Below are 72,089 nucleotides of genomic sequence, written 5' to 3'. Positions count from 1 at the left end.
TGTCGCATAGCTGGTTGTTCTCCAAAGGTTTTGTTTCTTGTTGCATTTCGTAATCGGGATGGCAATGGGCTGGGATATTCATGGCTAACTAATTCTATCTTTCATCCTAGATAGAGAGGTTGCTATCCTAGTATTTGTTTGGCATTTCGGCACATTCTCTGGTCTTGCTAAGAAACCGGTTTGACTCTTGGTTAGATTACCTGTGGTGGCACTACTGTTCGTGGGCTTAATTAAGGCATGATATGAACCCATCTGTTTGGTTTAATTACCTGTGGTGGTTCCATCTGTTTTTCCTGATGCTATCATGTGTATATGTGCACTTGATCTTCTCTTATATCACTTCTAATGTAGTATGGTGCTAGCAAATAAGTCATTGAATGTATGCGGTTCTCGGTAAGATCAGTTTATTTTTTACTAGTTGCAAATGTAGTCTCAGATTTTTTCACCTTTCTGAATTTGGTTGTGGAGTTGAATGGTCGAGCATTTTAGTGCCAAATGTAGGCTTTGTTCCTTGTTGGCCTTTTCATATCCTGATAAACTGATACTCGGCGCTACTGCAGAATGGTTTGCTGTGTATGTCCAAATTTCTGACAGTTTACGATTTCTGCTTCTAGAGGGGTTTTGTAGACTCAGATGTTTTACATTTACATGTTTTTTGCTGGACGATACATGCGCACTGATTGAATCATAGTATGAACTAATGTTGGTTTGATACCAAATTCATCCTAAGTTGCTAGATATGAGTAGATTTCAACTGTTTGCTATCCTAGCATGCGTTGTTTCAGACTATTTGTGTTTTTTATTTTTCCTGCTGGTCATTTCTTGCTTTTATACCCCCAAATGCTCCTAGCATAGGAGCCTATGGTTCCAGTCTTGTTACTGCTGAAGGTACACATACCTTTTCTTGGTGTGGTGGAGCGATCTAGACTCGAATTGGGATTCAGGTATTGCTTGCATATACTCATTTGGCCAAATTGTTCAATTTTGTTTTTCAGAATATGCATAAGCATGTGTATCGTCGCATTAGAGAAATTGCTCCAACTTTAATCATGTAATTCGAACATTGTCACTGTGCGGTTGCAACTTCACTATTACTCGTGCCGTTCATAGGCGATAAATCGCGTGTGGACATGCAGCCACGCGAGGTTGGTATCAACACCGCTCGTTCCCTCGTGATTAGTGCTACTTCAATACATTGAGTCTGTATACAGATTTCAAGCCACCGTACACCAACTGATATAGTTAGCGTATTGCCTCTGACTTCTCCAGTATATGGCCCACAAGCCAGCCTCGCGCATTGAACAAGAGTGGCTTTGATTACACGCCAGCTCCAACGGCTAGCTGCATGCTCATAAATTCTGTGTCATAGTATTTGTGCTCGTAAATACGAATTAAGAAATACCCCGAACTTACATAGGGATAATTATGCTTGAAACAGATCGGCCGAGGATGCACCGTTTTTGGTGGGCACTTGCAGAAATGGGGCAACAGAGTTTCTATGGAGCAAACAAACTTGATCATAAACAAATAAAACCACAAGTGCCGAAGAGAGTTGCAGAGAGTAGATAAGCAAATTCTCTCTCTCTCTCTCTCTCTCTCTCTCTCTCTCTCTCCTGTTCCATGCATGAAAGGGGAAATCTCCATTCTACGAATGGCTCAGTGTCTCACAGCAGTTCACCGGCTCCTCTAACACACAGATATGGAAGATCTGAATGTAGCTGTATTGTGTTTCTTTAGCAAAATTCATAATCTCGAGCTGCCATGTGTGAGAGTAAACCATTTTGAATGGGAGTAGTACTGACGATTTGGAGATGTTGTTCTGTCCGAGGATCCTAGCTAGGCTAGAGAAGTAATAAAAAAAACTCTACTAATCCATTTTAAGTTGTAGTGCACTAATTAAGTTGCTCGTACTAAACATAATATGTCGCATGGAATATACCAGCTACCTTCAGTTTATCTTAATTGTTGCCAAATGTAATAGTTCGCACATAATGTATGATGGTTAGCTGCTTCTGTTACTGTTTTGTTTCCTTAAACGTCCATAATGAATCAGCCACACGCTCACGAACACATCAGTACAGTTTACATGTGATGACTACGGGAGAGACTACGGGAGAGAGAGAGAGATGCATGAAACTGAGAGTGGTAGGTGGAAATGTGACAGAGTTGCCTGGGACGCATTTGTTAGCACTAAAGTGTCCTGGCCCACTATACTGTATTCGTTTTGGTATCTATTGTTTATCCATGATGTATATATCTTGTATTTATTAAATGCTATATTAACCATAGATCTCAAAGGCAAAACTAATGGTCTAGATATGATCCTCGCGTGGAACCATGTCCCAAAAATCCGCGTCGCGTTCATAGGGGTATATAATCATTTTTATGTCTAGTGCCCTAGATAGACTCTAACTATGGGCCATCCTGGTGTCGGTGTTGCTTGTTATCTATTGATAGCTGGTTTTTCACTTATAGGCTTATAGCACATATGCCCGTGCGTTGCAACGGGAGAAAAATAGTGTGAATTATATGTGCAAGCAAGACCCGGTATGCACACCGAGAAGGAATACTTAGGTTTTGGGTTTGCTGCGTGTGAAGTAATCCATTCGCTATTTTTCTGTTCATTCATCGAGGGGATTAAAGGGTTTTTTTAGGTCATCGCACGCTAGAGAAGCCCTGCGAATTATTCAACCTATTTTTCCATCATTCGATGAGATTTTAATGTATGGAGTTCCATAATATGGAAGTGAGGCGGGCCTTCTCTTTTTCCATGTACAAGCCACCGATATAGTACAACCGGAGTTAATTCTACTCTGTTATTTTTCTTTGTTCATTGATCGAGGGGATTTAAGGTGTGAAGTTTCATAAAATGGGAGTAAGCTGGGTCATCTCTTTTCCAGGCATCTAGTTCACATAGTCGGGTCTTCCTTCTCTTTTCCCCGGGTAACAATCCTCAAGAAATTTAGGATCGTTTTGTACCTACTTCACGTAGCAATTCATCCATCTAGCTCATGTAATGGAGTTAATTCTTTTTCTTTAAAGAAATTCATGGTCTTTTTCTAGCTGGCACACGTACCAATCCATCCATTCTTCATCCAGCTTAATTCATCCTTCCTTCATTCAGCTTACTACATTTAGTTTTGCACAGGTATGTAAATTGGTATGACTGTATGTGCAGGAGCAATGTGAGACTATTTAAAATATTTTTTCCTTATTTCCTAGGCACTTGGGCCGGCTAAGTTGCATGGGCTGTGAAAGGCCTAGGTACCGAATCGATATGTGTTTGTAAGGCGCGAGTAAAATTCCAAAAAAAAAAAACCGGGTTAAATGATTGAACTCATGACCTCAAAGACCCCGACCAAGTTCCTAAAAAAAGTGTTGCTGGCCACCTGGACAAACATGTCTTAACCAATGGCCATCACAAATATTTAAGTACATATTGCAACATCATATTCGAGACTTTTTATCTTTTAAAAAAATAACGAATTGCCAAATATTCTTGGAAACATGAACAATTTTTGAAAACCCAAACAGTTTTCAAAATTCTGTACATATTTTGGAAAAACGCGAACACAATTTGAAACGGACCATTTGTAAAAATTCACAAACATCATTTGAAAACATGACCATTTTCAAAAATTTGTTAACAATTTTTGAAACAGGAACATATTTTCATGATTCAGAACATTTTTAGAAATGTATATTTTTTAAACACGCACATTATTTGAATTGTGGACATTTCACTAAAACAGGAATATTTTTCAAATTTTGAGCACTTTTAAAATGTAATTATCTATCTAAAAATCTTGAACAATTTTGGAAAACACAATTTTTTTGGGTAAGTTTTTTGAAGTTCTGAAGATTTTTTTCCAAAACACCAACAATTTTGGAATACTTAACATTTTGCCAAAATTATAAAAATAATTATGAACTATTTTGAATTTACAGAAAAATAAAAATAAAAATATTAAAATTGAAAAAATAAAAAACAAACGAGAAATAAAAAGTCAAGTGGATAGAGAAAGAAAAATAGAAACAGAACACACGAAGAAACTAAAATGGGCCAGGCCACTATGGGCGCCCTCTGTGAAGCTCCGACTATTTGTGGCTACATGCAGTAAATAGGGTTTTCCTAGTGCGAAGGCAGGAAATTAGGTGGGCTGGCTTCGTTGGGTTACATCGTGCGCAGCTCATGTACGAAATTCTGGACAAAGTAATTTTTCGGGAGCAACTAGTTAACAATCGCGGGAGCCGACTAGTTAACGAGCGCTTCTTCGAAAGCCTCGCAACAACCAGCGCCACTTGGCGCGCTCTCAGCCATTCGCCACGTGTCGCGCTCTAGGCGCTCCCTTTAGATTTTTTTATTTTTCTGCACGCGTTTTCGGCTATTTAAACATTTTTTGGGGGTTTTTTTCGACGTTTTGGTTTTCACTGGTCTTCCTTAGCTTTTCGACCAAAAATTTGAAATTTTTTTGCGTGAAAAAAACGTGTTTTTTCTTTTTCTTTCGCGAGAGTCACGATTTTGCCTCCGCGAGAAGCACGGTTTTACTTTCGCGAGAGTCATGGCCGTGCCTCTCGGAAACGAAAAAAATACGTTTTCTGTTTTTTCCTTTCGCGAGTCACGGTTTTGCTTCCACGAGAGGCACGGTTGTCCTTTCGCGAGAGTCACAGACGTGCCTCTCAGAAACGGGAAAAAACGTGTTTTCTGTTTTTTTTTCCTTTCGCGAGAGTCATGGTTTTGCTTCCGCGAGACGCACGGTTGTGATTTCGCGAGAGTCACGGTCATGCCTCTCGGAAACGGAGAGTCACGGTTTTGCTTTCGCGAGAGGCACGAGTGTGCTTTCGCGAGAGTCACGGCCGTGCCTCCTCGGAAACGAAAAAAAAGATGTGTTTTTTTTTCCATGAGAGTCACGGTTTTGCTTTCACGAGAGGCACGGTTGTAATTTCGTGAGAGGCACGGGCATGCCTCTTTCGGAAAGAGAAAAAACCAGTGCTCCCGGTTCGGTTTTTTCATCTGGTTTTTTTCGTGAAAAAAAGTTCGTCAAGACCTATCAACATGCGAGGAATCCAATGATGAAAGCGGTTTGAGATTTGGACGCACAGTTTGAGAGATAGAGCGTTTTGAATAAATGGATCTACGAAAAAAAGGAAAAACTCCTAGGTTGCGACAAGTGGCGCGCTGCATGTGCACCACATGCCGCAACCCGGGGAGTTGGAGTGATCCTTGCAACGAGTACTCCTCACCTAGTGATTTCGAACAATCGCTCCTTCGGGAGCCTCTGAACAATCACTTGGGCTGGGCGAAGAGCGCGCCACTAGGCGCGTTCCCTGCGGACGCCACGTGTCAGCTTTTGGGCTTTCATTTGGATTTTGTGTTTTTTTTCTCACGTGTTTTCGGTTTTTCAGACGACTTTTGTTTTGATTTTTTAGGCTTTTTGGTTTTTCACTAGTCTTTTTTAGCTTTTGGACATTTTTTTTTATTTTTTTGCGAGAAAAAAATGCTTGTCTTTCTTGTGCTTCCGGGAGAAGCACGGTTTTGCTTTCGCGAGGGGCACTTCTCGGAAATGGAAAAATGTGTTTTCCTTTTTTTCCGTGAGAGGGACGGTTTTGCTTTCACGAGAGGCACGGCCGTGCCTTTCGGAAAGAAAAAAACGCGATCCTTTTTGCTTCCGCGAGAGGCATAGTTTTTCTTCCGTGAAAGGCACGATTTTGTTTTCGCGAGAGGCACAATCGTGCTTCTCGGATGAAAAATACGTCTTTTTTTATTTTGTGAGATGCGCTGTTTTGCTTCCACAAGAGGCACGATTTTGATTCTGTGAGAGGCATGACCGTGCCTCTCGAAAACGAAAAAAACGCATTTTTTTCTTTCGCGACAGACACGATTTTTTCGTCCGATTTTCATTCTGTTTTTTCATGAAAAAAGTTCGTCAAAACCTATCAACATGGATTCTAATTTTGAAGATCTCGACGTGAGGATTTCAAGGGTGAAAACGGTTTAAGATTTGGACGTACGATTTAAGAGATAAACCATTTTGAATGGACGGATCTATAAAGTAAGGGAAAACTCGCAGGTTGTGACAAGTGGCGCACATGCAGCGCGTCACTTGTCGCAATCTGGGAGTGTAAGGTGATCTTTTGGAAGGAGTACTTCTCAATTAGTGATTTTGTAATTTTTCTTTTCTAGCAAACAGATGCATAAAAATCAGTACCACCTTGATAAAAAAAATTCTATGGTGAGCGGATTTAAAAAAAATCAAAGGAACGCACCTTACTTTATTAGTAGGTAAATATAGATACATATGTAGTAATGCAAGGATAGAAAAAAAAACATAGCCGCAAAATAGACATCGAAGTCTGGGTGACATTATTCAAGCGGAGCAAGTAAGCATTTTTTACCTTTATGTAAGCAGTTTTGCAGTCTCTGTTTATAGAACAGTACTGGGAGCGCCATGGCTTATAGTCAAACATGCTGATAAAATGTACAGCGATGCTTCTCTTGGTACTCGTATGAGGTAGTAATAGGAATATTAGCCACTGGATCTTAACAATCTAACGGCTTATATTAGTTGGAAAACCTCCGAGGTCCCAGCCAATCAGCTCGGTTGCCGTATATCAGCACCACACACCGTAGCCCATAGGCTAAGCACACCTATTATGTGTGACAAGTTCGTTGGAGAACTCTCAAGGTTCGCATGAACTGATGGTATACTTGAAGGCAGACAGAAACAGATTGCTCAGGTAATCCACACCTGGTGTACAACACCAACTTTCTTCTGCTAGTAAAAAACCCTCTGTGATGGACTCTCTTACAGTCCTATGCTAATCCTCTCATGTAAAAATGTTCATTTATCTTCACAGTAAAACTAAAGGGAACGTTGATCTGTGATTTTGCTGTGTAATTAACTAACCACAATGTACAGCCCCTCTCTATTCTTGTACCCACTGACCTCAGGTTCAGTTCCGCCCCTCAATGATGTGCCCGTCGCGTGTACTCTACCAAATCGAACAAGACGACAATGGCGAGAAACAGAGCAGAAGTCATATCATGTCATTCATATGCCACTAGACAGCACCGAGCTGCCAACGAATCTTCCACCCCTGTCATTGGCGCCATTTTCCCGGTGCTCCATCTCGACGGCCCTCAGGTCCGGGTGGCCGTACCTGGCGGCGGCGACGGCGTAGCAGCCGAGGGCGTAGGCGAAGACGAGGAAGACGTAGGCGAAGAGCTGGAAGTCGGCGAGCTGCTCCGCGCGCTCCCCGGCGGCGTGCCCGTGGCACTCGATGTCCCCGGCGGCGTCGCGGTGGCACCCCTCGGGGAGCATCGGCCCGTAGAGCGTGAAGGCCGTCTGGTAGAACCAGAGGCCCTGCAGGGTGATGAGCAGGCCGCTGGCCAGGTCGGCGGGGAAGCTCGCCGGGAGGAGCGCGCCGAGGACGTTGGAGGCGACACAGAGCCCGACGAGCACCACCAGGAGGTAGTGGTAGTACCCCTCCAGCCCCTGGTGCGTGGTCGAGTGGAAGTAGAAGAGCAGCAGCTCGGCCGTGAAGGCCGTCGCCGCCAGCAGGCTCAGCGCGCCCTCCGTCAGGGGCAGGTACCTGATCGCCGGTGAAAAAAGAGCCCAAGTGAGCTCACTGTTATGTGTACTTTTAGAATGAGATGTACATCTATTTTGTTGTACTAAGTACTAACAAGAGATGGCTGCATGGACAAGGTGAAACACAACGGCAACATGATTGCAGGGCAAAAAGGTTACACAGAAACTCCACCGAGAACGATCAAGGTAGGACCCTCGGGTACCACGGAATGTGAAACAGAGTCAGGTTCCATTATCTGCTCACAAAAATGCCTCTGGCCCCCACCCCCGACTCCTAAGAAATTAGTACAAGTACAGACACGAAACTTCTCTATGGAATATGATTTCTTGATTTTCTTCTTTCTGTCAAGCTAAAGCATGATGAGCTAATTGAGCTGATAGGCTTTAGCTACGTTCATCTGAATGCTAAATTGGACTTTGTCCTGAAAGCAATGGCCACTCACAGGAAGAATCTTCCGTTTGAAATAAAAAAAGAGCACTCACAGCTCACAAGAAGAACCTCCATTTGAATATTCGTGGTAAGCTTCTGCTGACTCACTCCACCGGGGTCATCCATTCTAGAACAGGCGAGTCTAGATTATATATAGAAGTAAAGAGCCTATGAACACCCCTGAATTTTGCAAGCAAAATTTTGCCAAATGAATCTACTAACATACCAGCCGCGCTAGGCAACTTGGAGACTAGCTCGTGACCACATGGGCTAGCCTGGACCAGATTAGCCAATCCTTCTCCCTCTGGTCCGTCCTGTCCTTGGAACATTCAAGGTGCCACACCAAGGAAGTCAAAACACCAACCAACTAGCCCAACAACCATCTCACCTCTTTTCCTTTTCCAGATCCGCAAATTAATAAGAAACCGGTCGATCGATCGATCTTTTTTCCGAAAACCAAATTCGAGAATGAATTTTTTAAAAAAAATTGTGATCCTCTGGCTTGAGATGATCGAGTGAAAAAGAGAAGGAGATGAATGAAATTCCGAGGAGAAATGGATGGATGAACTTGGGATCATGTGAACGGGATGATGGATGGATGGGTGGATGGTGAGCTGACCTGGTGTTCTCGGAGAGGAGGGCGAGGGCGCCGACGAGGAAGAACATGAGCAGCATGCCGCCGTGCTCGAGGTCGTTGAGGTGCGCCGGGTTGACCCCGCCGCCGGGCGCGAATATGTGGAGGTGGGTGGAGTAGAGCACCTCCACGCACATGTCCAGGAAGGCGCCCCCGGCGATGACGTAGAGCTCCAGGTGCCGCAGCGCCCCGCCGCCGCTGCCCACGGGGTTCCACACGCGGAGGCGGAACCCGGCCGGGTCCATGGCGAAGCGCGCCACCGCCGCCCAGACGTGCCACGCGCCCACCGCCAGGAACAGCGTCCCCGGCAGCACGTGGCCCTTGAACGACCCCATCGATCACCGCCGCTGTTCGCTTGCCCTGTCTTCGGATCTGCGCGCGGAATCACCGGCGCGCGGCCCGCCGCCGGCGTTGACTTCTATAGCCCGCGCCGGCTCGTGGTCCTAGCTAGCGCGGCGCCCGCCTGAAAGAACGGATCAGCGCCGACTCGGTTATAGCCGCGTCGTCCGCTGGCGACATGCACGGCGCGCCTCGCTGGCCAGAGTGAAAAAACCGAAAGCAAATCTCGACGAGGCCCGCCGGCGGAGGAGAAGACGACCGACGGAACCTCGAGACGTGGAAGGGCGGCACGCACGTACCTGGCGACGACGATGATTGGTGGATGATGGTGTGGGGGGAATCAAAATCCCGCGGAGGAGAAGCGTAAAGCGGCCAGATCCTTTTTTTCTGCTCGGAAAGCGCCTTTTCCTTGCCTTGTTTTTTCCCTCTGCAACGTGCGGCGGCGCGGATGATATCAGCACCGTTCCGTTCGTGTGTAGGAAGAGAAAGAGAGAGGGAGAGAGTGGGGTGGCGTGGAGGGAGGGAGGAGAAGGGGACGCGTTGGGGTTGGTACCTGATGGATGGATGGATGGATGGATCGGTGCTGCGGGCGGCCTGCTCCTCTGTTCTGCTGTGCTCCTCTGTTGTTGTATGCCAAGCGGTGCGGTGCCTCGGGAGGTCGGTCCTGTCCAAAACTTGAGTTTAGAAAAGGTTCCCTTCTGCACATGCAACAGTGATAGGAATGGTTAGAGCATCTACATCCATGGTCCCTCAAACGGCCGCTCCCACACGGACACGTCTTAGATTTAAAGAGTTACATCGGGACATCTCATACTTAATTTTTAAATTTATACGTATACATGCAAACTAAAAAAACTTAAATACTATGTCAATCAACTAGCTACTCATCATTAGGAATCTCCAGGATTTTCGTGTCCGGCTCCAGTAGCATGGGCAGCAGCTACAGTGTCCGGCTCCAGTAGCATGGGCAGCAGCTACAGCTCCCGCCTTCTCTGTCTTTATCTCCGCGTCGAGTTTAGGGAAGAGCGCGTCGGACACCGTCTATTCTTGTCGGAGGAACGTCTGGTTGGCCTTCACATAGGTCTTATCCTGGATGGACTCCAGGATGGCCTGTTGCTCCGCCATCTTCTTCGGTTGGGCGATGACGAACTCCGCCTCCGCCTGTTCCATGTTGAAGCCCGACAGCTCTGGCTCCGGCTACTCCACCTCCTCCGCCTCCATCGGAGCCAGCTCCTCTGCCTTCTCTTCCCCCGGCTGCTCCTTCTCCTCCTCCGGCTCTGGCGAGTCCAGAGGCAGCCCGACAGCGATGCGGGCGGCGCGCGGCCTGTCTCACCCAGATCTCCTACTAGATCTCGTACCGACGCTCCGGCATGAGCACTGTGTAGTAGGTGATCTTCCTCCGGAACCATGGTGGAGCGTCGGAGCGTGGACAAAGCGCCGGAGCGGGAGAGGGAGGAGGTGGATGGGCTCGGACTGACGGCACAAAGAGGAGGGGGGATGGGTTAGGGTTGAGGGACGCCGGCCGGCTTAAATAGCAGGATTTGGTCTCCGGCGGCAAGCCAAAGCGACGCCACGCGGCGTTCACATGGCGGCATCCGTCGGACCGCCGGGTTTCCGGGCATTTTTGCGTGGGACCCCGCCGTCAGACCAACGTGGCAGGCGTGCGCGGGTGCGCCCGTTCGCCCCCATATATGCCTCATATTTGTGCTGGATATGAGGGATGCCGATCAGCCCGGACATTGGAGGTCCGTTTGAGGGACCCATTTGAATTAAAAAATTGTGATCGGTCAATGAACGGGCAGGTCGCTCTGGCGTTTTAGGTCGGTTTGGGGCGTCCGGCCATAGATGCTCTTTAGGATGTATGAAGGAGCACTTCTTCAAAAAAAAATCAGAATATCAAGTGGGCCCATTTATTTCTCTAGTGAGTCCTCGAGAAAAAATCAACACAATTCAACTGCATCTTCAATACTAACACAAGCAACAAACTTCTATCAAGTGGGCCAACACAGGAAGCAGCGGGCAGCGCGCCGGCCTGCTCCTCCGTTCTCTTGTGCTCCTCGCTATTTTTTTTAAATGATACAATTTTTTTCATTAATTCAAGGAATAATACATGAATTTGATTTTTTTTTCAAAAATAATACAGCGTCGGCTTCCCTGTAGCCGATTGGATTCAATCGGCTTTCCGTAAGCCGATTAGGCCCATTCGGCCAGGCGATGCCCGATAGGCATGCAGTCGGCCGCACCGAAGCCGACGGGTGGTGCATCGACACTGCATGGCACACTGGGCGCCGAAGCCGGTCTGATCTTTTTGAAAGAGATATTCAGGCGAAGCTGTTTTTAAGATAAATGCGTTGATGCTTATCTTTCCATCCGTTGCACACGCATGAGCATCCAAGCAGTCCACAGCACGCCATTGATCAATCGGGTACTGGCCACAAGTGCGTACGTATTTGCCGGTATTTGGATATTCGGGACATACTTACATACTGGCGAGGCGGCACATATTCACGCCATTGATCGATCAGGTAATTGGGCACAAGTGCGTATGTATTTGCCAATATTTTGGTATTCGGGACATACGTATGTACCGGCGAGGTGGACACGTATTCACGCCGTTGATCGATCGGGTAATTGGCCACAAGGGCATACGTATTTGCCGGTATTTGGGTAATCAGGACATACGTATGTACCGGCAAGCCGGACACATATTCATGCAGGGCCGGCCCTGAAGTTTTGGAGGCCCTAGGGCGAACTCAATAAATTGGCCCAGTGGTCGAAGTGTTTTCTTTTTAGATTCCATACATTGATATGAAAAAATACTGTAAAGCCATAATAAACAATGATAAAAAAAATCAGGTGGATGATATCTAGTAATAATGTTGTACTTTTATGTTCTAGATCAAATATCAATAAGTTACAGAGCACAACAGAAAACAAATGCCCTTTAATAATCATGAGAAACGACTCTGTGCATTTTACTATTCAAAAATCATCAACGGTAGTGTCAAGATTAATGATAGTAATTTATCTGCTCCTTTACTTCTTTCTTCTCAAAGCTAGACAAGTGTTTTCCACGCAACATGTTTGTCAAAAAAAGGAGCGACACCTGAATGCTGGAGACTGGATTAAATTAGCAGCAACAATCTCCAGCTATATATATATAAAGGCCAACAAGTGTTGCTTTTATACAGGAATAAAAAATACTCCAAATTGAGATTGAGGACTAAAATAATTCACACAAAAAATACCTCGGTTGTTCTACCGTTCCTTGCCCTACTGTGCTAGAAGCCGGCAGCCAGTGCAATGGAGTAACTCGGTGCTGATCTGCTTCATTCTCCAGGAAAAGCAAAGACAAAGTAATCACCATGGGGCCTCGGAGCCTTGATCACACATGCATATAGGTCGCTAGATTGGATCGGAGAAATTGGAGACGCAATCAAGCAAACCGCGACGGCACCGCGCAATCACGTTTTTTTAAGGATCCGGCGCCGCCTGCCGCGCAATCACGTGAGTTGCGTATTAGGCTTTTGGACTTCTCCTAGACGTATCATATACGGGCCTCGTTGGCCTTTTTGTTTCGCATCAATAATGGGCCTATGTTATATGGCTGTATCCTTTTATATGTGCTGGGTCGGGGCCCCTAGTTTGGCCGGGTCCCGGGCCGTCGCCCCTGCTGCCCTGGCCCAAGGCCGGCCCTGTATTCATGTATGTGTATATACATTGGGACACATGTGTATTAGAATTACGTACGACCTGGCCAGTATGTGGGTCCTTTCATGCATGTATTCATGCTAGGGTAATCACCTGATCAATCGGTGCGCGCGTAGGGCACTTGGAACTCCATGTACGTACCCCTTCTCAAACTTGTATGTGCCATGCAGTGCACAATCCGTCGGCTTCGCGCTGGCCGACTGCATGCCTATCGAGCATCGCCTGCCCGAATGGGACTAATCGGCTTATGGAAAGCCGATTGAATCCAATCGGCTATAGGGAAGCCGACGCTGTATTATTTTTGAAAAAATTCAAATCCGTGCATTATTTCTCGAATCAATCGGCTATACCAAGCGATGCAGTCAATGCGGTGCGCCACCTCGGGAGGTCGGTCCTGTCCAAATCTTTGAGTTTACAAAAGCACCTTGCTGCACATGCAACCGTGATACGATCATAGGAATGATTAGCAAAATTTATTATGTAATAACTAAGGAGCACTTCTTCAAAAAGTTAAAATATCAAGTGGGCCATTTATTTCTGTACTCAGTCCTGGAGAAAAAGTCAACACAATTCAAGTGCATCTTCAAGATTAACACGAGCAGCCAACAAACTCTTTATCCAGGAATCGAAGCCTACTTGAAGTAAACCAGAAACCAAATTTTTTCGTACCTCTCATATTGTTCAAATCTCGAGTTAAGTGAAACTATAGCTTGATCAACAATATGCAAAAAATTAATACCCATTCCCTCTCGAAACCATGATTCTTCCTCGGCGCTCGCTGTTTCTAAGCACTGTACGTCAAACCTTTTGTGAAACATTCTAAATTTTTTTACCACAACATATACATGTCATATGAGGTCACCATGCCCAGTTTTCATGCTTTTCGTACTCCATTTGCATGGTTCGGATTTAAAAACCAACAGTTTTTCAAATTCTTTAATGACACAAATAAGATTTTTCAACACAATTTTGCCAACTTTTTCATGCACTTGCAGTTTAAATCTTAATTATGTTCACTAACTACATTTAATGGCTTAAATATAGCAAACAAACACAGAAAGATGCCAATTTCTTACATGGATCATGTAATGGTGTATCATGTGTGTATAATTTTTTTCAAGGCCAACAAATGAACCAACGGTCACATCACCTTTAAAGATGGCCCGTTCCCTCCACAAATCATGATTCTTCCCGATAGAACGTTTGGTTTCTAAGCCATCTATGTCCCAAATTTTGTGAAACCTTCTCAAATTTTTACCACAACCTCTAATATCATTTGAGGGATCCATTGTCAAGTTTCAGACTTTTCAGACTTTTTTTTTGCATTTTTTGAATTTATAGAACCAACAGACTCAATGTTTGGAGTCATATCTTGGCATCCTCATGTTTGAAATTACTTTCATTTCCTTGGATAATGCCTAAACATGGACTCAAGAATACACATATGACTTTTCAACACAAAGTTGCAAACTTTTTTATGCACCTGTAGTCCAAATTTGAATTATATCCATTAATGCCTATAAATGCACTTAATTAATAAATATAGAAAACCGACCCCAAAAGAGGCTAATTTTTGATGTGGATCGTGTAATGGTGTATCTTGAGTGTATAAAAAATTTCAAGGTCAATTAGTGAAATAGAGGTCGCATCGCCATTAAACCTGACCCGGTCCCTCTAGAAACCATGATTCTTCCTCAGAGATGGTCCAGTTCTTAGAAGTGTACAACATAACTTTTGGGAAACTTTCTAAAATTTTTACAACAACCTCTAGGTGTCATATCCGAGCAGTGAGAACCATGCCAAGTTTTATAATTTTTGAACTTTGTTTGCATTTTTGTAATTAAAGACCAACAAACTCAATGTTCGGGGTCCTGTTTGAAATTACTTCCATTTTCTTGGAACTGCGTAAACATGGACTCAAGAAGATAAATATGATTTTCCCACATAATTTTCTCAACTTTTTCATGCACTTGCAGTTCAAATTAGAATTATATTCACCAAATGCCTATAAAATGCACTTAATGACTTAAATAGAGCAAATTGACATCTAAAATGACAAATTTTGACATGGATTATTTTATGATGTATCTTAAGTGTAGAAAAACAATCAAGGCCAACAAATGAAGTAATGATCACATCACCTTCACACATGACTCATTTCCTCTCAAAACCATGATTCTTCCTCGGAGATGATCTGGTTTCTAAGTAGTGTACGCCACAAATTTTGTGAAACCTTCTCAAATTTTTAACACTACTTCCTAGGTGTCATATGTGGGCATGCCAAGCTTCATGCTTTTTGCACTTTGTTTGCATTTTTTGAAATTAAAAAACCAACGAACTTAATATTTGGGTTGTGTCCTGGTACCCTCATGTTTAAAATTCATTTCCATTTCTTGGATAAGGCCTAAACATGGACTCAAGAAACACAAGTATGAATTTTCAACACAATTTTTACATTTTTTTCATGCACTTTCAGTTCAAAATGTTGTTATAATAACTAAATGCTAGAAATGCATTTAACGACTTAAATATAGCAAACCAACCATGAAAGCTGCTAAATTTTGACACAGATCGTTCAGTGGTGTATGTTAAGTGTACAAAACATTTCAAAGAGCATTGGAATGAAGTTTGGTCTTGAAAATCCAAATGAATACATGCATCTTATTGATTTTTAATTGTTTGCCGAGGGCCTTATAAAAACACTTGGCAAAGACCTGTTTGCCGAGTGACTTATGAATGACAATCGGCAAAGACCCTGCTTTTTCCAAGGGTTTTCTGTTTGTCGATTACCCATTTTGTGCCGAGTGTTTTGTGTCTAGGTATTCGACACAGACCTTGTTTGTTGAGTGCCCCGTAAAAAAACACTCGGCAAATAGCCCGACACTGGGCAACATGTGTTTTCTTCGTAGTGAGTCCCATATGTGAGAATAGAGATCTTTTTTATGTTTATGTTTTCAGACATGCAACTAAGTTTTCCTTCAACTCTCATATTCAAGAATCATTGTAATTATACAACAGAAATATATATATATATATATATAAATTATGAACATGAAATAAAACAATAATTTTATTATTACATTTAGTGCATATTTTTCCAACACCGCGGTCTGTAGGTCATATATAAAATAATGTTCTTTGAAGTAAAGTAATAACTTTATTATTGTCTCTAGAACATTTTTGCAACACCACCGGCAGGTCTCTTATGGAGCCGCTTCGGCTCCTGCACACCCCGGTACACACTCTTGCGTGTATGCACCAGGTAACACAGCAAACGGACCAGGCCATTTCTTCTCGCGTGACATCCCCGGCTGTCAACGATCCGCTCCTCATAGTTGAGCAGCGCCGACCTATGCGTGGATCCTCGCCGAAGAAGGGAGGCCGGCCAAAACGCGAGGAGGCTCGCCGCCCACAGGTCGGAGACAAAATCGACTTGCCAGCGTGTGTCGCATGCCATTTCTTCAACTTTCCAAGCTAGTTGAGTTGGGCGCATTCCGCTTCTATTTTTTGAAAGCAGTACGACCTTATTCCTTAGATAATTGATTGAAATATCGTTTACAAGGTGAGTTGGGCGCATTCCGCTTCTATTTTTTGAAAGCAGTACGACCTTATTCCTTAGATAATTGATTGAAATATCGTTTACAAGGTGAGTTGGGCGCATTGCTCTTTGTTCTATCTGAATGACTATCTCGCAAATCGCAATGTTTATGTGGCGCTGCAGCGGCTAGTGAACTTTGGCCCTCGCCTATTGGAAATTCGGGAGAAACAATTTCATAGAACTTTTGTGTTGTTGTTTCTTTTGCTCCTCTGTTTTGCTCATACGTTTTCTCAAGACTTAGACATTTTTATATTCTCTTGCTTTCGTCTGCCCCTTTTTTTATTATTAAAAGGATTTTCTCCCCTGATTTCATATAAAGAAATCAATGTGAAGCCAAAATGCCCAGGATCTCGGACGAGACTTGCCTGCCCCCTCGGTGTGCGCCCATCCGTGCTCCCGATTTGATTGGAACAAAATAAGGCCCGGCCTCACCCCTTTAAAATCAGGGGATGATTAGATTAGAAAGAAAAAAGAAAAAAAGACAGCCATAGAATGAAGTGGAAGCACGGATAGGAGCATGAGAAAGAGAGCAGGCAAGCCGAATCCAGGATCTCACATAGTTCAGTTTGTGTAAGGTTCGAAATATTTATTGTCAAGTGTTAGACTCGAACAGCAACGACGGTGAGCAGCAACCTGGCTATTAAAAACACGCACCAACCATGCCACAGCCTCCAATTCGGTCGTTTACGGTTCCCCTAATTTTGCAACGCCGTGCATGGCCGCGCGCATGCAGTATATATACAACACGGGAATCCTCCCCCCGACTTCTCCCCACCTCAGATCGATCTCCGGCGTTCAGCTCCCTCGCTCCTCGCCGTGTCGCGCCATGGGTTGCGGCACCTCCAAGGAAGCCGTGCTCAGCAGCGACGGCAGCGGCAGGTGCAGCCGCAGGTTCCGGCGGAAGTCCAGCGTCGTCGCCACCGCCGCCCACCAGCCGGTCGCCACCAAGGACAATGGCGACGACGTCAAGCTCCACAAGTCGGCGTCGGCGAAGGAGAAGGCCCCTAAGGAGCGGGGCGGCAAGGCCGGTTTGGCCGCGCTCGTCGTCAAGGACGGCGACGAGGCTGCGTCCACCGTGATCGGCGCCAAGGTCGTCGGGGAGAAGAAAGAGGGGGAGAGCAAGCAGGACGGTAAGAAGGGAGCAGTCGCCGTCCCCGACGACAAGGGGAAGGGGACGGCGACCGAGGAGGCTGCCGGGCCGAAGAAAGACGAGGGCGTCAGGGACAAGGAGGTTGTCGCCGATCGGGACGACGGTGTGGCATCCACCAGCGAGAGCGTCATCGTCGTCGAGGAGATGAGGAATGGCCAGCCTGTCGAGGTGTCGATCGCGCCTACCGTCGAGGCGGGAAGAGACCGTCGGCGGGGCGAGAATGAGGAAGGGTGGTCGGCCGAGGCGATTGAAGACGAGGCGGCAACGTCGAACGAGAAGGACATCGAGGAGATCAACGTGGAGGATGACGGTAGTGTCGCCATCCCGGATGCCCCCGTGGGCGTAGTCACCATGGAGGATGACAGTATCATCTCGGCCGATGCTCCGGCGATAGAGAAGGACGAGATTGGCACGTTTGTGCCTGCTCCGGTGGCCAACGAAGATGCCGGTGCCACCTTCCTGGCTGCCCCGGTGGCCGGTGATGATGGCAGTGCTTCCTTCGTTGCTGCACCGGCGGCCAAGGAGGACGAACTTGTATCCATCGCGTCTGCTCCGTTGGCGGGGGAGATTGAGGGTATCACCATGTCGGTTGCTCCGGTTGCCGACGAGATTGATGTTGCCACCTTCCCGGCCGCTCCGGTGGCCAAGGAGGAGGAAAGTGAAACTGCCGCCTTGGTGGATGCTCCGGTCGCCGAGGAGGTTAACGTCGCCGCCTTCCCATCCGCTCCGGTGGCCAAGGAGCAGGAAACTGAAACTGCCGCCCTCGTTAATGCTCCGGCCGCCGAGGAGGTTGGCGTTGCCTCCTTCCCGGCCGCTTCGGTGACCAAGGAGCAAGGAAGTGAAACTGCCGCCCTCGTGGATGCTCCGGTCGCCGAGGAGGTTGGCGTTGCCGCCCTCCCGGCCGCTCCGGTGGCCAAGGAGCAGGAAAGTGAAACTGCCGCCCTGGTGGATCCTCCGGTCGCCGAGCAGGTTGACGTTGCCTCCTTCCCGGCCGCTCCGGTGACCAAGGAGCAGCAAAGTGAAACTGCCGCCTTGGTGGATGCGCCGGTCGCCAAGGATGAGCAAACTGTAACTGCCGCCTTGGTGGACGCCCCGGTGGCCAAGGCAGATGGAAGTGCAGCCACCGCCGAGGCTGCGCCGGTGGTCACGCGGGAGCAAGAAGAAGATGCCGTCACCGTAGACGCCCCTGCCCCGACGACGGCCAACGAGGACGAAATTGCCACCGGGGCGGCTGCTCCTGCAACCAACGTGGACGAGAGCCCCGCATTCCCCACCAAGCCGGTGCCGGAGGTGGAGGTGCCAGAGGCGGCAGAGCAACCCACGCCTTCCTTGAACAACGACGATCTGATAAGCGAGCCAGAGCTGCCGGAGCCTACTGTCGTCAAAGAGGCCGCAGTCGAAGCCAATGATGAGACCGAGCAAACTAAGGAGGCAACGGCGACGGAGGAGGTGGTCACCGTCGAGGAGGTCGACGTCGTGCCGCAAGAGGTCGAGAGCGTCTCCCGGGAGCCGGAACAGGAGGAGACATCCGCGGCCACTTTGAGAGACGATGATGGTACGTAGGTTCAATTTCTTCATTTGCTATCCATGTCATTGCACATTTGCATCTTCAAGATTTCTTTGTTTCTTCTCACAGTTTATAACGTTTCGATTTGATCTGTGGTTACCGTTTGCAGGGGAATCGGACGGAAAAAAAGGCACTGATGTGAAGGAGGCCGCAATAAGGACAGAGGAAAAGGGAGGGGAGGATAAGCTGACCGTCGAGGAAGAGAACAAGAACCAGCCGTCGCTCCGGTCGAGTCATCTTCTAGTTGAAATTGAGATGTGAGATCGTGCATGCCAACTCGGATGTATTGGTGCGTGTATGAACCACTGAATGTACAGTTTGCTCTCTTCCTTTTTCTTTTTCAGCCAAAAGGATCCTTCCCCAATGTAAAAAGCTTTGCGCATCGACGCATTCGTAGAAACAAATTATGTACACGCGGGAATGGTTGGCTAGATCTACATCCAACAACAGTTAAGCTAGGTACCATCACATGCTTTTGGGCATGTGTTTCCCTGTATGGTGGGGCGACCAGTGTTTCCCTGTATGGTGGGGCGACCAGTGTTTCCATTGCACCGCCGCCACCCCCAACCCCCTATTTGTTGTCGCCACCAGAGGCAGCCGCCGAGCAACCTTACCCATCCATCGAGGAGGGTGCCAGTGAGGCCTCAGATGCTTCGTCATTCGAGCGGAGGGCCTCTGGTGTGCCAGCACGGTGGCCTTGGGTGGTGGGGTACCAAGGGCGGCCGCGGTTGCTGGCCAAAGTTCTCGGCCACGTGGGCAGCGAGGCATCGACGCAAGAGGTTCATTCCCGGGGGTTACAGCGTTTGGCCCCGGTTGCTTGGATCTGAAGCTCGGCGCCCTCCCTCCGCCTCTAGTCCCTTCCCCACCGAATCCACACTAGTAGAAAAAGGGGCTAATGTTCAGCTCATTAGTCCAGGTTTGTAAATGAACCGACACTAATGTGACTATTAGTGCCGGTTGCAACGGCTAGGCGGGCGGCGCTCATTAGTCCCGGTTCGTGGCGAACCTCTATTGCCGGTTCGTGCCACATACCGGGACTAAAGAAGTGGTGACAGGCTGGGGCCCCACCAACACCTTTAGTCTCGGTTCGTATAACCAACCATGACTAAAGATCATCCTATATATACCCTTCGTCGAGCCCGAACTCTTTGTTATTCCCTTTTCCTCTCCTCTCTGTTTTGTTCCTCTCCTCTCGAGCTCATCCTCCATTTTTGCCAAAATTTGTCAAGATTTGAAGGCACCCCATCCATCTAAGTGATCACAAAGGTTAGCAACTTTGTCCTTTCATCTTTCATTGCTAGATTAGCTATTGCAATGCTCTATAAGTATAGTGATTTGTGGGTTTTAGTTTGGGAGGAATCATATGTGGTAGTTTATTTAATTTATATGCAATTTGAGCTCAAAATAACTCTTAGTTTGCATATGTAGGTGTGGTTTACTTAGTGCCTTCCCGTCTCCGTCCTAACCACTGTCGATCGCCCGCACCGTCCCGTTGCCGACACCACCTTGTGGTTAGCCTCTTGCTCTTATCCTTCTTATGTAAAAAAAAAATCATGTTTGTGTGATTTAGATATATAGTTACTTGTATAATTTTCTTACCCGTACATTGTATGTTATACATAGTGCGATGGTTTTGATATCCGTCCCCATCGGTCCTCGTCCGGTTTATGATTCGGATGTGGTATATTCTCTTTTATAACTATTTGTTGCATTTCTTGTTTATGACAAATCATGCCCATCAAGTTGACATAGATATTTTTATCTAGGAAGTATGTGAACCGGAAATTCCAACCGACCCTCTTGTCGAGAGGTTAAATTTAGTTGAAAAAGAAAACGATTGCTTGAAGAAAAAATTGAAAATAATTGAGGAGGAGAAGATGAAATTGGAGTTGCATGTTGCCGATGTCGTCGATGATCACAAGATCAAGATGAAGAAAATGCGCTTGAAGATTAGAAAGATTAGAAAATATGCCATTGATAGTGAGGCTTGGTATCATTATGCTGTTGGATCAATTGTTACCTTAGTTGCGATCTTGATCGCATTTATTGTTGCATTTAAATGCTTTAGCTAGAGAGTTTGTATGTTGTTTTATGAGAATAAGTGTGTATGAACTTTATGTATGAACTTGATGTATGAACTTGTATTAATTTGGTCTTTTCGGTGATGTGTAATGAAGATGAGCCGGCAATGAATGTACGATGACCGATGCTCTCCTCAGTTCATTAATGGCGTGCGTACTATTATGCTTGCGGCTGAGGCAAACAAGCGAGCGGATGGTTTTATGTCTTGTCCATGTGCTGACTGTAAGAATGATCACAATTAGTCTAACTCAAGAACCGTTCACTGCCACCTATTTGAGTCCGGTTTCATGTCCCACTATAATGTTTGGACCAAGCATGGAGAAAGAGGGTTATGATGGAAGACAATGAAGAAGAAGAGGACGACGACAACTATCCTGGCCATGGGTTCCCTGAATACGATGGTACAACAGTGGGGGAAGAAGTTGAGCTGACAATGCGGGAAGAAGCTGAAGAAGAGGCATCAGATGAGCCCATTGATGATCTAGGTCGGGCCATTGTCGATGCAAAGAGAAACTGCGCAAGTGAAAAGGAGAGGCTGAAGTTGCAGCGCATGTTAGAGGATCACAAGAAATTATTGTACCCAAATTGCGAAGCTGACAAGAAAAAGCTGGGCACCACACTGGAATTGCTGCAATGGAAGGCAGAGAATGGTGTATCTGACAAGGGATTTGGAAACTTGCTGATAATATTAAAGAATATGCTTCCAAAGGACAACGAATTGCCCGGGAGTACGTACGAAGCAAAGAAGGCTGCCTGCCCTCTAGGATTAGAGGTGCAGAAGATACATGCATGCCCTAATGACTTCATCCTCTACATCGGTGAGTATGAGGATTTGAACGCGTGCTCGGTATGCGGTGCATTGCGCTATAAGATCAGCCGCGATGGCCCTATTGATGTCGAGGGTGAGCGCTCCAGGAAGAAGATTCCTGCCAAGGTGATGTGGTATGCTCCTATAATACCACAGTTGAAACGTTTGTTCCAAAACAAAGAACATGCCAAATTGATGCAATGGCACAAAGAAGACCGTAAGAAAGACAAGAAGTTGAGAGTACACGCTGACGGGTCGCAGTGGAGAAAAATTGAGAGGAAATGGGGGGACTTTGCAGGTGGCGCAACGAACATATGGTTTGGTATAAGCGCGGATGGCATTAATCCTTTTGGGGAGCAGAGGAACAATCATAGCACCTGGCCTGTGACTCTATGTATGTATAACTTTCCTCCTTGGTTGTGCATGAAGTGGAAGTTCATTATGATGCCAGTGCTCATCCAAGGCCCTAAGCATCCTGGCAACGACATTGATGTGTACCTAAGACCATTAGTTGAAGAACTCTTACAGCTGTGGAATGAAAAAGGTGTACGTGCGTGGGATCAGCTCGATCAAGAAAATTTTGACCTACATGCGTTGCTGTTTGTGACCATTAATGATTGGCCCGCTCTTAGTAACCTTTCAAGATAGACAAACAAGGGATACCGTGCATGCACGCATTGTTTGGATGATACCGACAATATATATTTGGATAATTGTAAGAAGAATGTGTACCTTGGACATCGTCGATTTCTTCCGAGCAGGCATCCCGTAAGAAAGAAAGGCAAGCATTTCAAAGGTGAGGCAGATCACCAGACGAAGCCTCGCCACCGTACTGGTGATGATGTACATGATATGGTCAAGGATTTGAAGGTAATTTTTGGAAAGGGTCCTAGCGGACAATCTGTTTCGAATGAAGCCGACGGACGTGCACCCATGTGGAAGAAGACGCGCACCCTGCTCAGTATGAAGGTCCCGTCTGGCTTCTTGTCGAATATAAAGGGAATAATAAATATAGCAGAGAAAAAGTTCTAGAACCTAAAGTCTCATGACTGCCACGTGATTATGACGCAACTACTTCCGGTTGCATTGAGGTGGCTTCTACCGGAAATCGTTCGATTAGCCATTGTGAAGCTATGTGCATTCCTCAATGTAATATCTCAGAAGGTAATCGATCCAGAAATCATACCAAGGTTAGAGAATAATTTGGTGCAATGTCTTATCAGTTTTGAGTTGGTGTTCCCACCATCCTTCTTCAGCATCAGGACACACATCCTAGTTCATCTATGCGAAGAGATTAAAGTTTGGGGTCCTGTATTTCTACACAATATGTTCCCCTTTGAGAGGTTCATGGGAGTATTAAAGAAATATGTTCATAACTGTGCTAGGACATAAGGAAGCATCTCTAAGGGTCATGAAAATGAGGAGGTCATTGAGTTTTGTATTGAATTTATTCCTGACCTTAAGCCAATTGGTGTTCCTGAATCACGGCATAAGGACAGACTGGGTGGAAACGACATGCTAGGACCGAAACAAATAATATGTATGGATGGGCATTCTCCCACTCAAGCACACTACACAGTTCTACAAAATTCTACCTTGGTGGCTCCGTATATGGAGGAACACAATAATATTCTACGCTCCAAACACCCGGAGCAGTCTGACGACTGGATTACACGTGAACAAACGAGGACTTTTGCCAGTTGGTTGCAGACACTTGCCATGCATGACGATGCTGTTGAAGATGACCTGTACTTGTTGTCCCAGTTACCATCTTTGAATATAATGACTTTCAAAGGGTATGAGATAAATAGGAATACATTTTACACGATCACCCAAGATAAAAAGAGCACCGACCAGAACAGTGGTGTCCGCTTTGATGCAGCAACCAAGAGGGGAAAGGAAATTTATTATGGTTACATAGAGGAGATATGGGAACTTGACTCTGGACGTGGTTTGAAGGTCCCTTTGTTTCGGTGCAAATGGGTCAATCTGACATGAGGCGGGGTAACAGAAGACCCGCAGTACGGAATGACAACAGTGGATCTCAACAATCTTGCGTACGTAGACAAACCATTCGTCCTAGCCAATGATGTGGCGCAGGTTTTCTATGTGAAGGACATGTCTACCAAGCCGAGAAAAAGAAAATATAAGGAAGCGAATACATCATATGATGAGCCAAAGCGCCACATAGTTCTTTCAGGAAAAAGAAACATCGTGGGAGTGGATGATAAGACAGACATGTCAGAAGATTATGAAAAGTTTCATGAAATTGCTCCCTTCACAGTGAATATTGACCTGAGCATCCAGTTAAATGATGAAGATTGTCCGTGGTTATGACGCAAAGGGACACACGTGAAGAAAAGTTTCACACCCAAAGATCCCAATCTGGATGTGTCCGGCTTCACTGTCATCACTTTCTTCTCTAGTGTGTTTCCGGACTTATATATATGGAAAGTCCCACTTTGGACAAACCGTAGGGAATCTTTGTAATAGGTAGGGTGATTATGTGTTTCGGCATTTGAAACGTGTACTTTTGTGCTTCAGACAAACATGTACCTTTCTAACTTCATTTGCTATTTTCAGCTTATTTACCAATTTTTTTGAGCTAAATGACCCTGAAATTGAAAAGCACTACAAAATGAACTCTGAAAAGGTTGAAAGTTGGCATGGTATCATCGTTTCACCCAGATAGCATGTGCTAAAAAGTTGAGAGGGTTACGACAAAAACAGGATGCAGTTCGTGTACAAAATGGACAATCTCTTTCGAAGTATCATGGTTTCAGACGAAAACTCATCTGTTACAAAGGCATTTCATTTTTTAAACTTATTTCCAACTTCAGACTTTTTGTGCGTTTAGTATGCACCATTCAAAGCCACATCATTATGTTTTCAACCCTTTCTGACTTCATTTGCTATTTTTCATGCATTTACTGAATTTTTTGAGCTAAATGACCCTGAAATTGAAAAGCACTACAAATGAACTCTGAAAAGGTTGAAAGTTGGCATGGTATCACCATTTCACCCACATAGCATGTGCTAAAAAGTTGAGAGGGTTACAGCAAAAACAGGATGCACTTCATGTACAAAATGGACGATCTCTTTCGAAGTATCAGAGTTTCGGACAAAAGCTCATCTGTTACAAAGGCATTGCATTTTTTTAAACTTATTTCAACTCTAGACTTTTTGTGCGTTTAGTATGCATTATTCAAAGCCACGTCATCAATTTTCAACCCTTTCTGACTTCATTTGCTATTTTTCATGCATTTACTGATTTTTTTGAACTAAATGACCCTGAAATTGAAAAGTACTACAAATGAACCCTGAAAAGGTTGAAAGTTGGCATGGTATCACCATTTCATCCACATAGCATGTGCTAAAAAGTTGATAGGGTTACGAAAAAATATGATGCACTTCGTGTACAAAATGGACAATCTCTTTCGAAGTATCAAGGTTTCGGACGAAAACTCATCTGTTACAAAGACATTTCATTTTTTAAACTTATTTCAACTCCATACTTTTTGTGCATTCAGTATGCACCATTCAAAGCCACGTCATCAATTTTCAACCCTTTTTGACTTCATTTGCTATTTTTCATATTTACTGATGTTTTGAGCTAAATGACCCTGAAATTGAAAAACACTACAAATGAACTCTGAAAAGGTTGAAAGTTTGCATGGTATCACCATTTCACCCACATAGCATGTGCAAAAAGTTGAGAGGGTTACGGCAAAAACATGATGCACTTCGTGTACAAAATGGACAATCTCTTTCGAAGTATCAGGGTTTTGGACGAAAACACATATGTTACAAAGGAATTTTAATTTTTTTAAATAACCTAAGCATAACCAAATTGGATATAATGATAAAACACACTAATATTAAATAGCGGAAAAAAGAATTACTGAAAAAATCTATTTTTGAAGTAAAGTTATTCACAAACTAGTGACTCACACAAAATTCAAATAATTCAAATTTTAACTATCCAAATTTGAAAACTACTCGCACTAACAGAAAGTTTATTTTTTTTACCTAAACCAAAAATATTCACAAAGGAACTCTAAATAAAGCAAAAAACAACTCAGAAATAAAAGAAAATAAATAAAGCAGAAAATAAAAAAATTATAAAAAGCCCCCCTACAGGGCCGCCTCGGCCTGCATACAACTAGAAACCCAACCTCTACTAGGGCCAGGATGCAGGCCCGTACGACCCAGTAGGCCCCACAGGGCAGAAGAGTTGGAATAGGCCCACAAAGGCCTGCTTAGAGAGGAGCTCGACACGGTAGCCGTGGCGGGGCTTATAAACCGGTGCGAGCTCCTTTCAACTAGCGAGGTGGGACTAAACATTGGATATAGGAAGCGCGGGCCTTTAGTCGCGGTTGGTGGCTCCAACCGTGACTAGGGGGGGGGTGGGTCTTTAGTCCCGGTTGAAGCCACCAACCACAACTAAAGGCCTGCACTTCCCGCCGCTTGGCCTGGCCAAAACAGACCTTTAGTCCCGGTTGGTGGCTCCAACCAGGACTAAATGTCCCTCCTATATATACTAGCACTTCAAAAATTTGCAGTTTCTTCTCTTCTTCCTCTGCTTCGACCTTTGCTTCGACGACATCGCCGCTGCCCCCCGTCGCACGCTGTCGCCATCCCCGTCCCCGTCCCCGTCGCCACCCGACCCATCCCCGTCGCCTCGCCTCGCCAGCCGTCGCCCCGCTGTGAGACCCCCTGCCGCCATGGCTGCCCTCATCCAATCGATCCCGCACACACATAGTACACACACACACATTTTCTTAATTATTTTCTGTTTTTCTGTTCTTTAGTTTTTAATACTTTGAGTTATAGAAATGTTAGATGAATTAGATATATATAAATGTTAGATTAATGCCAAACTTTTATATGAATTTGATTAATATCAAATTTTAGATGAATTAGCTAGATATATTAATGTTAGATGAATTAGTTTTTTATACTTTTAGTTAGATGAATTAGATATATTAATGTTAGATGAATTAGTTTTTATACTTTTGTCAAATGTTAGATGAATTAGCTAGATATATTAATGTTAGATGAATTAGCTAGATATCATATGTCAAAGTTTAATCACATGTCAAAGTTTGAATTTTGACATATGCAACATTTGATCATATGTCCAAGTTTGAATTTTGACATATGCAACATTTGATCATATGTCAAAGTTTGAATTTTGACATATGCAACATTTGATCATATGTCAAAGTTTGAATTTTGACATATGCAACATTTGATCATATGTCAAAGTTTAAATTTTGACATATGCAACATTTAATAAGGGATTTATCAAGAATGCCCCCATCAATAAGAGATTTATCAAGAATGCCCCATTATGGATGTGCATAATTAAATTGATCCATATTTTTCCTGATACCATCTACCCTTCTATATATTTGGAAGGCTCTTGCTGAACTTCGTACCAAAAAGCGAATTATCCTATCAGGGACTCCGTTCCAAAACAACTTTGGAGAGCTTCGTACCATCATGCGCCTGTTACTTCTGGCTAATGATGAAGCCATGGTTTTCTTGAATCCTTTGACACTAGACAACGTGACATATAGAAGGGTAGATGAGATCAGGAAAAATATGGACCATTTTCTTCACATCCAGAATGGCGCCATTTTGGAAAATCCCTTAAAAGCTAAGAGAATCCCTTATGATTCTGAATTTTGTTCCTATAGCCAGGGACTAAAGGTTTTCCTCGTATATAAGAAATCACAATCCAATCATTTAAAAATGTTACATTTTCATATAGAATTTGTTCTCGACGTCAATGATGCCCGGCCCGCATCCTCGATGTCGACCCGTTCTCGACAACATCCTGCTTCAGAGGAGCCATGTTCGGGACTGGGCTCCGCCGGGCTGGCACTAGGAGGTGCTACCTTCAGGGGTGCGCCTCTTGGTGAGGAACACGGCCCCGGGTCCCGTCGTCGACCCGGAGCTCCTTTGGTGGCGTTCGCGTGGGCCACTTTCGGTGTGGAGGAAGCCGGCCCCGCTGGAGGTGGTACATTGCCGTGTCAGGGAGGAGGACGAGCACGTCCATCGCTACATGGTTGCGTTGGACGTCAGGTTCTCTAATACCTGGTAGGTTCTTCGGGGATCTCACCCGAGCTATGATCCTTTGATGGTTTCTTCTCTTTGGGTGTCCAACGCCCGCACGTCAGGAACCGCGAGTGAACTAGATTATTCGATAGTATTCGATCTGTATTAGCTAGCTAGTGATGTCTTCGATAATATTCGAGACGATGTATTTGATATTATATTATTTGATAATATTCGAGAGGATGTATTCTAGATTATATTGGATGGTGCATATTAATTATCTGGATTATTCAAGATGCATATTATGTACTATGATTCAAATTTTCCTTATTGATTGCATGCATGCATTCTAATTTGAATACTTGATTTTTTATAATTCTTCTGGATTAGTTAAATAAAAGCTATGGACAATACCGACAGAGAAGGAGAGGAGGCCCTGTTCAACATCATACGCTCATCCCCTCGCCCAGATGAGTTTGAAGATGACGGCTCGCAATATCTGAACCCTACCGGTGAGGATATGATATTTGATGAAGACGAACGAATAGATGAAGTCGAGAACTATGATGACAAAGAAAATGTTGTTCTTCAAATAACAAATATCGGCGAGGTATATTTATATAAGCAGGCATCTGGTGATCATCACATGTTTTAATTGATTTTTATATATATTAACGAATCAATCTTTCTTCTTTCAGCCCTCCGGATCGAGCAAATCTTCTACAGGAAGCAGGACAGTGCGAGGCCCGGCCAAAAAGTTGAAGGATGGCGTAAAGTGCAACATCGATTCCATCAAAACTAATGGCGAACCATGCGAGCCAAAGAAGAATGCGGGCAAGTTCATTCGTCTGTGCGGAGTTCTTCTGAAGGACCAAATGTTGGTCTCCATTCAAGAATGGAAATAGCCATCAAAGGAACGTCCACATCTTACTTTTGTCGACCAAAGAGCAAAAGATCAGCTTTGGGAATCTCTCATGTCACATTTCACCCTACCATCTCATTTCACAGATGCAGATGTGGAGAAAGTCAAGAATGGTTCTCTTAAGTAGATGGCGATAGCTGATACGTCCATTTTGCATCATGCTTTTATATCGATATTTATTGAATTATGGGCTGTTATTACACCGTATGTCACAATACTTATGCCTTTTCTCTCTTATTTTACATGGTTTACATGAAGAGGGAGAATGCCGGCAGCTGGAATTCTGGGCTGGAAAAGGAGCAAATATTAGATACCTATTCTGCACAACTACAAAAGTCTTGAAACTCCACGAAAGTGAGTTTTGGAATATATAAAACATATTGGGCGAAGGAAGCACCAGAGGGGGGGCCACCCACTATCCACGAGGGTGGAGGGCGCGCCCCCTGCCTCGTGGGCCACCTGGAAGCCCCCTGATGCCCATCTTCTAGTATAAGGTGTCTTTTGCCCTGGAAAAAAATATCAAAAGGAAGCTTTCGGGACGAAGCGCCACCGTCTCGAGGCGTGATACGTCCATTTTGCATCATGCTTTTATATCGATATTTATTGCATTATGGGCTGTTATTTCACATTATGTCACAATACTTTTGACTATTCTCTCTTATTTTACAAGGTTTACATAAGGAGGGAGAATGCCGGCAGTTGGAATTCTGGGCTCGAAAAGGAGCAAATATTAGAGACCTATTCTGCACAACTCCAAAAGTCCTGAAACTCCACGGAACACCTTATAATAAATAATGAAAAATCCTCGCCAAAGATGAAGACCAAGGGGCCCACACCCTGCTCACGAGGGTGGGGGGCGCCCCCCTAGGGCGCGCCCCCTACCTCATGGGCCCCCTGGTGGCTCTCCGATGACCATCTTCTCCTATATGAAGTCTTTCGTCAAGAAAAAATAAGAAGCAACCTTTCGGGACGAAACTCCACTGCCACGAGGCGGAACCTTGGTGGATCCAATCTAGAGCTCCGGCAGAGCTGTTCTGCCGGGGAAACCTCCCTCCCGAAGGGGGAAATCATCGCCATCATCATCACCAACGCTCCTCTCATCGGGAGAGGGCAATCTCCATCAACATCTTCATCAGCACCATCTCATCTCAAAACCCTAGTTCATCTCTTGTATCCAATTCTTGTCTCCAAGTCCGGGATTGGTGCTAGTAGGTTGCTAGTAGTGTTAATTACTCCTTGAAGTTGATGCTAGTTGGTTTAATTGGTGGAAGATCATATGTTCAGATCATTTATGCATATTAATATCCCTCTGATTACGAACTTGTTTATGCTTTGTGAGTTTGGTATTCGCTCGATATTTTGATGAGATGTATGTTCCTGAGGACAAGGGAGAAGTCTTTCTATTAGTAGTCATGTGAATTTGGTATTCGCTCGATATTTTGATGAGATGTATGTTGTCTAGCCTCTAGTGGTGTTATGTGAATGTCGACTACATAACACTTCACCATTATTTGGGCCTAGAGGAAGGCATTGGGAAGTAATAAGTAGATGATGGGTTGCTAGAGTGACAGAAGCTTAAACCCTAGTTTATGCGTTGCTTCGTAAGGGGCTGATTTGGATCCATATGTTTCATGCTATGGTTAGGTTTACCTTAATACTTTTGTTGTAGTTGCGGATGCTTGCAATAGAGGTTAATCATAAGTGGGATGCTTGTTCAAGTAAGAACAGCACCCAAGCACTGGTCCACCCACATGTCGAATTATTAAAGTACCGAACGTGAATCATATGAGCGTGATGAAAACTAGCTTGACGATATTCCCATGTGTCCTCGGGAGCGCTTTTCCTTATATAAGAGTTTGTCCAGGCTTGTCCTTTGCTACAAAAAGGATTGGGCCACCTTGCTGCACTTTATTTACTTTTGTTACTTGTTTCTCGTTACAAATTATCTCATCACAAAACTATCTGTTACCACTTATTTCATTACTTGCAGAGAATACCTTGCTGAAAACCATTTATCATTTCCTTCTGCTCCTCATTGGGTTCGACACTCTTACTTATTGAAAGGACTACGATAGATCCCCTATACTTGTGGGTCATCAAGACTCTTTTCTGGCGCCGTTGCCGAGGAGTGAAGCGCGTTTGGTAGGTGGAATTTGGTAAGGAAAAATTTATATAGTGTGCGGAAATTTACTGTCACTTGTTACTATGGAAAGTAACCCTCTGAGGGGCTTGTTCAGGGTATCTTCACCCTGACCAGTAGAGCAAAGAGTTTCTCCTCAACCTACTGAACCCATTGAAAATGAATATGAAAATGAAATTCCTTATGAGTATTCTTCGAGTATGATAGAAAAACTGCTAGCTAATCGTTTTATAGGAGATGGAACAAAGCATCCTGATGAACACCTAATATATGTGGATGAAGTTTGTGGATTATTTAAGCTTGCAGGTATACCCGATGATGTTGCTAAGAAGAAGTTCTTCCCTTTATCTTTGAAGGGAGACACATTGGTATGGTATAGGCTATGTGATGATACGAGATCATGGAATTATAGAAGATTGAAATTGGAATTTCATCAAAAGTATTACCCTATGCATCTTGTTCATCGTGATCGTAATTATATATATAATTTTTGGTCTCGCAAAGGAGAAAGCATCGCTCAAGCTTGGGGGAGGCTTAAATCAATGTTATATTCATGCCCCAACCATGAGCTTCCAAGAGAAACAATTCTTCAAAAATTTTATGCTCGGCTTTCTGATAACAATCGCACCATGCTTGATACTTCTTGTGCTGGCTCTTTTATGATGAAGACTATTGGATTTAAATGGAATTTATTGGATAGAATTAAACACAACTCTGAAGATTGGGACCTCGACAATGGTAAGGAGTCAGGTATGACACCTAAGTTTGATTGTGTTAAATCTTTTATGGATACCGATATTTTCCGTAAGTTTAGCACTAAATATGGACTTGATTCTGAGATAGTAGCTTCTTTCTGTGAATCTTTTGCTACTTATGTTGATCTCCCTAAGGAGAAGTGGTTTAAATATCATCCTCCCATAGAAGTAAAAGTAGCTGCACCTATTAAAGTTGAAGAAAAGACTGTCACTTATAATGATCCTATTGTTCCTACTTCTTATGTTGAGAAACCACCTTTCCCTGTTAGAATAAAGGATCATGCTAAAGCTTCAACTGTGGTTCATAAAAGCAATATTAAAACATATACACCTCCTAAGCAAGTTAAAGTTGAACCTAATATTGCTATTGTTAAAGAGCTCTTGTCTGATAATATTGATGGGCATGTTATTCAGTTCTGCGGTGAAACTGCTAGAATTGCTAAACCTTGTGCTAAAGATAAACATAGACCCGTGGTAGGCGTGCCTGTTATTTCTATTAAAATAGGAGATCATTGTTATCATGGCTTATGTGATATGGGTGCTAGTGCTAGTGTTATACCTTATGACTTGTATAAAGAAATCAAGCATGAAATTGCACCTGCTGAGTTAGAAGATATTGATGTCACAATTAAACTTGCTAATAGAGATACTATTTCAGCAATGGGAATTGTTAGAGATGTTGAAGTCTTGTGCGGGAAAACTAAATATCCTGCTGATTTTCTTGTTCTAAGTTCACCACAAGATAGCTTTTGTCCCATTATATTTGGTAGACCCTTCTTAAACACTGTTAATGCTAGGATAGACTGCAAAAAGAATGTTGTTACTATTGGCTTGGATGATATGACTCATGAATTTAATTTCTCTAAATTTAGTAAACAACTCCGTGAAGAAGAATTTCCTAGTAAGGATGAAATTATTGGTCTTTCTTCTATTGCCGTACCTCCTAGTGATCCTTTAGAACAATATTTGCTAGACCATGAGAATGATATGTTTATGAATGAAAGAAGGGAAATATATGAAGTATTCTTTAAACAAGAACCTATGCTGAAACACAATTTGCTTGTTGAAATCCTAGGGGATCCCCCTCCACCTAAGGGTGATCCCTTGTTTGAGCTTAAACCGTTGCCTGATAATCTTAAATATGCTTATCTTGATGAAAAGAAGATATATCCTGTTATTATTAGTGCTAACCTTTCAGAGCATGAAGAAGAAAGATTATTGAAAACTCTGAAGAAGCACCGTGCTGCTATTGGGTATACTTTTGATGATCTTAAGGGCATTAGTCCCACTCTATGTCAACATAAAATAAATTTGGAAGCAGATGCCAAACCAGTTCATGATCCTCAACGACGTCTGAATCCTAAAATGAAAGAAGTGGTAAGAAAAGAAATGCTAAAACTTCTAGAGGCAGGTATAATTTATCTCGTTGCTGATAGTTAGTGGGTAAGTCCTGTTCATTGTGTCCCTAAGAAGGGAGGTATTACTGTTTTTCCTAATGATAAAGATGAATTGATTCCACAAAGAATTATTACAGGTTATAGGATGGTAATTGATTTCCGCAAATTAAATAAGGCTACTAAGAAAGATCATTACCCCTTACCTTTTATCGATCAAATGCTAGAAAGATTATGCAAACATACACATTATTTCTTTCTAGATGGTTATTCTGGTTTCTCTCAAATACCTGTGTCGGCTAAAGATCAATCAAAGACTACTTTTACATGCCCTTTTGGTACTTTTGCTTATAGACGTATGCCTTTTGGTTTATGTAATGCACCTGCTACCTTTCAAAGATGCATGATGGCTATATTCTCTAACTTTTGTGAAAATATTTGTGAGGTTTTCATGGACGACTTTTCCGTCTATGGATCTTCTTTTGATGATTGCTTGAGCAATCTTGATCGAGTTTTGCAGAGATGTGAAGAAACTAATCTTGTCTTGAATTGGGAAAAGTGCCACTTTATGGTTAATGAGGGTATTGTCTTGGGGCATAAAGTTTCTGAAAGAGGTATTAAAGTTGATAAAGCCAAGGTTGATGCTATTGAAAAGATGCCATGTCCCAAGGACATCAACGGTATAAGAAGTTTCCTTGGTCACGTCGGATTTTATAGGAGGTTCATTAAGGACTTCTCAAAAATATCTCGGCCTCTGACTAATTTATTACTAAAAGATATACCATTTGTCTTTGATGATGATTGTGTAGAAGCATTTGAAATAATTAAGAAAGCATTAGTCTCTGCACCTATTGTTCAGCCACCTGATTGGAATTTACCCTTTGAAATTATGTGTGATGCTAGCGATTATGCCGTAGGTACTGTTCTAGGGCAAAGAATTGATAAGAAACTAAATGTTATCCATTAGGCTAGCAAGACTCTAGACAATGCTCAAAGAAATTATGCTACTACTGAAAAAGAACTTTAGCAGTTGTATTTGCTTGTGATAAGTTCAGACCTTATATTGTTGATTCTAAAGTAACTATCCACATTGATCATGCTGCTATTAAATATATTATGGAGAAGAAAGATGCTAAACCTAGACTTATTAGATGGGTTCTCTTGTTACAAGAATTTGATTTGCATATTTTTGATAGAAAAGGAGCTGAGAACCCCGTTGCAGACAACTTATCTAGGTTAGAGAATGTTCTTGATGACCCACTACCTATTGATGATAGCTTTCCTGATGAACAATTAAATGTCATAAGTACTTCTCGTAGTACCCCTTAGTATGCTGAGTATGCTAATTACATAGTTGCTAAATTTATACCACCTAGCTTCACATACCAACAAAAGAAAAAGTTCTTCTATGATTTGAGACATTACTTTTGGGATGACCCACATCTTTATAAAGAAGGAGTAGATGGTGTTATTAGACGTTGTGTACCTGAGCATGAACAGGAACAGATCCTACGCAAGTGCCACTCCGAAACTTATGGAGGACACCACGCGGGAGATAGAACTGCACATAAGGTATTGCAATCCGGTTTTTATTGGCCTACTCTCTTCAAGGATGCCCATAAGTTTGTCCTATCTTGTGATGAATGTCAAAGAATTGGTAATATTAGTAGACGTCAAGAAATGCCTATGAATTATTCACTTGTTATTGAACCATTTGATGTTTGGGGCTTTGATTATATGGGACCTTTTCCTGCCTCTAATGGATATACACATATTTTAGTTGCTGTTGATTACGTTACTAAGTGGGTAGAAGCTATTCCAACTAGTAGTGCTGATCATAACACTTCTATTAAAATGCTTAAATAAGTTATTTTTCCTAGGTTTGGAGTCCCTAGATATTTAATGACTGATGGTGGTTCACATTTTATTCATGGTGCTTTCCGTAAAATGCTTGCTAAATATGACGTAAATCATAGAATTGCATCTCCGTATCACCCACAGTCTAGTGGTCAAGTAGAACTGAGTAATAGAGAACTCAAGTTAATTTTGCAAAAGACTGTCAATAGGTCTAGAAAGAATTGGTCCAAGAAACTTGATGATGCATTATGGGCCTATAGAACTGCATATAAAAATCCTATGGGTATGTCTCCGTATAAAATGGTATATGGAAAAGCATGTCACTTACCTCTCAAACTAGAACATAAGGCATATTGGGCTATTAAAGAGCTCAACTATGATTTTAAACTTGCCGGTGAAAAGAGGTTATTTGATATTAGCTCTCTTGATGAATGGAGAACCCAAGCTTATGAAAATGCTAAGTTGTTTAAAGAAAAGGTTAAAAGATGGCATGACAAAAGGATACAAAAGCATGAGTTTAATGTAGATGATTATGTATTGCTATACAACTCTCGTTTAAGATTTTTTGCAGGAAAACTTCTCTCTAAATGGGAAGGCCCCTATGTTATCGAGGAGGTCTATCGTTCCGGTGCCATAAAAATCAATAACTTCGAAGGCACAAACCCGAAGGTGGTAAACGGTCAGAGAATTAAACATTATATCTCAGGTAATCCCATAAATGTTGAAACCAATATTATTGAAACCGTAAACCCGGAGGAATACATAAGGGACACTTTCCAGAACGTTTCAGACTCCGAAAAGGAATAGGTATGTGGTACGGTAAGTAAACCGACTCCAAAACAATTTTTAAGGCAATATTTCTCCATTTTGGAATATTTAGAAAAATAGAAAATTAAGTAGCAGTCCGGGAAGGACACGAGGGCCCCACGAGGGTGGAGGGCGCGCCCTATCCCCCTGGGCGCGCCCCCTACCTCGTGAGCTCCTCGTGTGCCTTCCGGACTCCGTTTTCTTGCACGATACGTATTTTGGTCAGTAAAAATTCATTATATAATCTCCCGGGGGTTTTGACTCCCGTATCATGCAAATATCCTCTATTTTTGTTTCGAGCTGTTGCTGCTGCAGATTAGAGCAAGATGTCTTCTCAAGAGTCAGTCGGGGAGAGCCGGGTATCTAATCCTGCACCGGAACCAAGGGCAAACAGTGACCCTGACCACTTTGGCCCAGCAACAGAGGAAGAGATGGAGGATGACTTAATGAGGGTAGATGCCATGGAGGATCAAGAAGTCACCTCTCGCTTCCGAGCTGGGTTCACGATGGGGGAATTGTAGAGCTCAGCTATTCCAAACTCGGTTATCCCTTCCAATGTTAGATTTCTTTCTTATGAGAATATGAAAAAGAGTGTCACTGGTTCTCCCGCAGCTATGCAGCACCCTTGGGTGCAGGGAGCTTTGGCTGTTACAAGAAAACTCCGAAAGGAAATAATGGATCTCAAGCAGCAAGTCAACAAGCTTGAGGAGGAGAATCGTATCTTGAGGGGCATCATCGCCAAGAACATCATATCACCATCCCCGAAAAGAGAGACATAATCACCTGGGTATGGGCACTCCCCTTGGCAACTGCCAAGCTTGGGGGAGGTGCCCCGGTATCGTATCACAATCACAACTCCTATCTTTACCGTTTTTCTTAGTTCGATCCTATTAGTATTATTTTGATCTAGTAGAATAAAGTTTATGGCATGATCTAGTTTCGAGTTTTGCTTTATGATCTCTCTATGTAATCGAGTCCGTGAGCTATATAATAAAGATTAGTGAATGAGTCAAGGGCTTGCTTATTTTTGCCATCATCCCAAATAAAAGAAAAGAAAAGAGAAAAAGAATAAGAAGAAACAAAAGTTCATATTGATCTTATTGATAGTAATGACTTCACATAGAAAGAGTGTGATGATTAAAAGTTGTTGGGAGTTGGCAGACATAGCTTCGGTCATCGTTGCAATTAATAGGAAGTAATAAGGAAAGAGAGGTTTCACATATAAATATACTATTATTGACATCTTTTATGATTGGGAACACTCATCAAAATATGACATGCTAAAGAGTTGATGTTGGACAAGGAAGACAACGCAATGGGTTATGTTTTCTTATATCTGAGATAAAGTATGTTGTCATGGATCATCCAACATGTTGAGCTTGCCTTTCCCCCTCATGCTAGCCAAATTCTCAGCACCAAGTAGAGATACTACTTGTGCTTCCAAATACCCTTAAACCAGTTTTGCCATGAGAGTCCACCATATCTACCTATGGATTGAATAAGATCCTTCAAGTAAGTTGTCATCGGTGCAAGCAATAAAAATTGCTCTCTAAATATGTATGATTGATTGGTGTGGGAGAAATAAGCTTTATACGATCTTGTGATGTGGAAGTAATAAAAGCGACGGACTGCATAATAAAGGTTCATATCACAAGGGGCAATATAAAGTGACATTCTTTCGCATTAAGATTTTGTACATCCAACCATAAAAGCAAATGGCAACCTCTGCTTCCCTCTGCGAAGGGCCTATCTTTTATTATTATCTTCTACCTTATGCAGGTGTCATGGTGATCTTCACCTTTCCTTTTTCATTTTATCCTTTGGCAAGCCCAGCATGTTGGAAAGAACCTGATATATATATATATATATATCTAATTGGATGTAGGGGGGCATGAGTTATTATTGTTGACATTACCCTCGAGGTAAAAGGTTGTGGGGCGAAACTATAAGCCCCTATCTTTCTCTGTGTCCGATTAAAACTCCGTAACCACAAGTATTGCACGAGTGTTAGCAATTATGAAGGACTAGATGATAGTTGAGTATGTAGACTTGCTTTTTAGCTCTGACATAGACTCTTTCTGATGATATGATAAATTGCAATTGCTTCAATGATTGAGGTTATAGTTTGTTGGTTCTCAATAAGGTTTCTGATTCATACTTTTGCATTGTGTAGATCATCACTTGAACATAAGTAATCATATGACAATATCTATATATGTTGCTGTTATGAGAATAATCATGATGCCCTCATGTCCGTATTTTATTTTTATCGACGCCTCTACCACTAAACATGGGGACATATTTATTGTTATCGGCTTTTGCTTGAGGACAAGCGAGGTCTAAGCTTGGGGTATTTGATACGTCCATTTTGCATCATGCTTTTATATCGATATTTATTGCATTATGGGCTGTTATTTCACATTATGTCACAATACTTATGGCTATTCTCTCTTATTTTACAAGGTTTACATAAGGAGGGAGAATGCTGGCAGCTGGAATTCTGGGCTGGAAAAGGAGCAAATATTAGAGACCTATTCTGCACAACTCCAAAAGTCCTGAAACTCCACGGAACACCTTATAATAAATAATGAAAAATCCTTGCCAAAGATGAAGACCAGGGGCCCACACCCTGCTCACGAGGGTGGGGGCGCCCCCCTAGGGCGCGCCCCCTACCTCGTGGCCCCCTGGTGGCTCTCCGATGACCATCTTCTCCTATATGAAGTCTTTCGTCGAGAAAAAATAAGAAGCAACCTTTCGGGATGAAACTCTGCCGCCACGAGGCGGAACCAACGCTCCTCTCATCGGGAGAGGGCAATCTCCATCAACATCTTCATCAGCACCATCTCATCTCAAAACCCTAGTTCATCTCTTGTATCCAATTCTTGTCTCCAAGTCTGGGATTGGTGCTAGTAGGTTGCTAGTAGTGTTAATTACTCCTTGTAGTTGATGCTAGTTGGTTTAATTGGTGGAAGATCATATGTTCAGATCCTTTATGCATATTAATACCCCTCTGATTATGAACATGTTTATGCTTTGTGAGTAGTTACGTTTGTTCCTGAGGACAAGGGAGAAGTCTTGCTATTAGTAGTCATGTGAATTTGGTATTCGTTCGATATTTTGATGAGTTGTATGTTGTCTAGCCTCTAGTGGTGTTATGTGAACGTCGACTACATAACACTTCACCATTATTTGGGCCTAGAGGAAGGCATTGGGAAGTAATAAGTAGATGATGGGTTGCTAGAGTGATAGAAGCTTAAACCCTAGTTTATGCGTTGCTTCGTAAGGGGCTGATTTGGATCCATATGTTTCATGCTATGGTTAGGTTTACCTTAATACTTTTGTTGTAGTTGCAGATGCTTGCAATAGAGGTTAATCATAAGTGGGATGCTTGTTCAAGTAAGAACATCACCCAAGCACCGGTCCACCCACATGTCAAATTATCAAAGTACCGAACGCGAATCATATGAGCGTGATGAAAACTAGCTTGACGATATTCCCATGTGTCATTGGGAGCGCTTTTCCTTATATAAGAGTTTGTCCAGGCTTGTCCTTTGCTACAAAAAGGATTGGGCCACCTTGCTGCACTTTATTTACTTTTGTTACTTGTTGCTCGTTACAAATTATCTCATCACAAAACTATCTGTTACCACTTATTTCAGTACTTGCAGAGAATACCTTGCTGAAAACCGTTTATCATTTCCTTCTGCTCCTCGTTGGGTTCGACACTCTTACTTAACGAGAGGACTACAATAAATCCCCTATACTTGTGTGTCATCAAGGCGGGACCTTGGCAGAACCAATCTAGGGCTCCGACGGAGTTGTTCTACCGGGGAAACATCCCTCCGGGAGGAGGAAATCGTCACCATCGATCCTCTCATCGGGAGGGGGTCAATCTCCATCAACATCTTCACCAGCACCATCTCCTCTCATACCCTAGTTCATCTCTTGTATCCGATCTTTGTCTCAAAATCTCAGATTGGTACCTGTGGGTTGCCAATAGTGTTGATTACTCCTTGTAGTTGATGCTATTTGGTTTATTCGGTGGAAGATTATATATTCAGATCCTGTATGCACATCAATACCCCTCTGATTATGAACATGAATATGATTTGTGAGTAGTTAGATTTGTTCCCGAGGACATGGGAGAAGTCTTGTTATAAGTAGTCATGTGAATTTGGTATTCGTTTGATATTTTGATGAGATGTATGTTGTCTTTCCTCTAGTGGTGTTATGTGAACGTTGACTACATGCCACTTCACCATTGTTTGGAACTAGGGGAAGGCATTGGGAAGTAATAAGTAGATGATGGGTTGCTAGAGTGACAGAAGCTTAAACCCTAGTTTATGCGTTGCTTCGTAAGGGGCTGATTTGGATCCGTATGTTTCATGCTATGGTTAGGTTTACCTTAATTCTTGTTATGTAGTTGCGGATGCTTGCGAGGGGGGTTAATCATAAGTGGGATGCTTGTCCAAGGAAGGGAAGTACGCAAGCACCGGTTCACCCACATATCAAATTATCAAAGTAACGAACGCGAATCATATGAGCATGATGAAAACTAGCTTGATGATAATTCCCATGTGTCCTCGGGAGCGCTTTCATTTATATAAGAGTTTGTCCAGGCTTTTCCTTTGCTACAAAAAGGATTCGGCCACCTTGCTACACCTTGTTTACTTTTGTTACTTGTTACACGTTACGAATTACCTTATCATAAAACTATCTGTTATCGATAATTTCAGTGCTTGCAGAGAATACCTTACTGAAAACTTCTTGTCATTTCCTTCTGCTCCTCGTTGGGTTCGACACTCTTACTTATCGAAAGGTCTATGATAGATCCCCTATACTTGTGGGTCATCAAGACTCTTTTCTGGCGCCGTTGCCGGGGAGTGAAGCGCCTTTGGTAGGTGGAATTTGGTAAGGAAAAATTTATATAGTGTGCTGAGATTTACTGTCACTTGTTGCTATGGAAAATAATCCTTTGAGGGGCTTGTTCGGGGTATCTTCACCCCGACCAGTAGAGCAAAGAGTTGCTCCTCAACCCACTGAACCTGTTGAAAATGTTTACTTTGAAATTCCTTTGGGTATGATAGATAAACTGCTAGCTAATCCTTTTACAGGAGATGGAACATTACATCCTGATATGCACCTAATCTATGTGGATGAAGTTTGTGGATTATTTAATCTTGCAGGCATGCCCGAGGATGTTTTCAATAAGAAGGTCTTCCCTTTATCTTTGAAGGGAAAGGCATTGACATGGTTTAGGCTATGTGATGATATTGGATCAGGGAACTACAACCGATTGAAATTGGAATTTCATCAGAAGTTTTATCCTATGCATCTGATTCATCATGATCATAGTTATATATATAGTTTTTGGCCTCACGAAGGATAAAGTATCACTCAAGCTTGGGGAGGCTTAATTCAATGTTATATTCATGCCCCAATCATGAGCTCTCAAGAGAAGTTATTATTCAAAAAATTTATGATCCTCTTTCTCTGAATAATCGCTCCATGCTTGATACTTCTTGTACTGGTTCTTTTATGATGAAGACTATTAAATTTAGATGGGATTTATTGGAAAGAGTTAAACACAACTCTAAAGATTGGGAACTCGACGAAGGTAAGGAGTCAGGTATAACACCTAAGTTTGATTGTGTTAAATATTTTATGGATACCGATGCTTTTCATGAATTTAGCACTAAATATGGACTTGACTCTGAGATAGTAGCTTCTTTCTGTGAATCATTTGCTACTCATGTTGATCTCCCTAAGGATAAGTGGTTTAAATATCATCCTCTCATTGAAGTAAAAGTAGTTGAACCTATTAAAGTTGAAGAAAAGACTATCACTTATAATGTTGATCCTATTGTTCCTACCGCTTATATTAAGAAACCACCTTTCCCTGTTAGAATAAAGGACCATGCTAAAGATTCAACTGTGGTTCATAAGAGTAATGCTAGAACACCTACACCCTCTGAGCAAATTAAATTTAAACCTAGTATTTATATGGTTAAGGATCTCTTGGTCTATAATATTGATGGGCATGTTATTTACTTCTGTGATTAAGCTGCTAGAATGGCTAGACCCGATACTAAAAAAACATAGACCTGTTGTTGGCATGCCTGTTGTTTCTGTTAAAATAGGAGATTACTGTTATCATGGCTTATGTGATATGGGTGCTAGTGTCAGTGCAATACCTTATACTTTATAAAAAGAAATTATGCATGATATTGCACCTGCTGGGATAGAAGATATTGATGTTACTATTAAGCTTGCCAATAGAGATACTATTTCACCAGTTGGGATTGTTAGAGATGTTGAAGTCTTGTGTGGGAAAATTAAATATCCTACTGATTTTCTTGTTCTTGCTTCCCTACAAGATGACTTTTGTCCCATTATATTTGGTAGACCCTTCTTGAATACTGTTAATGCTAAGATAGAGTGCGAAAAGGATATTGTTACTGTTGGTTTAGGGGATATGTCTCATGATTTTAATTTTGCTAAATTTTGTAGACAACCACATGATGAAGAATTGCCTAGTAAAGATGAAATTATTGGTCTTGCTTCTATTGTCGTGCCTCCTAATGGTCCTTTAGAACAATATTTGCTAGACCATGAAAATGATATGTCTATGAATGAAAGAGGGGAAATAGATGAAGTATTCTTTAAACAGGGACCTATTTTGAAACACAACTTGCCTGTTGAAATTCTAGGGGATCCTCATCCACCCAAGGGTGATCCCGTGTTTGAGATTAAACCATTACCTGACACTCTTAAATATGCTTATCTTGATGAAAATAAGATATATCCTGTTATTATTAGTGCTAACCTTTCAGAGTAGGAAGAAGATAAATTATTGAAAACTCTGAAGAAGCACCGTGCTGCTATTGGATATACTCTTGATGATCTTAAGGGCATTAGTCCCACTCTATGCCAGCACAAAATAAAATTGGAGAAAGACGCTAAACCGGTTGTTGATCACCAACGACCACTACCGCAGGATGCTGCTAACGCGACACTACGATGAGAGACCCTTTGATGAAACTGTGTGCGATGCCATAATCGCAAACGGTGGTGTAAAAAAACGGTCAAAAAAGGTGCAAAACGTTTGCGATGGAGGATGCATCAAACACGGTTCAGATTTTAGTTGCGTGTGCGATGAAGGGCATACTGTTCAGTTCAATTAACTGTTTGCGATGAGGAGGAACAAAAGAAACGGGCAGCCAGATGAAGGAGTATGCGATACATAGCATATGGTTCACTCGGATGAACTATTTGTGATTAGGTAACACAAAAGAAATGGGCAGCCAGATGAAGGTGTGTGCGATATACAACATACGGTTCACTCGGATGAACTGTTTGCGTTGAGACATGAGAACAGAAATGGTTCAAATGTACAAGATGTGTGTGATATGAGGCAAATAGGTCTGTAATCGGAAATGTGTGCGAAGACCGATAACAACACAGACAATTACTGCTAACAAGCCGTGTGTGTTGTGAGCAAACGATTGCTGGTATACAATTGTGAGTGATTGATGAAAACATCACCGATAGGTTCCATTGTTTAGTCCATGTGCGATGTGATTTTCTTTGTCCGCACAACATCTACGCTCTGTCTACAGAGCATCAACATATATACTTGAAATGACAACATTGCATAACCAAATTAAGCATACAATTACACAAGTGACTACACACATAACATTTCCACACACCAAAGAAAGCAATTACATGCATTCTAAAGTAGGAGAAACGAGGATCTAATCATCTACTTACTGTTGCGACGACGCTTGCCATTGCTCTGCTTCTAGCTAGACCCCTAGCCATTTTGGGGAAGGAGACACTTCCTCATGTCAATGATCCACTTGTACATGTCATAGCTCGTGTACGCCTCCTTGGCCGTGTACACGATATGAGCTTTGTCGAGTTGCTCCATCCAGACCGAGTGCCAAGCACGCTTGTCCTTGTTGCACGAATCCTTCATGTCTCTGTAGTAGGGGTCGATGATGGGCTCGGCGAGGTGAACCAGTGAGTCCTTCTCATGCTCCTTGCTTGCCCAAATCTTGTATTGGCCTTGGACGTCAACAAGATTCTGGCAGGCGATGCCCGAATTCTCGAGCGCCTTTACATCATTGGCGATGTCCACCGTAGCGAATATGTAGTAAGGAGAATTGTAGTAGTAGCGCCTCTACAGTTAGACGCGCTACTGCTATGATCTTAGCTGCGGCCCGTTTGGATAACATGCGCTAGTGGTAAATTGTAGTAGCGCTTCTTTTTGTCCTGCGCTACTAGTAAGTTTCTGTGTATAAGGTTTTCCCTAGTAGTGGGGGGCTGTTGACAAACCTGGCAAAACGCTCGTGAGGCCTTGTGTCCAGGCAGTAGTGGTAGACGAGGACGTGGTGGCGTGATACGTCTACAATGTATCTATAATTTTTGATTGTTCCATGCTATATTATATTCTGTTTTGGACATTATTGGGCTTTATTATACACTTTTATATTATTTTTGGGACTAACCTATTAACCGGAGGCCCAGCCCAGAATTCCTGTTTTTTTTGCCTATTTTAGGGTTTCGCAGAAAATGAATATCAAACGGAGTCCAAACGGAATGAAACCTTCGGGAACGTGATTTTCAGAACAAACATGATCTAGAGGACTTGGACCCCACGTCAAGACATCAACCAGGAGGCCACGAGGTAGGGGGGGGGCGCCTACCCCCCTGGGCGCGCCCTGCACCCTCGTGGGCCCCCTATTGCTCCACCGACGTACTCCTTCCTCCTATATATACCTACGTACCCCAAACTACCAGATACGGAGCCAAAACCCTAATTCCACCGCTGTAACTTTCTGTATCCATGAGATCCCATCTTGGGGCCTGTTCCGGAGCTCCGCCGGAGGGGGCATCGATCACGGAGGGCTTCTACATCGACACCATAGTCCTTCCGATGAAGTGTGAGTAGTTTACCTCAGACCTACCGTTCCAAAGTTATTAGCTAGATGGCTTCTTCTCTCTTTTTGGATCTCAATACAAAGTTCTCCCCCTCTCTTGTGGAGATATATTCGTTGTAATCTTCTTTTGCGGTGTGTTTGTTGAGACCGATGAATTGTGGGTTTATGATGAAGTTTATCTATGAACAATATTTGAATCTTCTCTCAATTCTTTTATGTATGATTGGTTATATTTGCAAGTCTCTTCGAATTATCATTTTGGTTTGGCCTACTAGATTGATCTTTCTGTCAATGGGAGAAGTGCTTAGCTTTGGGTTTAATCTTGCAGTGTCCTTCCCAGTGACAGTAGGGGCAGCAAGGCACGTATTGTATTGTTGCCATCGAGGATAACAAGATGGGGTTTATTTCATATTGCTTGAGTTTATCCCTCTACATCATGTCATCTTGCTTACAACGTTACTCTGTTCTCTTGAACTTAATACTCTAGATGCATGCTGGATAGCGGTCGATGTGTGGAGTAATAGTAGTAGATGCAGGCAGGAGTCGGTCTACTTGTCTTGGACATGATGCCTATATACATGATCATACCTAGATATTCTCATAACTATGCTCAATTCTGTCAATTGCTCAATAGTAATTTGTTTACCCGCCGTGAATACTTATGCTCTCGAGAGAAGCCACTAGTGAAACCTATGGCCCCCGGGTCTATCTTCTATCATATTAATCTTCCAATACTTAGTTATTTTTATTGTCTTTTATTTTACTTTGCATCTTTATCATAAAAATACCAAAAATATTATCTTATCATATCTATCAGATCTCACTCTCGTAAGTGACCGTGTAGGGATTGACAACCCCTTTCGCGTTGGTTGCGAGGATTTATTTCTTTGTGTAGGTACGAGGGACTCGTGCGTGGCCTCCTACTGGATTGATACCTTGGTTCTCAAAAACCGAGGGAAATACTTACGCTACTCTGCTGCATCACCCTTTCCTCTTCAAGGGAAAACCAACGCACGTGCTCAAGAGGTAGCAAGAAGGATTTCTGGCGCTGTTGCCGGGGAGGTCTACGCAAAAGTCAACATACCAAGTTCCCATCACAACCCTTATCTCCCGCATTACATTATTTGCCATTTGCTTCTCGTTTTCCTCTCCCCCACTTCACCCTTGCCGTTTTATTCGCCCCCTCTCTCTATCCTCCCTCTCTTTCTCTATTTGCCTCTTTTTGCCCGCTTCTTGTTTACTTGTGTGTTGGATTGCTTTCTTGTCACGATGGCTCAAGATAACACTAAATTGTGTGAATTTACCAATACCAACAACAATGATTTTATTAGCACTCCGATTGCTCCTCTTACCGATGCTGAATCTTGTGAAATTAATGCTGCCTTACTGAATCTTGTCATGAAAGATCCGTTTTCCGGCCTTCCTAGTGAAGATGTCGCTACCCATCTAAATAGCTTTGTTGATTTGTGTGATATGAAAAATAAGAAAGATGTGGATAATGATATTGTTAAATTGAAGCTATTTCCTTTTTCGCTTGGAGATCGTGCTAAAGCTTGGTTTTTGTCTTTGCCTAAAAATAGTATTGATTCGTGGAATAAGTGCAAAGATGCTTTTATCTCTAATTATTTTCCTCCTGCTAAGATCATCTCTCTTAGAAACGATATTATGAATTTTAAGCAACTTGATCAAGAACATGTTGCACAAGCTTGGGAGATGATGAAATTAATGTTACGTAATTGCCCTATGCATGGTTTGAATTTGTGGATGATTATACAAATTTTTTATGCCGGATTGAATTTTGTTTCTAGAAATCTTTTAGACTCGGTCGCGAGAGGCACTTCTATGGAAATCACTTTAGGAGAAGCTACTAAACTCCTAGATAATATTATGGTTAATTATTCTCAATGGCACACTGAAAGATCTACTAATAAGAAAGTGCATGCGATAGAAGAAATTAATGTTTTGAGTGGAAAGATGGATGAACTTATGAAATTATTTGATAATAAAAGTGTTTCTTCTGATACTAATGATATGCCTTTGTCTACTTTGATTGATAATAATAATGAATCTATGGATGTGAATTTTGTTGGTAGGAACAATTTTGGTAACAACGCATATAGAGGAAACTTTAACCCTAGGCCATATCCTAGTAGTTCCTCTAATAATTATGGTAATTCCTACAACAATTCTTATGGAAATTATAATAAGATGCCCTCTGATTTTGAATCTAATATTAAAGAATTTTTTACTTTGCAAAAGAATTTCAATGCTTTGATTGAACAAAAATTGCTTAAGATTGATGAGTTGGCTAGGAACGTTGATAGAATTTCTCTTGATGTTGATTCTTTGAAACTTAGATCTATTCCACCTAAGCATGATATCTATGAGTCTCTCAAAGCCATGAGAATTTCCATTGATGAGTGCAAAGAAAGAACCGGTAGGATGCGTGCTAAGAAAGATTGCTTTATAAAAGCGTGTTCTTCTAGTTTCCATGATAATAAAGATGAAGATCTAAACGTTGTTGATGTGTCCCCTATTAAATCTTTGTTTTGCAATATGAATCTTGATAATGATGGGACTGAATATGATCCACCTTTACCTAGACGACGTTCCCAAAATTCGGAATCTTTAGATCTTGATGCTAAAATTGTTAAAAGTGGGATTGAAGAAGCCAAAACTTTAAATATTGATGAACCCACTATTTTAGATTTCAAGGAATTCAATTATGACAACTGCTCTTTGATAGATTGTATTTCCTTGTTGCAATCCGTGCTAAATTCTCCTCATGCTTATAGTCAAAATAAAGCTTTTACTAAACATATCGTTGATGCTTTGATGCAATCTTATGAAGAAAAACTTGAGTTGGAAGTTTCTATCCCTAGAAAACTTTATGATGAGTGGGAACCTACTATTAAAATTAAAATTAAAGATCATGAATGCTATGCGTTGTGTGATTTGGGTGCTAGTGTTTCCACGATTCCAAAGACTTTGTGTGATTTGTTAGGTTTCCGTGATTTTGATGATTGCTCTTTAAACTTGCACCTTGCGGATTCCACTATTAAGAAACCTATGGGAAGAATTAATGATGTTCTTATTGTTGCAAATAGGAATTATGTGCCCGTAGATTTTATTGTTCTTGACATAGATTGCAATCCTTCATGCCCTATTATTCTTGGTAGACCTTTCCTTAGAACGATTGGTGCAATTATTGATATGAAGGAGGGGAATATTAGATTCCAATTTCCGTTAAGGAAAGGCATGGAACACTTCCCTAGAAAGAAAATTAAATTACCTTATGAATCTATTATGAGAGCCACCTATGGATTGCCTACCAAAGATGGCAACACCTAGATCTATCCTTGCTTTTTATGCCTAGCTAGGGGCGTTAAACGATAGCGCTTGTTGCGAGGCAACCCAATTTTATTTTTATTCCTTGCTTTTTGCTCCTGTTTAGTAATAAATAATTTATCTAGCATCTGTTTTGGTTGTGTTTTTTGTGTTTAATTAGTGTTTGTGCCAAGTAGAACCGTTGGGAAGAATTGGGGAAAGTCTTGTTAATCTTGCTGTAAAAAAACAGAAACTTTAGCGCTCACGAGAACTGCTGCCATTTTTATTTGGAAAGTGATATTTAGTTAGTTCTTTTTGCAGATGATTAAAATATAAATTCCTCACGTCCAGCAATTTATTTAAGAATTTTTGGGGTTCCAGATCTTGCGTTATCTTCAGATTACTTCAGACTGTTCTGTTTTTCGTGTGTTGTTTGCTTATTTTGATGAATCTATGGCTAGTAAAATAGTTTAAACCATAGAGAAGTTGGAATAAAGTAGGTTTAACACCAATATAAATAAATAATGAGTTCATTACAGTACCTTTAAGTGGTGTTTTGTTTTCTTTCGCTAACGGAGCTCACGAGATTTTCTACTTTAAGTTTTGTGTTGTGAAGTTTTCAAGTTTTGGGTAAAGATTTGATGGATTATGGAACAAGGAGTGGCAAGAGCCTAAACTTGGGGATGCCCATGGCACCCCCAAGATAATCTAAGGACACCTAAAAGCCAAAGCTTGAGGATGCCCCGGAAGGCATCCCCTCTTTCATCTACTTCTATCGGTAACTTTACTTGGAGCTATATTTTTATTCACCATATGATATGTGTTTTGCTTGGAGCGCATTGTATTATTTGAGTCTTTATTTGTTAGTTTTCCACAATCATCCTTGCTGTACACACCTTTTTGAGAGAGACACACATGATTTGGAAATTATTAGAATACTCTCTGTGCTTCACTTATATCTTTTGAGTTATATAGTTTTTGCTCTAGTGCTTAACTTATATCTTTTAGAGCACGTCGGTGGATTTGTTTTATAGAAACCATTGTTCTCTCATGCTTCACTTAGATTATTTTGAGAGTCCTACAAAACAGCATGGTAATTTGCTTTAATTATTTGAGGCATTCAAGATTAAATAAATAAAATTTTCTTATGAGTGTGTTGAATACTATGAGAAGTTTGAAACTTGATAATTGTTTTGAGATATGGAGATGGTGATATTAGAGTTGTGCTAGTTGAGTAGTTGTGAATTTGAGAAATGCTTGTGTTGAAGTTTGTGATTCCCGTAGCATGCACGTATGGTGAACCGTTATGTTAAGAAGTCGGAGCATGATGTATTTATTGATTGTCCTCCTTATGAGTGGCGGCCAGGGACGAGCAATGGTCTTTTCCTACCAATCTATCCCCCTAGGAGCATGCGCGTAGTACTTTGCTTCGATAACTAATAGATTTTTGCAATAAGTATGTGAGTTCTTTATGACTAATGTTGAGTCCATGGATTATACGCACTCTCACCCTTCCACCATTGCTAGCCTCTCTAATACCGCACACCTTTCACAGGTATCATACACCCACCATATACCTTCCTGAAAACAGCCACCATACCTACCTATCATGGCATTTCCATAGCCATTCGGAGATATATTGCCATGAAACTTTCCACCGTTCCGTTTATCATGACACGCTCCATCATTGTCATATTGCTTTGCATGATCATGTAGTTGACATTTTAGTTGTGGCAAAGCCACCGTTCATAATTCTTTCATATAAGTCACTCATGCATCATTGCTATCCCGGTACACCGCCGGAGGCATTCATATAGTCATACTTTGTGTTAGTATCGAGTTGTAATCATTGAGCTGTAAATAAATAGAAGTGTGATGATCATCATTCATAGAGTATTGTCCCAAAAAAAAAAAATAGAAAGGCCAAAAAAAAGAAGGCCCAAAAAAATATAAAAAAAATAAAAAGGGGCTATACTACTATCCTTTTCCACACTTGTGCTTCAAAGTAGCACCATGATCTTCATAATAGAGAGTCTCCTACGTTATCACTTTCATATACTAGTGGGAATTTTTCATTATAGAACTTGGCTTGTATATTCCAACGACGGGCTTCCTCAAAATGCCCTAGGTCTTCGTGAGCAAGCAAGTTGGATGAACACCCACTTAGTTTCTTTTTGTTGAGCTTTCATATATTTATAGCTCTAGTGCATCCGTTGCATGGCAATCCCTACTCACTCACATTGATATCTATTGATGGGCATCTCCATAGACCGTTGATACGCCTAGTTGATGTGAGACTACCTTCTCCCTTTTTGTCTTCTCCACAACCACCATTCTATTCCACCTATAGTGCTATGTCCATGGATCACGCTCATGTATTGCGTGAAGATTGAAACAATTGCTTGGCTTGTCATCGGGGTTGTGCATGATTTGAATACTTTGTGTGGTGAAGATGGAGCATAGCCAGACTATATGACTTTCTAGGGATAACTTTCTTTGGCCATGTTATTTTGAAGAGACATAATTGCTTAGTTAGTATGCTTGAAGTATTATTATTTCTATGTCAATATTAAACTTTTGTCTTGAATCTTTTGGATCTGAATATTCATACCACAATTAAGAGAATTACATTGAAATTATGCCAAGTAGCATTCCACATAAAAAATACTCTTTTTATCATTTACCTACTCGAGGACGAGCAGGAATTAAGCTTGGGGATGCTTGATACGTCTCCAACGTATCTATAATTTTTGATTGTTCCATGCTATATTATATTCTGTTTTGGACATTATTGGGCTTTATTATACACTTTTATATTATTTTTGGGACTAACCTATTAATCGGAGGCCCAGCCCAGAATTGCTGTTTTTTTGCCTACTTTATGGTTTCACAGAAAAATAATATCAAACGGAGTCCAAACTGAATGAAACCTTCGAGAACGTGTTTTTGGAACGAACATGATCCAGAGGACTTGGACCCTACGTCAAGACATCAACCAGGAGGTCACGAGGTAGGGGGGCGCACCTACCCCCTGGGCGCGCCCTCCAACCTCATGGGCCCCCTGTTGCTCTACCGACGTACTCCTTCCTCCTATATATACCTACGTACCCCCAAACTACCAGATACAGAGCCAAAACCCTAATTCCATTGCTGTAACTTTCTGTATCGATGAGATCCCATCTTGGGGCCTGTTTCGGAGCTCCGTCGGAGGGGGCATTGATCACGGAGGGCTTCTACATCAACACCATAGCCCTTCCGATGAAGTGTGTGTAGTTTACCTTAGACCTATGGGTCCATAGTTATTAGCTAGATGGCTTCTTCTCTCTTTTTGGATCTCAATACAAAGTTCTCCCCCTCTCTTGTGGAGATATATTCGATGTAATCTTCTTTTGCGGTGTGTTTGTTGAGACCGATGAATTGTGGGTTTATGATCAAGTTTATCTATGAACAATATTTGAATCTTCTCTGAATTCTTTTATGTATGGTTGGTTATCTTTGAAAGTCTCTTCGAATTATCAGTTTTGTTTGGCCTACTAGATTGATCTTTCTTGCAATGGGAGAAGTGCTTAGCTTTGGGTTCAATCTTGCGGTGTCCTTTCCCAGTGACAGTAGGGGCAGCAAGGCACGTATTATATTGTTGCCATTGAGGATAACAAGATGGGGTTTATTTCATATTGCTTGAGTTTATCCCTCTACATCATGTCATCTTGCTTAAAGCGTTACTCCGTTCTCTTGAACTTAATACTCTATATGCATGCTGGATAGCGGTCGATGTGTGGAGTAATAGTAGTAGATGCAGGCAGGAGTCGGTCTACTTGTCTTGGACGTGATGCCTATATACATGATCATACCTAGATATTCTCATAACTATGCTCAATTCTGTCAATTGCTCAATAGTAATTTGTTTACCCGCCGTGAATACTTATGCTCTCGAGAGAAGCCACTAGTGAAACCTATGGCCCCCGGATCTATCTTCTATCATATTTATCTTCCAATACTTAGTTATTTTTGTTGCCTTTTATTTTACTTTGCATCTTTATCATAAAAATACCAAAAATATTATCTTATCATATCTATCAGATCTCACTCTCGTAAGTGACCGTGTAGGGATTGACAACCCCTTTCGCGTTGGTTGCGAGGATTTATTTGTTTATGTAGGTACGAGGGACTCGTGCGTGGCCTCCTACTGGATTGATACCTTGGTTCTCAAAAACTAAGGGAAATACTTACGCTACTCTGCTGCATCACCCTTTCCTCTTCAAGGGAAAACCAACGCAAGTGCTCAAGAGGTAGCATGGCACACGCACATCTGGGCGACGGCGACCTTGGGACGAGACCCGACACGAGCGCGGGTGTACTCGAGGTCGAACCCGACCACCTTGTACTTCTCCGCGGCAAGCAACAACCCCATGATCTGGATGGAATGCTCCACCCAGACCGGGTCGTTGGTGTACACCACCGAGAGGTCCATGAACCTTCTGTGGGTGTCCACCACGCGGCACGCATGGTGAACTGCTGCTCGTCGTCGGCAGCCGCTCAGAGCGCCATTGGAGCCGCGTAGGATACCCTCTAAGAATTTCTCGTGGTGGGTGTGCTTCTTGCAATGGTGGGGCGCGATCGAAAGGTTGAAGATACACAAGGGTAGATTAAATGGCCGGTGTAATAAATGGGGGCGGCCGGCCTATAATCGTCACGTCTTGTCAGGATGTTCATAGCGGAGGATTCCAGTGCACGCTTGACAACACCGCATCGCACGCGTGGGCTCGTAGAGGCGCCAAATGTATCATCGGTGAGCCTGTTCCCGCGCTACCGCGCTGTTTACCACGCAAGCTTCCCGCCCGGCTAGTTTGGCCAAACGTCGGCTAGAAGAGGGACAAATCATGGGCGTTTATTGGCAAAAAGCTTCGTAAAAATGAAGTGTGTGGAATGAATTCGATCATAAGTTTACCCTTGGGTGATGAGTTCAAAGTTACACATAAGGGTGATGATGGACCATCGAGTGCGATAATTAATTCTGCGCTCTACAGTGCACACAGTGGAAGAAACCAACTGTGTGCAATAATGCAAAGATCGCAGTCGAGTTAGCTATACAGATCGTGTGCTGTGAGATCGAAAAGGTAAACTGATTCGAGAATGGTTAACAGAATCTAAGAACATTGCATATTAAGGTCAAAATAGTGCTAGCAATATACGAGTCTCATACGATGCCATTTCAACGATTGTACCACAAAAGCTCGAAATGTTAGAAGGTTCAAATTCCAGAGTTATATGGCTCAAATTTGAATATTACAAGGTTCAAACTGATATTAGAAATGAAATTTAGCTCATCAGCTGCAAACGCTCGCGCTGATCCACTGAACATGGATATCAGAGAGGTTCAAACTAATATCACCGCTTCTAAGTCTGGCTTCGAAACCTCACAATTTTTGCAAAGGGGTCAGCCACTGAGAAGTCATGTATGGGGTTGACACGATGACTTCCGATTACTCTGTCATCCGAAGTTCCAAAATAAAATTCAGCATTTTTGGAGCCTACTCCATTCTGCCGCAGGCGCCGGCGCTGATCAAGAAACCATTCATTTTTGCGAAATAAATGCACGACAAACCTCATTTCCTTCAGCACCCTTGCTTTGAGAACAAAGAACCTGGCGAATATAATATCTAGTAAGGTCCCTCGGTAGGAGTTCAAAGTAATTTCTGAGAGATGCAGATCTAGGCATTCGAGGGCGACCTTAAGGGGGGTAGGTTTGTAACATCCCAAATTTCCAATTTGGAATGTTATGCATAGGTCATCATATGCATATCATATTTCATTGGCATTTTTGCTTTGTGATACCAAAATCCTAAGCAACTCAAGGACCCACAGAGAGAGTTGGGGATTTTATTGTTTTCATATTTGAATTTTCTCAAATATTGAAAAGTGGATCATTTTGGTTTTAATTATTTTTCTCTCCAAATAATATTTCCAATATTAAAATATATGAGAGGAGATAATATGACTTCTCCAAAGTAATCAAAATATTGGAGGAAAAATTATTAAAATCAAATAAATTATTTTATTTGGATTTTATCACTATTTTATTTGAATTGGAAAAATATGCATTTTTCAAAATTGCATTTTTAGGCCAAGAAAATGTTCACTTTGTTCTAAATATTCTATTTCAACGGCGAAAATTTCTTTTGCCATTTTTAGATTTTTATTTCATCTGTTAGGATTTTTCCGACGGAATCTGTTTAAAAAAAAGTCAACCAACCTAAACGGGCCGTAACTGATCCGGACTCCTGCCGGGCAGGTTTTATAAGCCGCCGCCCGAGGCCCCCCAGCCCACCAAGCCGCCCCGCCCCGAAACCCTAACCCTAGCGCGCCACCACCGCCCGCGCCGCTCGCCACCCACCCCCGCGCCGTACACCGGACCCGCCGCCGCCGTTCGCCGGACCCGCCGTTGTTTTTTTCCGGTTTAGGTAAAAACCATTCGTTTTTTTGAAAACCCTAGATGCGTTTTTAAATTTTTTTATCGGTTCGGTTTTCGACGGTTTATTTATTTAGGGGACGTAGGTCCGTTCGTTCGTTCTAACGAACGGTATTCGCCGGTTAGGTTCAGACAGCGAACGTTCGCACGTTAGTCTTTTCTTTTTATTTAATTTTCGGCCAGGGACCTATCCGCGATTATTTTTATCATAGATTAGCCCCTGATGTCCAAATGCTCGCCGTTTCTTAACCGTTTGTCCAAATCCAGTGAAACCAACGCCAAAATCTTCATCTCGAAACCCTCTTTCTGTTTAATCAACTTGAACAAGGTTTTGACAATTTTAAAATTTGGTTTCAAGTAGATTTGTTTTTGAAGTTCTTTTGACAGTAGGTTTAGCTCCGTAGCTCCGATTTGGTTGATTCTTTTTGCAAATCGAACCTCTTCAGTTGAACTTTCCGTTTGGATCTTTTTATTTAAAGTTTTCCCCTTGCATCTTTGCTTAAGTGCTTATGTATGTTATTGTTTGTTTGCACTAGAATTCCCGGAGTGTGCAGCGTGCTACTACGAGTCACTAGGTTTTGCGGATCATCAACAAAGCAAGTAACACTTTGATCATATCCCTTTTACCCAGTTTTTATGCATTAGTTACAACCCTCAAACATTGCATGAGTAGGATCTCTTAACTTGTGGGTTTGGGAAGTAGATGATGAGGTAGAACCTATTACCCTCTTTATTATCAAACCCTGGGAGTTACTTCTACGTTATGCTACTTACTACCATGCTATCCTCGTAGACGTGGATTGGGTTTGAGTGTATCCATGAAATTTGTGAGATTATTAATTAATGGTTTATTTAACGTGGCTACTTAAACTCACATCTGGGTGGATTGGTCGCGGGCACCTGGGGATATACCAGTGCTGTCCTTTTTGGTTCGCCACCCAGGCTCAAAGGGATCATAAGATTATTCATGCTGGAAACTTCGTGTGCAGCCACATGCCATTATGGGCTCTGGCATAGTTGAGTAAGTTGTGGGAACCTTTCCATGATGGGCTAGCAGATGTAGGGGATTGTAGGTGTACCGGCCTATCTATCGGTTAAGGGGACCTCTTCGAAAAGACTGTGTCTCGGTCATCCATTTCTCAAATACAATGCAGTGCGAGAAATACAACGGAGGAGATCGAGTCTTGTGGGGAAAACTCTCCAAACCTCTACAGAGTGTACAAACTAATCATGATTAGCCATCTCCCCGGTTATGGACATCTTGAGTATCTGGTTCTTGAATTATCATGTGGATCTCATCACTCTAAATTAATTTGTTGGGATATTAATTACTTTTAATTGGGATTGAGATGGGGTTACCATTCTCAATGTTTTTCAACTACCATCATAGTTAAATAAAATATATTCCTTCGTTGTAGGGAAAAATTAGCTTTTCGCAAAACATTATAACCATAGAGCCTCCACCGGCCATATATGCATGTACTGATAGCATTTACTTGTTCATTGCTCTACTGTGTTATCTTGCCAGCATATTCCATGTGCTGACCCGTTTTCGGGCTGCAACATATCATGTTGCAGGCTTTTCAGACGAAGAGTAAGGTGCGCTAGGTCATTTGTCGTGCACTCAGCTATGTCGTTGGAGTTGATGGACTCACTTTATCTTCCAAGCCTTCCTCTGTTATCTTATTTAGATGGCCTTAAGCCATACTTATTGTATTAAGTTCTCTTTTGAGACATTCGATGTAATAAGTGTGTGATTGCTACTCTGTTATAAATCCTTCGAGTACTGTGTGTGTCAGCATTACCAATCCAGGGATGACACTTATGCACAGAGATTCGATCCATTCGGGTCGGGTCGCTACAACCCGTCTCCAATGTCGAGACGGATTTTCCATGCATAATACCCCTAGCTGGGTAAGCTCTGACCCCACCATTTTACTCCTCTCCCTGAATTATTTTTGATGGACAATATCCTATCCACTCACAACAGGAATGGCGAAAAGCTGTCGAGGGGATCCATAACCCTGCCCCTCAGCCGGAGGGTCACAACCAGGATCTTGACCCCAGGTTTGAAGAAGATCCGGACATATTTGTGGAGCTCGAGGATGAAATATTCTATCAGACGAGCTACGATGGTACGAAAGTACCTATCATCGCCGATTACACCGGCCTCCTTCCTGCTTCACATGTAAGTAATTTAACAAGGCACTTTCTTCAAAAGAGTTCCCTTACTATGCCTCACCCACCACACTATTTCGTGTTCCAAAGGGGAGGCGCTCAACATTGCAACGTGCGCCAGAAGCGTCTCAGAGGAGAGCAGCGCCCGTGCCTAGCACATCTTCGAAGAGGAAGGGAAATGATAATACGGCAGAGCCCTAAGAGGTAAGGCTTTTCTTTTCAAGAATACACCTTCTGATCGCCACATCAAATTGTGATGCCATTCGCCGCATTCTATCAGGAAAAGTATCCGCCGGACTGTATCCGGGGATCTGGCCGGACGTGCGTCCACTAGTCAGGTTCCTGACCCTACCCAAAGGACGGGGCTGACACGGGAGTGGCGCCAAATTGTCATTCCACAAAGGATTCAGGCGATATGTCCGTCACGAACTCTGAAGTGGAGCGCGCTATGAATCATCGTCGTCGGAGGGCCATTCTTCATGACCCCGGCTTTTCAAAAGAGGCATTTGATGCCTTCAGCTCAGCCGATGCGTACATCCGAGCTGGTCGGGATGGGCTTGCCAGAGCCACCGACCAGCATCTGAAAGATATGCGGGTAAGCGTAGATTTAATAATCATACACCAGTAGCCCCTGAGACTTAAAACAGTTGATACAATTGATTTAAGGATCATTGTATAACCAGGTGCTTACTGAGAAGAACAGCCTGTTATCTCAGGAACTAGAAAAGTATCGGACCCAGCTAACTGCTGCCAATGCCGAATTGGAGAAATCCAAGAAAGCGTCTGCTGGTAATGTTTCCCTCCATCAAGAAAACATAATGGTATACCAATAATGCTATCACAATTGCTCACCTCTTAATAGGATCATTAGATCAACTGCAAGAGCAACTGAAAGCCACTCAAAGCGGAGAGCGAGAAGCCAAAAAACTGCTAGCCGTGGGTGAGAGTGTGCTAAGAAAAGTTGTGATGGAGAAAAACAAGCTCCAGAATTCGAATACCCAATTGGGCTAGGAACTGAAAGATGTACGGGCCCAGCTGGCGGACTCCGTAAAGGAGAATAAAAGGCTGTAAGGCGGCCTATTCAGTATGTGGTCGAACTTACCTTCGAATAATTCGGAGATAGAAGGGACTGCTAGAGTTATGTCTGCAGGTATGCTGACTGGTCGTCACGAAGAGGAGATGTCCTGATCTTTGAGCGATCTGCTACAAGAGCTGTCGCAAGTGCACAAGCAAGCTCAGTAGGCGATGCGAAGTGTTGCCAAGGCGCTATGGCCATCCGCCTCCCCCCGGGAAAGATGGAGGAGCTTATACAGCTATTCAAGGGAGCACGACGGCGCTTTCGACTGTGGAAGATATCAGCCTATCGGGAAGGTGCGCGGGAAGCCTGGGCCATGGTAAAAACATGGTATACCAAGCTTGATCCGAAGCATATAGAGCGGGTAGGACCCCTAGGTCTGATGGAAAAGAAGTTCCCGTTAATTTGGTATATGAACAAGTAGAAGTAGCCGCCAAGTATTCCCAGTAGGATTGTAAGTTAGACCGCCTGCTGGACGACATAGAGGAGGAAATTTTTGAGTCCTAGTGACTATGTACTTTCCTGGACATATGTGACTCTAGCTGAATTGTAAAAACGATTGTCATGGCAGACCTTTTCACTTCGACCTCTGGACCCGAAGGTGCGGAGTGTTTTCGAATACCTGAGCGGTAAAATAGACCGGGGTATGCGTGGAAACCAGGCATAGGGGTTATAGTTTCTTGAACAGACAATTTGTACCCGGCTAGTTATGTTATATTACATCATGATTTTAAGAAACATCTTCCAGAGAGAATAGTTCAGTTAAGGGTTCCTTTCCCTGGGTGTGCATGCCTTAAAATGCATGTCCGAACTGTGATTGGTAACATCACAGTATAGGTAATCATCTGGGGGTTCATAATAGAAGGAATATAAAACATCTTTAGTCCGCCGACCAAATATTCTCTTAAGAACGCTAGCTTTCAGCTTGACCCAGTCCGAGGTACACATCCGGATGACCCGACAGTAGCAATCGCAGAGGTGCTCCCTTTATGCCCTAGCCGAACTAACGGGAACATAGGGCATAAGCACAGGAGCTAGGCAATCCAGCTTGGCCAAAACTTAAGTCATATCAATGCATATAATGGCGAAGAAAAGGTACATATGGGAAAAACGCATATGTGATGAGCTTGATGCTCGGAAAATAAGAATAAGCTTATGTTCGGGAAGCCCCCAGGTATAGTGGACGTACATGCTCAAGGATGTGTACATCACAGGTGCACGGTTTAGCCGTGCAAAAGCTCTAAGGCTTAGAAAAAGGAAAAAGAGGAACTAAAAGGGAAGAAAAAGAAAAGGAAACAACAGGAAGAAGGAGACGAATGAATAGTTCGGCGCTAGGCATAGAATCTTCGGAGTCTGGCCGCATTCCAAGGGTTTGGTTCTAGGCGATTTTCTGATGCAGCCCACAGGCGGTATGCTCCTCCTGTGAGAACTTCGTCAATGATAACGGGACCCTCCCACATGGGCTTGAGTTTGTCCTTTTTCTTCTCCGGCAAGCGTAGAACGAGTTCGCCAACATTATAAGCCTTGGCCCATACTTCTCTGCTTTGATATCTGCGGGCCTGTTGTTGATAAAATGCGGAACGGGCCTTTGCAACATCGCGCTCCTCCTCCAGGGCATCTAGGCTGTCCCGCCGATCAAGCTCGGCCTCTCTTTCTTCATACATGTGCACTCGAGGTGAGTCATGGATAATATCGCAGGGTAATTGATAATCCCCAAGTGCAGGGAATCATCGTAGCAATTTACAAAGGTGGAAGTGATAAGTATGGAGTGTCGAACCCACAAGGAGCTAAAGGTAAGATCAGTATTCTCTCAAGCCCTATCTGCCACTGATACGACTCTACGTACACCGAACGTTTGCTTCCAACTAGCAATGAGAAATAAAAATATGTTGTGAGTATGAAGTGGATAACTTCGCATGATATCGGAGAGCTAAAATATAAAAGTAGGTGCTTTTATCATAAAGTTACTATATATTACTAAATATTATAAATAGCGAGTGTGGAATAATGGTGGATCGGTGTGCGGAATTGTCCTAGGCAATTGTTAACAAGATTGGTAAGCACTATTGCAGTTTCATATGAGGGAGAGGCATAAGCTAACATACTTTCTCTTCTTGGATCATATGCACTTATGATTAGAACTCTAGCAAGCATCCGCAACTACAAAAGATCATTAAGGTAAAACCCAGCCATAGCATTAAAGTATCAAGTCCTCTTTATTCCCATACGCCATGTCCCGCTTACCCGTGTTTGTGTTCCAGTCACTCACGCAACGCAGACAATAAGCAAACCATGGACATATTGCAACACCCTACAGCGGGAATCCCTCACTCTTGCGCAACACGGAGGGCACCATAGGATAGCACCAAAGTAAAACATAGAACTCATACCAATCTAGATAATCAATTAACCCAAAGACAAAGGATATCTACTCAAAACATCATAGGTGGCAACACATCATTGGATCATAATATGTGGCATAAAGCACCATGTTCAAGTAGGGATTACAACGGGGCGTGGGAGAGTGGACCGTGTAAAAGAGATGAGGGTGATGATGATGATGGTGACGTTGATGAAGACAATCACCGCGGGGATGATTCCCCTCCCGATGGCACTCTGGTGCCACCGAGAGAGAGAGGAGGAGAGGTTCTCCCCCTTGTGCTTCCTCCTCCATGGCCTCCTCCCCTAGATGGGGAGAGGTTCTCACTCTCGTCCTTGGCCTTCATGGTGATGATGGCCCCCTCTGGCAGGGTGCCAGAGAGGGCCTAGATTGGTACTCGGTGGCTACGGAGGCTTCTGGCGGCGGAACTCTCGATCTAGGTTAATTTTCGGAGCTTTCTGTATTTATAGGAGAAGTTGGCATTGATTTCACGTCAGGGGCCCCTCGGGGAGTCCACGAGGCAGGGGGCGCGCCCCCACCCTCGCGGGGCCCCCATGACTCCCCTCCGGTATATTTTCCTTACAATATTTTCATATTTTCAGAAAAAATCTCCGTTGATTTTCATCGCATTCCGAGAACTTCTATTTCTGCACAAAAACAACACCACGGTAGTTTTGCTGAAAACAGCGCCAGTCCGGGTTAGTTCTAATCAAATCATATAAAAATATTGTAAACATGGCATGCATACTTGATAAATTATAGATACGTTGGAGACGTATCAGCATCCCCAAGCTTAATTCCTGGTCATCCTCGAGTAGGTAAATGATAAAAGAAATAATTTATGAAGTGTGAATGCTAGCAAGTGCACAAGTTTGATCAATGATAGTTCCAATCACTTTTTCTAGCATCATTATATGTCATATCAGTAGCTCATCCTCATAAAAAAATTTCATGATCAAGTAACAAGCTATTCTCATGTTTAAAGTATAGATCATAAACTTTCTTAAAACTAACAAACTATATTCTCAGTCATCAAACAATTGCAATTCATCTTGTTTTCTGGAAGGGTCTATGTCAGAGCTTTGATTTAGCAAACTCCACATACTCAACTATCATTTAATCTTTCACAATTGCTAACACTCACATGATATTTATGGGTTCAAAGTTTTAATCGGACACAGAGAAAGATAGGGGCTTATAGATTCGCGTCCCAACCTTTTAACTCAAGGGTAATGTCAGCAATAATAGTTTATGAGAACTTACATCCAATTGGATATATATAGCAAGCATCCGCAACTACAAAAGATCATTAAGGTAATATATATCAGGATCCTTCCAACACAATGTGCTTGCCAAAGGATAAAATGTAAAAAGGAAAGGTGAAGATCACCATGACTCTTGCATAAGGTAGAAGATAAAGGTAAAAGATAGGCCCTTCGCACAGGGAAGCATAGGTTGTCATGCGCTTTTATGGTTGCATGCACAAAATCTTAGGGCAAAAGAACGTCACTTTATATTGCCACTTGTGATATGGATCTTTATTATGCAGTCCGTCGATTTTATTTCTTCCACATCACAAGATCGTATAAATCTTATTTTCTCCACATTAATAGATCATACATATTTAGAGGGCAATTTTTATTGCATGCACCGATGACAACTTACTTGAAGGATCTTACTCAATCCATAGGTAGGTATGGTGGACTCTTATGGCAAAACTGGTTTAAGGAATGTTTGGAAGCACAAGTAGCATCTCTACTTGGTGCAAAGAATTTGGCTAGCATGAGGGGGAAAAGCAAGCTCAACATGTTGGATAGATGATCCAAGACAATCTACTTTATTTAGGATATAAGAAAACATAACCCATTACATTGTCTTCCTTGTTCGACATCAACCTTTTAGCATGTCATATTTTAATGAGTGCTCACAATTACAAAAGATGTCAAAGATAGTATATTTATATGTGAAATCTCTCTTCCTTTAATATTCTTCCATGAATTGTTCAAGTGACCAATTCTACGTTTGCTAACTTTCAATAAGTTTACTACCTATACTTATTCTGTGTGAAGTCATTACTCCCCATAGTATAAGCATATGAAACATATATAAATTCAGATTTATGATATTCAATTCGTTCAACCATTTACTCATAGGATATATGTGAAGCACGTGAGTAAATGACAAACTACACCAAAAAGATATAAGTGAAGGACACTGAGTGGTCAAATAATTAACTAGCCATGGGAGGATTCCCCTTTTTTATTCAAAATTTCAGATCCAATGATTTTATTCAAACAACAAGTAAAATTGAAAATATGCTCCAAGCAAAACACATATCATGTGATGAATAAAAATATAGCTCTGAGTAAGGTATACCGATAGTTTTGAAGACGAAAGAGGGGATGCCTTCCGGGGCATCCCCAAGCTTAGGCGCTTGAGTCTTCCTTGAATATTATCTTGGGGTGCCTTGGGCATCCCCAAGCTTAGGATCTTCCCACTCCTTATTCTCCTCATATTGATATCTCACCCAAAACTTGAAAACTTCAATCACACAAAACTTAACGGAACTTCGTGAGATAGGTTAGTATGATAAAGAGTAAACCATTCACTTTGGTACTATCGAAGAAAAGGTTCATAATTGTTCTCACACAATGCCTATTGTACCATATCATTTCTACAATTTATATTGAGAAATATAAGCCATAGAAACTAGAAAACAAGCAAACTATGCAATGAAAACGGAATCTATCAGAAACAGAACAGTCTGTAATGATCTGAACATCAACCATACTTATGATACTCCAAAAATTATAAAATAAATTGATGGACGTGAGGAATTTGTCTATTAATCTTCTGCAAAAAAATTTAGCACCAAAACACTCTTCTGTAAAAAAATGGCAGCTAATCTCGTGAGCGCAAAGTTTCTGTTTTTACAGCAAGATCACATTAACTTTCACCCAAGTCTTCCCAAAGGTCTTACTTGGAACTATATTGAAACAAAAGCTATAATGCATGATTAATACAGTATCTTAATCATGATAACACACAAAAATAGTAAGGGTGAATATTGGGTTTTCTCCCAACAAGCGCTTTTCATTAATGCCTTTTAGCTAGGCATGATGATTTCAATGATTCTCACATAAAAGATAAGAATTGAAACATAAAGAGAGCATCATGAAGAATATGACTAGCACATTTGAACATAACCCACTTCCTAGGCCTAGGGATTTTGTGAGCACACAATTTATGGGAACAAGAATCAACTAGCATAGGAGGGCAAAACAAGTATAACTTTGAAACTGTAAGCACATAGAGAGGAAACTTGATATTATTGTAACTCCTACGAACATGTATTCCTCCCTCATAATAATTTTCAGTAGCATCATGAATGAGTTCAACAATATAACCATCACATAAAGCATTCTTTTCATGATCTACGAGCATAGAAATTTTACTACTCTCCACATAAGCAAAATTCTCCTCATTCGGAATAGTGGGAGCAAACTTCTTCTAAATTCACTTTAGATGAAAGTATTATTCATACTCCAAAAGATATAAGTGAAGTTCACGGAGAATCCTACCATTAATATAAACCAACCAATATCCAAGCTCAAAATGTATAAGTGAAGCACACGAAGCATTCTATAAAACCATACTCAAAGGATTTAAGTGAAGCTCAAAGAGCAATTCTATAATATCATACTTAAAAGATACAGGTGAAGCACACGAATTATTCTATAAATTGATGAAGGGACATCTCATACTAGCATGGTTCTTAAATAAAAAGAAAAAAACAAAGTTCACAAATCATGTGAACAAAACAAAAACCGAGGTATACCGATATTTGTGGAAGAAGAAAGATGGGATGCCAACCGGGGCATCCCCAAGCTTAGATGCTTGAGTATCCTCTAAAATATTTACTTGGGGTGCCTTGGGCATCCCCAAGCTTGAGCTCTTGCCTCTCTTTATTCTTCTCACATCGGTAACTCCTCGTTCTTCGAACACTTCATCCACACAAAACTTTAACAAAAACTTTACGAGATCCGTTAGTATAATAAAGAAAATCACTTCCTTTAGGTACTGTTTCAAACTCATTCCAATTTCATATTAGAAGTATATCTACTGTATTACAATGTCACCATGGTTCATACCCCCCGATACTACCCATAGATTCATCAAAATAAGCGATCAACACATAGAAAACAGAATGTGTCTAAAACAGGACAGTCTGGAGTAATCTGGAGGTTTAGTAAAATTTTAAAATTATGAAATAAATTTTAAAATTTAAAAAATTTGTACATAAGTATTATGCAAAAAGTTTCAGACCCATTTGACTTTCCAGTAAAAAATGTAAAATCACGCGCTACATCCAAAGTTTCTGTTTTTGTTCCGCACATAGTAAACAAGCAATCTAATCATCCTAAAACCAAAGCTTGGCACATTATTTTTATAATACAATGGATATATATAAGAGGATAAGTATTTACAGAGAAACTTGCATGAAAAATTCTACATTGTTTCCGTGAGCATGAACACAAGTGCTCAAGGTCGACCCTCACTTCTTCAATGCATAACTTTCCAATCACTTCTCTTTTTTTTGGAAAACTTTTTAGGCATGAGAGGCAAGTAAGTTTTTTGTATTTTCATTCTTTTAATTTTTTTGTATGTTTCACCCACAACTAAACAGAAACAAAAAAGGTAAAACAAAATCTACTTAGTGAAGAAAGCAAACAAGCACACACGAGAATATCAACCCCACGCTGTTGCTCCCCGGCAACGGTGCCAGAAAAGAGCTTGATAATCCCCAAGTGTAGGGAATCATCATAGCAATTTCCAAAGGTGGAAGTGATAAGTATGGAGTGTAGAACCCACAAGGAGCTAAAGGTAAGATCAATAGTCTCTCAAGCCCTATCTGCCACTGATACGACTCTCCGTACACCAAACGTTTGCTTCCAACTAGCGACGAGAAATAAAAATATGTTGTGGGTATTAAGTGGATAACTTTGCATGATATCTTTGCATGATATCGGAGAGCTAAAATATAAAAGTAGGTGCTGTTATCATAAAGTTAGAATATATTACTAAATATTATAAATAGCGAGTGTGGAATAATGGTGGATCGGTGTGCGGAATTGTCCTAGGCAATTGTTAACAAGATTGGTAATCACTATTGCAGTTTCATATGAGGGAGAGGCATAAGCTAACATACTTTGTCTTCTTGGATCATATGCACTTATGATTGGAACTCTAGCAAGCATCCGCAACTACTAAAGATCATTAAGGTAAAACCCAACCATAGCATTAAAGTATCAAGTCCACTTTATTCCGATAAGCCATGTCCCGCTTACCCGTGTTTGTGTTTCAGTCACTCACGCAATGCAGACAATAAGCAAACCATGGACATATTGCAACACCCTACAACACCAAAGTAAAACATACAACGCATACCACTCTAGATCATCAATCAACCCAAAGACAAAGGATATCTACTCAAAACATCATAGGATGGCAACACATTATTGGATCATAATATGTGGCATAAAGCACCATGTTCAAGTAGGGATTACAGTGGGGTGCGGGAGAGTGGACCGTGTAAAAGAGATGAGGGTGATGATGATGATGATGGTGATGTTGATGAAGACGATCACCGCGGCGATGATTCCCCTCCCGATGGCACTCCGGTGCCACCGAGAGAGAGGAGGAGAGGTTCTCCCCCTTGTGCTTCCTCCTCCATGGCCTCCCCCCTAGATGGGGAGAGGTTCTCCCTCTCGTCCTTGGCCTTCATGGTGATGATGGCCCCTCTGGATCCTCCTCCATGCCCTCCGGTGATGACGGCCCCCTCCGGCAGGGTGCCAGAGAGGGCCTAGATTGGTTTTCAGTGGCTACGGAGGCTTCTGGCGGTGGAACTCCCGATCTAGGTTAATTTTCGAAGGTTTCTTATTTATAAGAGAAGTTGGCGTTGATTTCACGTCAGGGGGGTCCTCAGGGAGTCCACGAGGCAGGGGGGTGCGCCCCCACCCTCATGGGGCCCCCGTGACTCCCCTCCGGTAGATTTTCGTTCCAGTATTTTTCATATTTTCCAGAAAAAATCTCCGTTGATTTTCATCGCATTCCAAGAACTTTTATTTCTGCACAAAAACAGCACCACGGTAGTTCTGCTGAAAATAGCGTCAGTCTGGATTAGTTCTAATCAAATCATACCAAAATCATATAAAAATATTGTAAACATGGCATGAATACTTCATAGATTATAGATGCGTTGGAGACGTATCAGTAACACAGCCTCTGCGCCGTACACCATGAAGAATGGTGTATATCCAGTAGTATGGTTGGGCGTGGTCCGCAGCCCCCAGAGTACGGAGTCAAGCTCCTCAACCCAGTGCTTGTCCGATTCTCTCAAAGACCGCACTAGTCTGGGTTTGATGCCACTCATAATAAGACCATTGGCCCGTTCGACTTGGCCGTTTGTTTGCGGGTGATAGACAGAGGCATAATCTAGCTTAATGCCCAACTTAGCACACCAAGTTTTCACCTCATCGGCTGTGAAGTTGGAGCCGTTATCGGTGATGATGCTGTGTGGAACACTATAACGGTGCACCACGTCGGATATGAATTCTATCACTAGCCCCGCCTCGGCTGTTTTAACTGGTTTGGCCTCTATCCACTTAGTGAATTTATCCACCATGACCAGCAGATACTTCCTCTTATGGCTTCCTCCTTTAAGGGGTCCGACCATATCGAGCCCCCAGACCGCGAATGGCCAAGTAATGGGGATCGTTTGTAGAGCGGTGGGGGGCATATGGCTTTGGTTGGCGAAGAGCTGGCATCCGACGCATCGTTGGACCAGGTCCTATGCATCTGCTCGGGCCGTCAGCTAGTAAAAACCTGTACGAAAGGCCTTGCTAACAAGGGCCCGAGCTGCGGCATGGTGCCCACCGAGACCGGCATGAATTTCAGCCAAGAGCTGCCGCCCCTCTTCCCCAGAGATACATCTTTGAAGAACTCCGGTAGCGCTTTTCTTGTAGAGCTCTCCTTCATGGACCTTCTAGGTCTTCGAACGCCGGACAATGCGGCGAGCCTCATTCTGATCCTCCGAGAGTTCTCTCCTATTAAGGTAGGCCAAGAAGGGTTCGTTCCATGGGGCAATGACTGCCATTATGAGATGGGTCGATGGTGTTATTTCGGTGTCTGAGCCGCCGATGATATCGTTGTGTTCGGAATCTGGGGTTGTGTTCGGATCCGGACTGGTGTTGCTATTCTCCCCTTGCCACACCACGGACGGCTTAAAAAGACTTTCTAGAAAGATGTTAGGTGGGACGGTGTCGCGCTTAGCGCCGATGTGGGCGAGGACGTCCGCCGTTTGATTACTTTCTCGGGCCACGTGATGAATCTTGAGCCCCTCGAACCGAGCCGAGATTTTTAGGACGGCGTTGCGATAAGCCACCATCTTCAGATCTTTGGCATCAAAATCTCCATTTATTTGAGATATTGTGAGGTTTGAGTCCCCGCGCACTTCTAGGCGTTGTATGCCCATGGAGACAGCCATCCGGAGACCATGCAATAAGGCCTCGTATTCGGCTGCGTTATTGGAGTCTGTGTATAATATTTGGAGCATGTATTGGACTATGTCTCCAGTGTGGGATGTTAAAATGACGCCCGCTCCTAATCCTGCCAGCATTTTGGAACCATTAAAATACATAACACAGTTGGAATATGTGCCATACTCTTTAGGGAGTTCGGCCTCTGTCCATTCGGCGACGAAGTCCGCCAGTACTTGGAATTTGATGGCTCGGCACAGTTTGTATGTTATGTCAAATGGAAGGAGCTCAATGGCCCATTTGGCTATCCTGCCCGTAGCATCGCGGTTGTTTATTATATCATTGAGTGGTACTTCGGAAGCCACCGTGATAGAACATTCTTGGAAGTAGTGTTGTAGCTTCCGAGATGCCATGAAGACCGCATATGCTATCTTTTGACAATGAGGGTACCGGGATTTGCACGGTGTGAGGACGGTGGATACGTAATATACCGGCTTCTGAAGTGGGAATTTGTGTTCGTCCTTCTCTCGCTCCACGACGAGCACGACGCTCACCACCTAGTGTGTTGCCGATATGTATAATCACATGGGTTCACCGATGTTCAGTGTGGCTCGGATTGGGTTGCTCGCAAGAAGGGTTTTTATTTATTCCAATCCGACTATTGCCGCATCCGTCCACTTGAAGTGATCGGTGTGACGGAGGAAGCGATACAGTGGCAATGCCTTTTCTCCCAATCTGGAGATAAGCGGCTTAAAGCTGCCACGCATCCTGCGAGCTTTTGGACCTGTTTAAGGTCCATTGGCGTAGCCAATTGTGACAAGGCTCGGATTTTGGCTGGATTTGCTTCTATTCCTCTATTGGAAATGATGAAGCCCAACAGCTTTCCGGCAGGGACGCCGAAAACACACTTTTCTGTATTGAGCTTGATGTCATATGCATGGAGGTTGTCGAATGTGAGACGTAAATCATCTATTAGTGAGTCGACGTGCCTAGTTTTAATGACAACGTCATCCATGTGTGCTTCAACTGTCTTGCCGATCTGTTTCTCCAGGCATGTTTGAATCATGCGTTGGTAGGTGGCCCCAGCATTTTTGAGCCTGAAGGGCATGGTGTTGAAGCAGAATGGCCCGTATGGGGTAATGAATGCCGTTGTGGCTTGATCGAACTCCTTCATTTTGATTTGATGGTATTTGGAATATGCGTCGAGGAAGCATAGTGAGTCGTGTCTTGCGGTGGCATCGATAATCTGGTCGATGCGGGGAGGGGGAAGGGATCCTTAGGGCAGGCCTTATTGCGGTCTTTGAAATCGACGCACAGGCGCCAGGATTATCCTTCTTTGGCACCATCACCAAGTTTGCTAGCCAGTCTAGGTGTTTTATTTCTCTAATGAATCCGACCTCGATTAGCTTGGCTAGGTCCTCCCCCGTAGATTGACGTTTGGGTTCAGAAAAGCGCCGCAGTGTTTGTTTGACCGGTTTATATCCCTTCAATATGTTGAGGCTGTGTTCGGCCAATCTGCGTGGGATTCCTGGCATATCAGAAGGGTGCCAGGCGAATATATCCCAGTTCTCGCGTAGAAACTCTCGTAGCGCGGTGTCGACCGTTGGGTCTAGTTGTGCCCCGATAGATGCTGTCTTCTTAGGGTCTATTGGATGGACTTGGAATTTGACTATTTCTTCTGCTGGTTTGACGGAGGTGGATTTGGGTCGTTTTTCTAGGATTACATCATCCCTATCCACCGTGGAGTGTAATGCGGTTAATTATTCGGCCGCGAGGGCTTTAGATAATGCCTCAAGGGCCAGGGATGCGGTTTTATTTTCCGCGCGGAGTGCTATGTCCGGATCACTAGCGAGAGTGATTATGCTATTGGGCCCGGGCATCTTGAGCTTCATATACCCATAGTGAAGTATAGCCTGGAAGCGTGTAAATGCATCTTGCCGCAATAGGGCATGATATCCACTGTTGAAAGGGGCCACTTGGAAGGTTAGTTCTTCGGTCCAATAGTTATCCGGTGTGCTGGATACCACGTCGAGTGTGATTTTTCCCACGCATCACGCCTCCTGACTAGGAATAATTCCTCGGAAGGTCGTGCTACTTTGCTTGATGCGGCTCCTGTCTATTTCCATTTTACTGAGTGTATCCTCGTAAATGAGGTTTAGTCCGCTGCCGCCGTCCATGAGAACCTTGGTGAGCCGAAAGCTGTCCACGATCGGATTGAGGACCAAGGCGGCTAGTTCCCGGATTGTCCTGAATTTTGGTTCGTTGTCGGCATTGAAAGTTATGGCCGTGTCGTTCCAAGGGTTAGTTGCTGCAATTTGGCAGACTTCGGCAAGGTTGCGGAGTGCCCTTTTACGCTTACTGTTTGAAGTGAAAGTCTCGAAGACCGTTAGTACTCTGAGGTCGTCATCTTCTGGGGGATATTGCTCTGGGTTATTTTTGGTGAGGATATCCTCGCCGCTCTTGTCCACCTGCCGAAGTATCCAACATGCTCTAAGGCTGTGGGTCGATATAGTATCCGGTGTTGTGTATAACTTGCATGCTCCATCGAGCCATCCCTCCAGAACGGTTCCGTGTCCCGTAACGAGCTTATATTTCTTTATCATTGGTCCGGGCGTGCCACTAGGGTGCGTCCTTTTCACCTGAACGAGGGATTGGGTGGCGGTTCCTAGCAAGCTGCCTGAGTTTTCCAGGCGCTTTCCATTGCGCAGTACTTGTATACTATGGTTGTCAAGTCTGCGAAGGGTGATATGCGATGACGGTTGATTGCGTTGAGGATTCCTTCATCCGTGCAATTGATGCGGAACGCTGAGATCGCGTCTTCGTCGTGGCAATCTTCAGTCTTATCTTTGACAAGGAGGAATCTGGCTGAGAAGTGGTGGACCGTTTCCTGATACTGCTGTCGTATGCCCATGAGAGCACTTATATCTGGGTGGGTGGTTTGAAATCCGAACCCTGACCCAATTTAGGATCCGGAGTTTGAAGAACTTCTGGACTTAGTAGTTCGGGCTCCGGGATGTTAGCTAATTTTTTGGGCTTGTCGTCCGATTCTATGTTCGGAGGACAGGACATGTCTTTCTGCAGGTAGGCGTCCGACTCTTCAAGTTCGGAGATCCGAACGTAGTTCATCCTCAATATATAGGAAGAGTTGTTGTCTTGCTCCTCTACTACCGCTTTTTGATGGGTGATCAGCGGAGTTTTAATTTCTCTCTGGTCAGGTTTAAGCCCAATCCGATCATAGTCTGTTGCGACCCCAGGGCGGCGATGCGATCTAGGAGCTCGTTTAAAGACGACAGCTCCGCCGGATCCATCTACTTGGAGTACTTGGAGTCAACATGGAGGGGATTTTTGATGACCCAAGAAGTCATCGTCGGCTTAACGGCCGAACGGGCGGTCATGATGAAGCCGCCCAGCTGGAGGGTTTGGCCTGGGGCCAGTGTTCATTCGGAGGTGACGTTGTCCTTGAGAACAAGGCGACCCATCGATCCTATCTTTCGACGTCATAGCGGAACTCTCAATGAAAGCACCAATGTCGGTGTCAAAACCGGCGGATCTCGGGTAGGGGGTCCCGAACTGTGCGTCTAAGGTCGATGATAACAGGAGACGGGGGACATAATGTTTACCCAGGTTCGGGTCCTCTCTATGGAGCTAATACCCTACTTCCTGCTTGATTGAGCTTGATGAATATGAGTATTAGAAGAGTTGATCTACCATGAGATCATAATGGCTAAACCCTAAAAGTCTAGCCTGTCTGACAATGATTATGAGGATATGTGTCTACGGACCTAGCCCTCCGGTTTATATAGACGCCGGAGGGATCTAGGGTTACATAGGGTCGGTTACAGAGAAAGGAATCTTCATATTTGATCGCCAAGCTTGCCTTCCACGCCAAGGAGAGTCCCATCCGGACACGGGTAGAGTCTTCGGTCTTCCTATCTTCACAGACCATCAGTTCGGTCCATGTCCAATAGGTCACGGACTTTCCTAGGGTTTCGAGCAAGGGAGGGTGTGTGTGCACGCACGCTAGAGGAGGTTTTGGTGTGTGTGTGTGTGTGTGTGTGTGGAGGGGGCGCGTGGGGTGTTTGAGCAAATGACGCGGGTACTGAAAATTTTACTACGCGGGAGTGAAATGCCGGGCTATTGAAAATTTTGATGATAGTGCATCGCACACGGTCCGGAGATAACAACCATGTGTTATGAAAAAGAAAAACCCTCGAGGCGGGTAGATATTTTCGATGCAGGCGGGATTGGGAATAAGAAACATCGCACACGGTCCGGAGATAACAACCGTGTGTTATGAAACAGAAAAACCCTCAAAGTTGGCAGATATT

The 72,089-nt window shown here is 42.9% G+C and overlaps 1 protein-coding gene and 1 pseudogene across 1 annotated transcript; one reads left to right on the top strand and one right to left on the bottom strand.

Moving 5' to 3' along the window:
- Window positions 1-6,728: 6,728 nt before the first annotated feature.
- LOC125545923 (transmembrane protein 45A-like) lies at window positions 6,729-9,688 on the bottom strand. Its single transcript, XM_048709979.1, has 4 exons — window positions 9,549-9,688; window positions 9,295-9,422; window positions 8,642-9,119; window positions 6,729-7,593 (listed from the first exon to the last, which is right to left on the bottom strand). Exons 3-4 carry the CDS (start codon window positions 8,989-8,991, stop codon window positions 7,053-7,055), a joined length of 891 nt encoding a protein of 296 aa, XP_048565936.1. The 5' UTR covers window positions 8,992-9,119; window positions 9,295-9,422; window positions 9,549-9,688; the 3' UTR covers window positions 6,729-7,052.
- Window positions 9,689-17,598: 7,910 nt separating this feature from the next.
- Window positions 17,599-19,269, top strand: LOC125549149 (annotated as a pseudogene).
- Window positions 19,270-72,089: the final 52,820 nt, after the last annotated feature.

The sequence above is a fragment of the Triticum urartu genome, chromosome 3 (assembly GCF_003073215.2).
Source record: "Triticum urartu cultivar G1812 chromosome 3, Tu2.1, whole genome shotgun sequence".
Classification (NCBI taxonomy): domain Eukaryota; kingdom Viridiplantae; phylum Streptophyta; class Magnoliopsida; order Poales; family Poaceae; genus Triticum; species Triticum urartu.
This window is presented reverse-complemented; position numbering and strand designations above follow the sequence as displayed.

Coding starts and splice junctions, on each gene's coding strand:
- LOC125545923 (XM_048709979.1), bottom strand. CDS start 8,991: ATGGGGTCGTTCAAGGGCCACGTGCTGCCGGGGACGCTGTTCCTGGCG. Junction 7,594..8,641: donor CTCCTCTCCGAGAACACCAG/GTCAGCTCACCA, acceptor ACCGGCGATCAG/GTACCTGCCCCTGACGGAGG.